This window comes from Zea mays, chromosome 1 (assembly GCF_902167145.1).
Source record: "Zea mays cultivar B73 chromosome 1, Zm-B73-REFERENCE-NAM-5.0, whole genome shotgun sequence".
In the NCBI taxonomy this organism is placed as follows: domain Eukaryota; kingdom Viridiplantae; phylum Streptophyta; class Magnoliopsida; order Poales; family Poaceae; genus Zea; species Zea mays.
In genome coordinates, this window is record NC_050096.1 from 235,157,841 (window position 1) to 235,228,476 (window position 70,636).

At 51.4% G+C, this 70,636-nt stretch overlaps 2 protein-coding genes across 7 annotated transcripts; one reads left to right on the top strand and one right to left on the bottom strand.

Annotated features, from left to right (window-relative positions):
* Positions 1 to 20,061: 20,061 nt before the first annotated feature.
* Positions 20,062 to 45,112, bottom strand: LOC100285755 (uncharacterized). Of its 2 annotated transcripts, XR_566501.4 has the most exons (3): positions 43,845 to 45,112; positions 21,259 to 21,297; positions 20,062 to 20,305 (listed from the first exon to the last, which is right to left on the bottom strand). XR_566501.4 is itself a non-coding variant. In NM_001158645.1 (2 exons), the coding sequence occupies exon 1, from the start codon at positions 44,987 to 44,989 to the stop codon at positions 43,862 to 43,864; it is 1,128 nt and encodes a 375-aa protein (NP_001152117.1). In that variant the 5' UTR covers positions 44,990 to 45,065; the 3' UTR covers positions 20,081 to 20,305; positions 43,845 to 43,861. The 2 variants fall into 2 exon arrangements, 1 of the variants encoding a protein (NP_001152117.1); NM_001158645.1 differs by lacking the exon at positions 21,259 to 21,297 and having other exon boundaries at positions 20,081 to 20,305; positions 43,845 to 45,065.
* Positions 45,113 to 45,308: 196 nt separating this feature from the next.
* On the top strand, positions 45,309 to 48,618 carry LOC109943752 (sucrose nonfermenting 4-like protein). Of its 5 annotated transcripts, none has more exons than XM_023301409.2 (4): positions 45,309 to 45,701; positions 45,777 to 45,836; positions 46,136 to 46,232; positions 46,312 to 46,508. In XM_023301409.2, the coding sequence occupies exons 1-4, from the start codon at positions 45,585 to 45,587 to the stop codon at positions 46,389 to 46,391; spliced, it is 354 nt and encodes a 117-aa protein (XP_023157177.1). In that variant the 5' UTR covers positions 45,309 to 45,584; the 3' UTR covers positions 46,392 to 46,508. The 5 variants fall into 5 exon arrangements, 2 of the variants coding, with proteins under 2 accessions (XP_023157177.1, XP_020402839.1); XM_020547250.3 differs by lacking the exon at positions 46,312 to 46,508 and adding exons at positions 47,766 to 47,846; positions 48,504 to 48,618 and having other exon boundaries at positions 45,623 to 45,836; XR_002749745.1 differs by having other exon boundaries at positions 45,682 to 45,701; positions 46,023 to 46,232; positions 46,306 to 46,410.
* Positions 48,619 to 70,636: the final 22,018 nt, after the last annotated feature.

Consider the following 70,636-nt stretch of genomic DNA (forward strand, 5'->3'; position numbering starts at 1 on the left):
AATGAGGATCAAGAACGGTAAAGGACCTTAGCATCAGTCGGACGACGTCGTGGTCCGTCCATCGTGTGCTTCCATAGCTCCTTATTTTGTTGATAAGCGTCTTGAGCCGATTGTATGTTTGGGTTGGCTCCTCGCCCCTTATCATCGCGAACCGTCCAAGCTCGCCCTCCACCAACTCCATCTTGGTGAGCAAGGTGACATCGTTCCCCTCATGAGAAATCTTGAGGGTGTCCCAGATCTGCTTGGCATTGTCCAAGCCGCTCACTTTATGGTACTCGTCCCTGCACAAGGAGGCTAACAACACAGTAGTGGCTTGTGCATTTCTATGAATTTGTTCATTAATGAAAATAGGACTGTCCGAGCTATCGAACTTCATTCCACTTTCCACAATCTCCCATATGCTCGAATGGAGAGAGAACAGGTGACTACGCATTTTGTGGCTCCAAAATCCGTAGTCCTCTCCATCAAAGTGAGGAGGTTTGCCAAGTGGAGTGGAGAGCAAATGAGTATTTGTACTTTGCGGAATATGAGAGTAGTCAAAAGAAAAGTTCGAATTAACCGGTTTTCTTTTCTCGTAGTCGTTGTGGTCGTCGTCCTTTTGGGAAGAGGTAGACTCATCGCTGTCGTCGTAGTAGACAATTTCCTTGATGCGCCTTGTCTTCTTCTTCTTCCCATCTTTCCGTCTATGGCCCGAGCCTGAGTCGGTAGGCTTGTCATCCTTCGGCTCGTTGACGAAAGACTCCTTCTCTTTGTCGTTGATCACGATTCCCTTCCCCTTAGGATCCATCTCTTCTGGTGATTAGTCCCTTTGTGAAGAGAACGACTCTGATACCAATTGAGAGCACCTAGAGGGGGGGTGAGAGCACCTAGAGGGGGGGGTGAATAGGTGATCCTGTATACTTCAAAACTCAAGCCACAAAACTTTGATTAAGCGTTAGCACAGTTAATGCCAAGTGGCTAAAGAGAAGATCTTGCACAATATGATAACCACAAGGAGTTCAACACAGAGAAGACACAGTGATTTATCCCGTGGTTCGGCCAAGTACAAAACTTGCCTACTCCACGTTGTGGCGTCCCAACGGACGAGAGTTGCACTCAACTCCTCTCAAGTGATCCAATGATCAACTTGAATACCACAGTGTTATGCTTTTCCTTTCAATTTCCCGTTTGCAAGGAATCTCCACAACTTGGAGTCTCTCGCCCTTACACTTGAGATTCACAAAGAAATACGGAGTAAGGGAGGGAAGCAACACACACAAATCCACAGCAAAATGCGCACACACACGGCCAAGAATCGAGCTCAAAGACTATCTCACAGTTCTCACAAGAACGGAGCTCGAATCACTTAGAATAACAAATGGATGCGCAAAGACTGAGTGTGGATGATCAAGAATGCTCAAAGGTTGCTTGGTGTACTCCTCCATGCGCCTAGGGGTCCCTTTTATAGCCCCAAGGCAGCTATGAGCCGTTGAGAGCAATTCCAGAAGGCCAAACTTGCCTTCTGTCGTCGGGTGCACCGGACAGTCCGGTGCACACCGGACACTGTCCGGTGCCCGATTTCCTTCCTTAAACAGCGCAGTCGACCGTTGCAGATGCGGGAGCCGTTGGCGCACCGGACATGTCCGGTGCACACCGGACAGTCCGGTGCCCCTTCCCGACCGTTGGCTCGGCCACGTGTCCCGCGCAGATCGCGCGGCCGACCGTTGGCCCGGCCGACCGTTGGCTCACCGGACAGTCCGGTGCACACCGGACAGTCCGGTGAATTTTAGCCGTACGCCGTCGGCGAATTCCCGAGAGCGGCCTGTTCGGCCGAGGCAGCCTGGCGCACCGGACACTGTCCGGTGCACCACCGGACAGTCCGGTGCCCCAGACCAAAACAGCCCCTTGGCTGTACACAGCCACCTTTTTCCTTTTCTTTTTCTTCCTGTTTCCAATACTTAGACAAGTATATTAGTACACAAAACCAATGTACTAAGACTTAGAAACATACCTTTGCTCTTGATTTGCACTTTGTTCATCCATTGCATAAATTCACATTTTAAGCACTTGAGTTGGCACTCAATCACCAAAATACTTAGAAATGGCCCAAGGGCACATTTCCCTTTCAATCTCCCCCTTTTTGGTGATTTATGCCAACACAACATAAAGCAACTAGAACAAGTGCGAAATCACTTCAAATAAAACTCAAATTGATTTTGACTCAATTTTGGCATATATGGATCATCCTTTGCCACCACTTGGTTTGTTTTTGCAAATCAAACTTAGATCTCTATCTCTAAGTCAAACACACATGTTGAAGCATAAAGAGAGTCATTCCAAAAGAGATTGATCAAAGATTTCAAAAAACTTCCCCTATTTCCCATAATCAACACTTCTCCCCACAAGAAGCCAACTTTTGACAGGAGAGACAATAAGAGACAATAAAAGAGTTTGACAAAACAAAAACTCTATTCTACTATTTTCAAAATCTCTCAAGTGGTAGCTGATCCATTTATCGCTTTGGCCTTTATTTTCTCCCCCTTTGGCATCAAGCACCAAAACGGGATCAATCTTGGCCCTTTAACCCCATTGCCTCACCAAAGTCTTCAATTAAGAGCAAATGGCAATAAGATTTCATGAGATGAACTTGGAATAAGTTACCCTCTCATCGGAGTGCAGTGGAAGTCTTTCATGGTCCAAGTCCACCTTTTTCCCTTTCAGTCCTCCTCCGAGACTAAATCATCAACTCAAGCACATGGTTAGTCTCAAAGGGTCAAGTTGTAACACATCTCCCCCTAAACATGTGCATCACTTTGCAACGGACTTGTGAGGTCCAGGGATTGTTTGTACAACTTGAGCACCATAATTAGCAACAAAATGCAAAAAGGAACATGATCAAAAACATAAAGACATGTATGCTACAATTCAATCCAGGTTCCGCGAATCTAAGACATTTAGCTCACTACGCAACCTGCAAAAGGTCTTCTCATCTAGAGGCTTAGTGAAGATATCGGCTAGCTGGTTCTCGGTGCTAACATGAAACACTTCGATATCTCCCTTTTGCTGGTGGTCTCTCAAAAAGTGATGCCGGATGTCTATGTGCTTTGTGCGGCTGTGCTCAACAGGATTCTCCGCCTTGCGGATAGCACTCTCATTGTCACATAGGAGTGGGACTTTGCTCAGATTGTAGCCAAAGTCCCGGAGGGTTTGCCTCATCCAAAGTAGTTGCGCGCAACACTGACCTGCGGCAACGTACTTGGCCTCAGCGGTGGATAGGGCAACGGAGGTTTGTTTCTTAGAGTTCCATGACACCAGGGACCTTCCTAAGAATTGGCACGTCCCTGATGTACTCTTCCTATCGACCTTACATCCAGCATAGTCGGAGTCTGAGTATCCAACTAAGTCAAAGGTAGACCCCTTTGGATACCAGAGCCCGAAGCAAGGCGTAGCAACCAAATATCTAAGAATTCGCTTTACCGCCACTAAGTGACACTCCTTAGGATCGGATTGAAATCTAGCACACATGCATACGCTAAGCATAATATCCGGTCTACTAGCACATAAGTAAAGCAAAGAACCTATCATTGACCGGTATGCTTTTTGATCAACGGACTTACCTCCTTTGTTGAGGTCGGTGTGTCCGTCGGTCCCCATCGGAGTCTTTGCGGGCTTGGCGTCCTTCATCCCAAACCGCTTTAGCAGATCTTGCGTGTACTTCGTTTGGGAGATGAAGTTGCCGTCCTTGAGTTGCTTCACTTGGAACCCAAGGAAGTAGTTCAACTCGCCCATCATCGACATCTCGAATTTCTGCGTCATCACCCTGCTAAACTCTTCACAAGACTTTTGGTTAGTAGAACCAAATATTATGTCATCGACATAAATTTGGCACACAAACAAATCACCATCACATGTCTTAGTAAAAAGAGTTGGATCGGCTTTCCCAACCTTGAAAGCATTAGCAATTAGAAAGTCTCTAAGGCATTCATACCATGCTCTTGGGGCTTGCTTAAGTCCATAGAGCGCCTTAGAGAGCTTACACACGTGGTTGGGGTACCGTTCATCCTCGAAGCCAGGGGGTTGCTCCACGTACACCTCCTCCTTGATCGGCCCGTTGAGGAAAGCGCTCTTCACATCCATTTGGAACAGCCTGAAAGAATGGTGAGCGGCATATGCTAGCAGGATACGAATAGACTCTAGCCTAGCCACAGGAGCAAAAGTCTCCTCGAAATCCAAACCTGCGACTTGGCCATAACCTTTGGCCACAAGTCGAGCCTTGTTTCTCGTCACCACCCCGTGTTCGTCCTGTTTGTTGCGGAACACCCACTTGGTTCCCACAACATTTTGCTTCGGACGAGGCACCAGCGTCCAAACTTCATTTCTCTTGAAGTTGTTGAGCTCCTCCTGCATGGCCAACACCCAGTCCAGATCTAGCAAGGCCTCCTCTACCCTGAAAGGCTCAATAGAAGAGACAAAGGAGTAATGCTCACAAAAATTAACTAATCGAGATCGAGTAGTTACTCCCTTGCTAATGTCACCCAGAATTTGGTCGACGGGATGATCCCTTTGAATCATCGCTCGAACTTGGGTTGGAGGTGCTGGTTGCGCATCTTCCTCCATCACACGATCATCTTGTGCTCCCCCTTGATCACACGCCTCCTGTTGATGAACCTGTTCATCGTCTTGAGTTGGGGGTCGCACCATAGTTGAGGAAGATGTTTGATCTCGTTCATCGTGTTCCTGTGGCCGCACTTCTCCAATTGCCATGGTTCGTATAGCGGCCGTTGGAACATCTTCTTCATCTACATCATCACAATCAACAACTTGCTCTCTTGGAGAGCCATTAGTCTCATCAAATACAACGTCGCTAGAGACTTCAACCAAACCCAATGATTTGTTGAAGACTCTATACGCCTTTGTATTTGAGTCATAACCTAATAAAAGCCCTTCTACAGCTTTGGGAGCAAACTTAGAATTTCTACCCTTCTTCACTAGAATGTAGCACTTGCTCCCAAATACACGAAAGTAAGATACATTGGGTTTGTTACCGGTTAGAAGCTCATACGACGTCTTCTTGAGGAGGCGGTGAAGGTAGACCCTGTTGATGGCGTGGCAAGCCGTGTTCACGGCTTCCGACCAAAAACGCTCGGGGGTCTTGAATTCTCCAAGCATAGTCCTCGCCATGTCGATTAGCGTCCTGTTCTTCCTCTCTACCACACCATTTTGCTGTGGTGTGTAGGGAGCGGAGAACTCATGCTTGATCCCTTCCTCCTCAAGGAACTCCTCCACATGAAGGTTCTTGAACTCGGACCCGTTGTCGCTTCTTATCTTCTTCACCTTGAGCTCAAACTCATTTTGAGCTCTCCTGAGGAAGCGCTTGAGGGTCCCTTGGGTTTCAGACTTATCCTGCAAAAAGAATACCCAAGTGAAGCGGGAAAAGTCATCAACAATGACTAGACCATACTTACTTCCTCCTATACTCAAATAGGCGACGGGTCCGAAGAGGTCCATATGCAGCAGCTCCAGGGGTCTTGAAGTGGTCATCACATTCTTGCTGTGATGTGCTCCTCCCACTTGTTTACCTGCTTGACAAGCTGCACAAGGTCTATCTTTTTCGAATTGCACGTTTGTCAAACCTATCACGTGTTCTCCCTTTAGAAGCTTGTGAAGGTTCTTCATCCCCACATGTGCTAAGCGGCGATGCCACAGCCAGCCCATGCTAGTCTTAGCTATTAAGCATGCATCTAGACCGGCCTCTTCTTTTACAAAATCAACTAAATAAAGTTTGCCGTCTAATACACCCTTAAAAGCTAGTGAACCATCACTTCTTCTAAAGACAGACACATCTACATTTGTAAATAGACAGTTATATCCCATATGACATAATTGACTAACAGATAGCAAATTATATCCAAGACTCTCCACTAAGAACACATTAGAGATAGAATGCTCATTGGAGATTGCAATTTTACCTAGCCCTTTTACCTTGCCTTGATTCCCATCACCGAATATAATTGAATCTTGGGAATCCTTATTCTTGACGTAGGAGGTGAACATCTTCTTCTCCCCCGTCATATGGTTTGTGCATCCGCTGTCGATAATCCAGCTTGAACCCCCGGATGCATAAACCTGCAAGGTAAATTTAGGCTTGGGACTTAGGTACCCAACTCTTGTTGGGTCCTACAAGGTTAGTCACAATTGTCTTAGGGACCCAAATGCAAGTTTTATCACCCTTGCATTTTGCCCCTAACTTCCTAGCAATCACCTTTCTATCCTTTCTACAAATTGTAAAGGAAGCATTCAAAGCATGATATATTGTAGAAGGCTCATTAACTTTCCTAGGAATATTAAAAACATTTCTCCTAGGCATATTATGAACAATATTCCTTCTACCAACAAATTTATCATGCACATATGAAGAACTAGAAGCAAACATAGCATGAGAAAAATCATCGTAAGCATTATAACTCCTATAAGCATTTCTAGTTTGTCTCCTATCATGATACAAAAAGGCATGATTCTTTTTAGCACTAGTAGCCATAGGGGCCTTCCCTTTCTCCTTGGCGGAGATGGGAGCCTTATGGCTTGTCAAGTTCTTGGCTTCCCTTTTGTAGCCAAGTCCATCCTTAATTGAGGGGTGTCTACCGATCGTGTAGGCATCCCTTGCAAATTTTAGTTTATCAAATTCATTCTTGCTAGTCTTAAGTTGGGCATTAAGACTAGCCAATTCCTCAGTTAGTTTGGAAATTGAAACTAAATGATCACTACAGGCATCAACATCGAAATCTTTACACCTAGTGCAAATCTCAACATGTTCTACACAAGATGTTGATTTACTAGATTTTTCTAGTTTAGTATTTAAATCATCATTTATGCTCTTTAAACTAGCAATTGAATCATGACATGTAGACAACTCACAAGAAAGCATTTCATTTCTCTTAATCTCTAATGCAAGTGATTTTTGTGCTTCTACAAACTTGTCATGTTCTTCATACAACAAATCCTCTTGCCTTTCTAAAAGCACATTCTTATCATTCAAGGCATCAATCAATTCATTGATTTTGTCTATCTTAGATCTATCTAAGCCCTTGAATAAGCATGAATAGTCTATGTCATCATCATCACTAGACTCATTATCACTAGAAGAAGCATAAGTGGAGTCTCGAGTACTCACCTTCTTCTCCCTTGCCATAAGGCATGTGTGACGCTCGTTGGGGAAGAGGGATGACTTGTTGAAGGCGGTGGCGGCGAGTCCTTCATTGTCGGAGTCGGAGGAGCAATCCGAATCCCACTCCTTTCCGATGTGTGCCTCGCCCTTGGCCTTCTTGTAATTCTTCTTCTTTTCCCTCTTGTTCCCCTGTTCCTGGTCACTATCGTTATCGGGGCAGTTAGCGATAAAATGACCAATCTTACCGCACTTGAAGCATGAGCGCTTCCCCTTTGTCTTGGTCTTGCTTGGCTGCCCCTTGTGACCTTTTAGCACCGTCTTGAAGCGTTTGATGATGAGAGCCATCTCTTCATCATTAAGTCCGGCCGCCTCAATTTGTGCCACCTTGCTAGGTAGCGCCTCCTTGCTTCTTGTTGCCTTGAGAGCAAGGGGTTGATGCTCGTTGATCGGTCCATTCAAGGCGTCGTCCACGTATCTTGCCTCCTTGATCATCATCCGCCCGCTTACGAATTTTCCGAGTACCTCCTCGGGCGTCATCTTCGTGTACCTGGGATTCTCACGAATATTGTTCACGAGATGAGGATCAAGAACGGTGAATGACCTTAGCATTAGGCGGACGACGTCGTGATCCGTCCATCGCGTGCTTCCGTAGCTCCTTATTTTGTTGATAAGGGTCTTGAGCCGGTTGTATGTTTGGGTTGGCTCCTCGCCCCTTATCATTGCAAACCTTCCAAGCTCGCCCTCCACCAACTCCATTTTGGTGAGCATGGTGATGTCGTTCCCCTCGTGAGAAATCTTGAGGGTGTCCCATATCTGCTTGGCATTGTCCAAGCCGCTCACCTTATTGTACTCGTCCCTGCACAAAGAGGCTAGCAACACAGTAGTAGCTTGTGCATTTTTATGAATTTGTTCATTAATAAACATAGGGCTATCCGAGCTATCAAATTTCATTCCATTCTCTACGATCTCCCATATGCTTGGATGGAGAGAGAATAAATGACTACGCATTTTGTGACTCCAAAATCCGTAGTCCTCCCCATCAAAGTGTGGAGGTTTGCCGAGAGGAATGGAAAGCAAATGCGAATTCGAACTATGTGGAATACGAGAATAATCAAATGAAAAGTTCGAATTGACCGTCTTCCTGTAGTCGTTGTCGTCGTCCTTTTGAGAAGAAGAGGATTCGTCGCTGTCGTAGTAGACGATCTCCTTGATGCGCCTTGTCTTCTTCTTCTTCCCATCTTTGCGCTTGTGGCCCAAGCCAGAGTCATTGGATTTGTCATCTTTTGGCTCGTTGACGAAGGACTCCTTTTCCTTGTCGTTGATCACGATTCCCTTCCCCTTAGGATCCATCTCTTCGGGCGATTAGTCCCTTTCTTGAAGAGAACGGCTCCGATACCAATTGAGAGCACCTAGAGGGGGGGTGAATAGGTGATCCTGTATACTTCAAAACTCAAGCCACAAAACTTTGATTAAGCGTTAGCACAGTTAATGCCAAGTGGCTAAAGAGAAGATCTTGCACAATATGATAACCACAAGGAGTTCAACACAGAGAAGACACAGTGATTTATCCCGTGGTTCGGCCAAGTACAAAACTTGCCTACTCCACGTTGTGGCGTCCCAACGGACGAGAGTTGCACTCAACTCCTCTCAAGTGATCCAATGATCAACTTGAATACCACAGTGTTATGCTTTTCCTTTCAATTTCCCGTTTGCAAGGAATCTCCACAACTTGGAGTCTCTCGCCCTTACACTTGAGATTCACAAAGAAATACGGAGTAAGGGAGGGAAGCAACACACACAAATCCACAGCAAAATGCGCACACACACGGCCAAGAATCGAGCTCAAAGACTATCTCACAGTTCTCACAAGAACGGAGCTCGAATCACTTAGAATAACAAATGGATGCGCAAAGACTGAGTGTGGATGATCAAGAATGCTCAAAGGTTGCTTGGTGTACTCCTCCATGCGCCTAGGGGTCCCTTTTATAGCCCCAAGGCAGCTAGGAGCCGTTGAGAGCAATTCCAGAAGGCCAAACTTGCCTTCTGTCGTCGGGTGCACCGGACAGTCCGGTGCACACCGGACACTGTCCGGTGCCCGATTTCCTTCCTTAAACAGCGCAGTCGACCGTTGCAGATGCGGGAGCCGTTGGCGCACCGGACATGTCCGGTGCACACCGGACAGTCCGGTGCCCCTTCCCGACCGTTGGCTCGGCCACGTGTCCCGCGCAGATCGCGCGGCCGACCGTTGGCCCGGCCGACCGTTGGCTCACCGGACAGTCCGGTGAATTTTAGCCGTACGCCGTCGGCGAATTCCCGAGAGCGGCCTGTTCGGCCGAGGCAGCCTGGCGCACCGGACACTGTCCGGTGCACCACCGGACAGTCCGGTGCCCCAGACCGAAACAGCCCCTTGGCTGTACACAGCCACCTTTTTCCTTTTCTTTTTCTTCCTGTTTCCAATACTTAGACAAGTATATTAGTACACAAAACCAATGTACTAAGACTTAGAAACATACTTTTGCTCTTGATTTGCACTTTGTTCATCCATTGCATAAATTCACATTTTAAGCACTTGAGTTGGCACTCAATCACCAAAATACTTAGAAATGGCCCAAGGGCACATTTCCCTTTCAGGGGGTGAATAGGTGATCCTGTAAAACTTGAAAACTTAAGCCACAAAACTTGGTTAAGCGTTAGCACAGTAAATGCCAAGTGGCTAGAGAGGAGTCTCAACAAAACACAATAACCACAAGAAATCAATCACAGAGATGGCACGGTGGTTATCCCGTGGTTCGGCCAAGACCAACGCTTGCCTACTCCACGTTGTGGCGTCCCAACGGACGAGGGTTGCAATCAACTCCTCTCAAGCGGTCCAAAGACCCACTTGAATACCACGGTGTTTTGCTTGCTTTTCTCAATCCCGTTTGCGAGGAATCTCCACAACTTGGAGCCTCTCGCCCTTACACTTGAAGTTCTCAAAGAAGCACAGAGCAAGGGAGGATTAGCAACGCACACAAGACACAAGAATCAGAGTGTCAACACGCACACAAGTTGCAACAAGAGCTCGCAACACAACTCAATGAGTTCACAACTCCACTAGAGCTCTATATGCTATCACAATGAGACAAATGCGCGGAATCGAGGTCTTGGTGCTTAGAAATGTTGTAGGAATGCTTGGTATTTTCCTCCATGCGCCTAGGGGACCCTTTTATAGCCCCAAGGCAGCTAGGAGCCGTTGAGAGCATTCTTGGAAGGCTGATCTTGCCTTCTATCGACTGGTGCACCGGACAGTCCGGTGCACACCGGACACTGTCCGGTGCCCGATTTCCTTCCAAAAATGGCGCAGTCGACCGTTGGCAGCCCGAGAGCCGTTGGCGCACCGGACATGTCCGGTGCACACCGGACATGTCCGGTGCACACCGGACAGTCCGGTGCCCCCTTCTAGCCGTTGGCTCGGCCACGTGTCCCGCGCAGATTGCGCGGTCGACCGTTGGCCCGGCCGACCGTTGGCTCACCGGACAGTCCGGTGCACACCGGACAGTCCGGTGAATTATAGCCGTATGTCGCCGATGAATTCCCGAGAGCGACGAGTTCGCCTGTGAACGGCCCACCGGACAGTCCGGTGCACCACCAGACAGTCCGGTGCTCCCAGACTGAGCAGAAACTTGGCTGCTCGAGCCAAGGCATTTTCAATTGGATTTTTCTTGTTTCCAACACTTAGACACAATACATTAGTCCATAAAACAATGTACTAAGTTTGAGAAACATACCTTTATCCTTGATTTGTACTTTGTCCACCATTTTACACTTAGGCACTTGTGTTGGGCACTAAATCACCAAAATACTTAGAAATGGCCCAAGAGCACATTTCCCTTTCAACTACGCCAGCTTCCACTGCTCCTCCTCCCGCTCCCGCTTCAGCTCCTCCTGTCCCTCCACCTCGTTTCCGGGAGCGCGATGAGACTGAGGTACAACCACTTGCTGCGGATCCTAGACTGTTTGACCTTCAGCGTGCTAGAGCGGCACGGTTACATAGGTTCAGATACGTACCCGTGGAGTCTTGGTTACCAGCTCAGAGGGACCCTGCAGCAGTTGACCTATTCAGCACACGTATTCAGGAGTCGTTTTTCAGAGCTCAGATGTCTGCTCAGATAGCTCTGCGAGTGCACCGGCTTTTGGATCTTCCAGCCTTTCTGCTTGCAGCTAGTGCTGACTCTGAGGCGCACCTCACATATCTGCCTGGCCTTCTGACCCTTTTGACTACCAGCGGCAGGTATGTTGAGGAGTGGGTTCGAGTCTTCTACGCCTCTGTATGGATAGACCCGGATCATCACTGGATGAGGTTTCATTTTGAGCGAGAGGATGTCACCATTACTGCCAGTCAGATCCGCCAGCTCTTTGGATTTTCTGAGTCGACGACTCGTCTTCACAGCCTCTGCTACGGCACTTCTGACCCTCCTCGTCGCCCTCACGGCGGTGTGGCTCCGGGTACAGCTCACGTCGCGGCTCTGTTCCGCCCGCCCTTCTCAGATGGGTCGCGACATTCACCGGCAGACTTTACTACAGCAGCCAAGTACTTATTTGAGCTTATCAGACGGACTCTTCTACCGAGGATGGGATACAGGGAGGCTACCACACATATTCAGCTTTGGCTCCTTGGTGCCCTGGTCTCTCACTCTGAGTTCGACGTCGTGGACTTCCTTATTTGTGAGATCGAGGACACCGTTTTGGATGGGATTCATGCTCGTCGGCAGTTGCCCTATGCTCACTACTTGTGCCACATCTTTGCGCAGCTGATTCAGCCTCCTCGGTTTCAGGGCACACTTGAGGCCTCACGCCTCGTTTTTGGATCCTACCGTCCTGCGCCTGAGACTCCTGTGCCAGCTTCTGCTCCTGTTTTTGACTCTTAGGTCGAGGATGCAGCTCTTCATCAGTTCGACACTCAGGCTACAACAGTTGATGATGATGATGATGATGATTTTGGGGTTCCTCCTCCGCCTCCTATGCCTCCACGCTCCCATGATCATGAGGCTGGGAGTTCTAGTGCTGCCCATGCTGCCCCTCCGGCTATGGACCCTGCTCTTGCTTCGATTCTCCAGTCTATCATTCAGCAGCAGGCTCACCTGGCAGCCGAGCAGGCCCGGTTATCCGAGAGGATGCTCTCGATGTTTCAGAACATGCAGGACAGGCAGGATGCGCTTCAACAGCAGCTACTCCAGGATCGGGCTGAGAGCAGGGCATTCATGGCTCTTATGCTACATCATTCTAGTGTCTCAGTTCCCCCAGTTCAGTCTGCTCCACCTCCTCCGCTTCAGGCTCTAGTTGTGCCAGCGATTCAGACCGGACCCCCTATTCTTTCTGTTGGTCCCTCTCCGCTCCGGCCGGTCACTTTGGCTTTCACCTCTCCGGTTGTCAGCTCTGTCTACCCGCAGCCGCTAGTGCCACCAGCATCTGCTGTTACCACTACTGTTGTGGCAGTATCTGTGACCTCTTCTGTTCCGGCAGCTCCTGCAGCGCGGCCTCAGTCTGAGTCAGTACCAGCTCCAGCTTCTACCGCAGATCCTGGATCCGAGACTGACTCTGACCCTCCGCCGGCGTTCGCTCTGCTGCCTCAACCGCGACCGGACGCGCCCCCGCCGCCTCCTCCCGCTTCAGATGTTTAGGTTCGGGTGCCCTTTTTGTGTTTGACGCCAAAGGGGGAGAGATATGAGTTGTGAGAGCTAGGGGGAGTTAGAGAGTTAGTAGAGAGTCATTTTGATGTAATATATGTGCTTGCTACTCTCTGTACTAGCTTGATGTTTTTGGCTCACAAACTCGATATATACTCTCGTTGCTTATGATTGACTGTGTGTATTATGTTTTCACCTTATATTTTATCACCAGTCTTCTAAGTTCTTGTTTCATCGATTTAACTTCACTTTTATATGAACAAGGATTTTATGATGTGTATGCGCTCACTCTTATTAGTATGATACACGTTCTTTCTGTCAAAGATTACTGAGTATAACTAACCATCCTTTCTATTGACAGAAACTTCAAGACAAACTACTCTCACAAAAATTGTAGGGTTGTCATCAATCACCAAAAAGGGGGAGATTCAAAGCATCTAGGCCCCTGGTTGGTTTTAGTGATTAATGACAACGTAGTATTATATGTGACTAACGTATGTTTTGCAGAGACAAATGGTAAGTTAGGTCGCATGACAGGTAGAAGTACTACAACGGTGAAAACAATCCCGGAGATAAGAACTCGAAGCGACGGCTAAAACAACGAAACAAAAGGCGAAGGTCTATGGAGTCCGAGTGTCAAGGAGATGTGGACACTCGCGATTTAGTTAGGTCTTTTATTCTCTTTTAGCCGTACTATAAAGAGGGGTTGTCGATGAGTAGTTTGACCAAGAGAGTTCTAGTGTAGTGTTGGTGCACAATCACACTCACATACAGTGCTAGGTGTCACTCTAGAACTCACTCACAAGTTAGAACGAAAACCGATTTGAAAATCAGCTGAAAAACAAGAGTTAGGGTTTTTGGCCCTGGGGCACCGGACTGTCCGGTGTGCACCGGACTGTCCGGTGCACCCTCTGCCAGGTGGGGCCTGGCTGGTCCAGGGAAGAGGCATTCCCTTCGCAGAAACCCGAGAGCACCTGTTTCGAAGATGAATTTTAGTGGTGCACCGGACAGCGCACCGGACATCGCACCGGACTGTCCGGTTTGCACCGGACAGTGACTGTTCACTGTCCGGTGTGCCATGAGTCCAACGGCCAGCTGTCAGAACTAGCCGTTGGAAATGACCGTTGGCGCACCGGTGGCGCACCGGACTGTCCGGTGCGCCAGTGCGCAGAAAGTTGCCTGTAACGGCTAGTTGGTGGGTGAGGGCTATTTATACCCCTTCCACCCACCATACTCAATGTCTTGCACTCCACATTTATTCCAGCACATTGCTAGAGCATTGCAAGCACCAAAAGCCTAGTGAGGAGATTAGAGAATCTTAATCCGCGTTTGTTCATCATTAGCGCTAGGGAGAGCCACCTAGAGCACACACCACTTGCATTAGGCTTCTCTTGGTCAAGCGAAAGTCTACGGCTTGTTACTCTTGGTGATCGGCATCACCTAGACGACTTGGTGGCGTTGGGAGCTCGATGATCACCGTGAAGATCTTGTTGGTGACCCGACTCAAGTTTGTAAGCGGTCTCGAGGGATCCACCGCGCCGGAGTGGCAAAGGATCATCTCGTAGTGAGCACTTGGTTCTTGCGAGGACCAAGGGGGAGCGATACCCTTGCGCGGGTGCTCCAACGAGGACTAGTGGAGAGTGCCGACTCTTCGATACCTCGGGAAAAATTGGAGGAGTCTTCTAAACCTTGCTTTACATTCCGCACTTAATTCAAGCACTTTACATTGTGTATTTGTTTAGCAAGTATTTGAAGTATTGTCTTAGCATTGTTGCATTTCTAGTATTATATTCTTAGTGCTAGTAGTTGGGGTGAAGTTGGGCTCTTGCTTAGCTCTTGCTTAGGTTTTAATTAGTGTTGATTTTTAGAAAAGCCCAATTCACCCCCCTCTTGGGCATCGTGATCCTTTCAGAAATATTGCTGTTGTTGTGTCGGCAGTGATGGACAAGGATCGCCAGGATACTGCGCAGAAGCGTCGGGCGGTCATCAGGCTCCCCGATGCTAGGCGTGAAGTGAAGAGGGCGCGGGGGAGTGCGAAGGCTACCGTCCCCGGCGGTAGCCAGCCGACGCTGGCTGCGAAGCCGGCCGCCCCTGGGTCCAGCAAGGTGCCAGAGAGCGCGAAGGCGGTCAGCGCCGGCGGAACTAAGTCTGCCCCAAACGGACCTGCGAAGGTTCGCGAACTGCCTTCGCCGGGGAAACGTGTTGCCGACTTCGGCACAAATATTAGCGTGGATGACTATCTCGTTGGTAAGCATTTTTTTTGACCGGTGATACGTTGCAGGGTCGGGCGAGGGGCAACTTGTTGTTGTCCCGCCTGCGATGGCAACCACGGCGTCTACCGTGGTGCTTGGGGTGAAGGGTGGCGCTTTCAGCGTTGGCGGCAAGATTTCGGCGGCCACTGCCGTCAAGGACGAAGCGGGCACTATGTCCTGCCGGCTGAGGGAGGCGTCGCAGCAGCTGTCGCAGCAGCTGAGTCAAGTAAGTTGAGCTGGACTTCGGTGTTTCCCGCTTTCATGGGGATTGTGGTCTCATGTGTGTCTGTTAGGCAGCCGACTTCACCGACCGCGTGGCGTCGGGTGCCCTTACTGCAGATGTGTCTGCCGAAGTCGAGAGACTTCGGGTGTAGCACGCGGACGCCGTTCGGGAGAAATCGGCTGCGTAGAGCAAAAGCCGCAGGCTGACGGAGAAGGTGGCCGCCCTAGAGGGCGAGAGGACGGACCTCCGGCGCCAGCTGGTGGAGGAAAGGAGGGAGGCTAACCAGGCCATCGCCAAGGCGCAGGCGGCGCAGGCGGAGGCCAAATTGGCGCGGGCGGAGGGCAGTCTCGCCAGCCAGCGCGCCGAGGAATGGGAGGTGCGGTTCAACGCTCTGCAGGCCCGCATGGAGAGGGCCGAGGCCTCTACGCGCTCGGAAGTTGAGCGGACGCGCAAACAGCTCGTGGACTCATACCGCGAGCTGGGTGCGTGGACTGTTGACTTCGAGGTGCCCGACCGAGAGGCAGGCCTTCACTTCCTCGAGTGGCTGCAAGAGGAATTGCTGGCGCTCCCGACCATCATGGAGGGATTCATGTCCTTTGCCTCCCTCGTCACCTGCGAGGGGGCCATGAATGCGCTGTCCCGCGAGGGGTGCAGTCACTATGAGGGCTTCGACCGATCCGATGAAGACTTTGGGCGCGAAATTTTTAAGGTCGAAGACCCTGTGGTGAAGGATTTCGCGGGGGCCCTCTTCGACCGGATGTGGGGTCCCCACGGTCGGGAGGCGGTGAGGGAGCGGTCTGACCGGGCGAGGGAACAGGTAAAGTTTGTCTTTTGTTTCGTGTCGTTGAATGTGGGTACACGTGGGTTTGCTGAATCAGTGTGCTGTGTTGTAGATGGCGCGTGCCGAGGACGTGGAGGACTTCGGACGTCTGAACAGCGCGCAGCCCGAAGCGGAGGTCAATCCGGTGGTGGCCGAGGCTGAGGTCGACCCGGCACCGCCCCCAGAAACCGGTGAAGGCTCCCTCGCTGCCCCTGCGTCTACTGTGTCTGGTGGAGGCTCGTCGCCAGCCACTGTGCCGATGGTGGAGGGTCCCCCGAAGGCGGCGACGGAGCTGGCAGCGGAGGATCCCATGGCGGCGGCTGGGTCTTCGCAGGTGGCTTAGTGGGTGTGGGGTAGTTAGAGAATTTTCTCTGTGTTACTGAACCTTGGTTGCTGCGCAGGTTCAGGATTTTGGGCCTCTGCACGCAACCGCTACTGCTAATTTTGTGGCGGCTTCGTCCGTGGTCGCTGGAAATGAATCGGATGAGTCTACGTCTAAGTTTTCTGAGTTTGATGACTCTGGGAGTTCAGCTGTGTGGACGGAAGAGTCTTCGGATGAGGACTTGGATTACTTTGCGGCCTTGGATGTGGCTGCGGCGGAGGCTTCTCCGCGTGTTACGGATGCTGAAGTTTTGCCTGGTCCGAGTGCTGGGTGTAGGCGGCGAAGGGCGGTGGCGAAGCGTAGAGTGAGTGAGGTGGATGGTGGTCGACTTCGTGTGGGCAGGGCTGGCAAGCGGGAATTGTTGTCCTCACCGGTTGGGGCGAGTGTAGGTGAGGGGGAGTTGCGAAGTCTTTTTGAGGGTGAGGAGCTGAGGATAATGCTATTTAACTATAGGGAGATGGGAATCATTCCGAAGGTTGAACCAATGTAAGGTTTGATGCCCTCGCTGTACGTGTGTAACTATAGTTTGTATGATGAGGCTGTGTGCCTTCGCGTATCCGGCTATGTTCATAGGGGCGTTGCGCACTTGGTCTAGCACGTTTATTATGTCGGTCCGGCTGCGCCTGTACTCGGTCTTTGCGCGGACAGTTTCTCGATGTAGACTTTTGCACGGATGTAATGTGCCTTCGATTTTGCGCGCTCGTTGTGCTAGTCCGGCTGCACCCTTAGGCGACTTTTGCACGGATAATCTTTTGAAGAAGACTTCGTTTTTGTGCACTTGTTGTGCTAGTCCGGCTGCACCCTTAGGCGACTTTTGCACGGATAGTCTTTTGAGGAAGACTTCGATTTTGCGCACTTGTTGTGTTAGTCCGGCTGCACCCTTAGGCGACTTTTGCACAGATAGTCTTTTGGAGAAGACTTCGATTTTGCACACTTGTTGTGCTAGTCCGGCTGCACCCTTAGGCGACTTTTGCGCGGAGTGTCGCACGCGAGGGTAGCCAGCGCTGCCCCTCGCGGTGACTTTGTATTGGTCGAATGCCGAAGACCGTCGATGCGGTCTTTTTTCGACGTAGATTTTTGCGGGGGATTTTTCGCGTGTATATTACATGGCTCCGCCTCGTCAAAAACCTCACCTCCCGGGAGGAAAAGAGTGTGGGCCGGAATAAAATTGTTTTGCGAATTACAAGGGCGAGCTGGCCCTGAGGAGTCAAACAAAAAATTTGTGGAGATTATCAATGTTCCAAGAATGTTCTAAGTCTTCGCCGGATGGCGTTGTGAGCCTGTACGCGCTGGGGGACGCCTTCGTCTTGACGATGAAAGGGCCCTCCCACTTGGGCTCCAGCTTGCCCCGGGACTATGTTCGTGCTGTCCGGACGAGAACGAGGTCTCCTTCGCTGAATTCCCTCGGGATGACTGTGTGGTCGCGCCATGCTTTTGTTTGAGCTTGGTACTTGTTTAGAGCCTGTAGGGCGAAGACACGGTCTCCGTCGATGAGGTCCTTCGAAGTAGGCTCGTCCACGTCGGGGACGGCTGACGGGACTATCCGTGGTGACCCATGTTTGATTTCTTGCGGGGTCATGGCCTCCGATCCATATAGAAGGCGGAAAGGGGTGAACCCAGTCGCCCAACACTCAGTCGTGTTCAGTGCCCAGACGGCTTCAGGTAACAGGTCGGTCCATTTTCCTTTTTTGTCGTCGAGGAGCATCTTCTTGACGGCTGTGAAAATTTTGCCATTTGCACGTTCCACAACTCAGTTGGATTGCGGGTGGTACACTGAGGCGAAGGCAAGCTTGGTGCCAATGGAGAAGCAGAAATCCTTGAATTCTTGGCTGTCAAATTGCTTGCCATTGCTATTTAACTATATGGAGACGCCACCCTTCGCTCGATGCCTTCGCCAGACTCGCTGCACCGACGGAGACAAGACGATTGGCAGATTCTACCCTTCGTCCCACGCGTCGTAGGGCGAAGGCCTATGACGAGGTCGTCCCATCCCGCGGCCTCATCCAACATGGAGGCCCACGCGTGATCCGGCCCATTATGGTAGGCCCTGCGTGGCCGCTACGCATTACGGGCCTAATTTGTAAAGGCTTCCCTGTAATTACATTCTGTAACCCTGCTTTATAGGAATATTCCGGGGATAACCTGGGCGCCTGAGGGCACATGCGTCCTTAACTCAAGACGCTGGGCACTCAGGCACCTATAAATACCCCCGCACAGTGCCCTTGAGAGGCTAGATTAACAGAGCTATTGCCGCCTCGAGTTAAAACCTTGTTTACGTTGCTTTCACTCCCCCGTTGGATCAACTTGCCCAGGAGAGCAAGTTCCAACACGAGGCCTATGAGGCGGCCTAAACGACGATGCAGGTAAGGGGACGTATCTTGGGCCTGTAGCTCCTGTAACCCTTATCGTACCCCTATCGTTCTATGTCTGAAATTGCTTTGCGCAGATGAGGGGATGTGTTTTCGGCACGACGAGCCCCTCCCTCGTGCCACCGCCGGAGTCGGCCCCTCCCTTGTGCCGCTACGGCCGATGGTGACCCCTCCCACTCCCTTCCCTTCTCCATAGCGTTAGCTAGTCCTAAAATAAAGCAACAAGATATTAATTCATTCCCTTAGCTAGCACCCACTAGCCACCACATCATCCATCATAGGGGGAATGCCCTTTGCCTCTTCACAGCCTTCCCTTTCGTTCAAACATCTCACGAAGTAGGGCTGAAAAAAAAAGCTTGAGGCTCGAGATGGTTCAGGCTCACTCAGGCTCCGCTTGGAGAGGCTCGTGAGCCTAAACGCGCCCAAGTCGAGTTTGCTTTTGTGGCTCGCTCAAACAGCGAGCCGAGCCGAGCCTGTCAGGATCACGAGATGACCTAATGTCACGTGTTATATCATTACACTATTACATTAATATGTTATTAATTAATTTATTTATTTTTATGGACTCATTGCTACATCTAATTTAAGATATGTTGTCATGTTTTTTTACATATTATTTTATTTTATATATAATATAAAAATACAATTTTTTGCTTTAAATAAGACCTAATGTGGTGGCTCGCGGATTCTAAACAAGCCATATTTTTCAGCTCGTAAAGTGATCGAGCCAAGCTCGTTGATTCACCCAGCCGCATACGGCTCGTTTCCAGCCTTATCACCCTATCACCAAGTAGTCGGGTACTTGGTTCTTTCAATCAGAAGTGCCTGGGCCGTCCAACATAAGTAGAACTAACCCAACCCAGTCACTACAGACAAGTGGACAACCAATGAGAGAGCTAAGATTCTCTGGTTCCGCTTCAGATTCCAGAACCTCTACGGTACCGGCATATGCAGTGCGCCCCAAAAGCTTTGGCGCGCAAGCACATTGCCCTACACATACGGTGTGTTTGGTTCATGTATCATCGGAGCTTGGTCTATCCTAGCATGTATCCACCGGGTCTGTATGCCAGAAAATGCTGCGTGTGCTAGTGCACGTGCTTGCTCGCTACCAATCACACCCTATAGAGTACCCCACTGCGCGAACGGGGCAAAGCATGTGCCGCAACTAGGCCCGCCAATGCATCATCCGACAGGCGCCGCCTTAATACAGGTTAAAAGATGGAGTTGGGGTTTACCATTTCATGGACCAGGATCAATCAACAAATCTACACATGAAGTCCCAACTCTCTCAGCGCGCAAATTCTGCTGCAGTGGCAGTTTTTGCGCCGTGTCTACATGAAAAACAAACGATTGTTTCGTAACAAACAGAGACTGTAAATTCCTGTAGGTGTATAGTCATGGTGACACGTATATACTGCAGACTTCTTAACAGATCGCCAAAAGGTGAACCTGCGACCAGGTAAAATCTTTGTTAACACACAAAAATCAAAGATGTCGTACTTGTTGAGGTGCAAAGAAGGGCAGCATGAGCCATAGACCATAGTGCAGACAGACAAAAGGTGTTGCCAGTTAATGAAAAAAAAAGAACAAAAGTCAACAAATTGAAGCTAACATAGACTGATCCATACGATTGCCCGGTATTTCTTACAAAATGATTTAGCATGTTCCTGAGACAGTTTACAAATGCCATCAGTGCAGGTGGTTCTTTTAAAAAAATATTATATCCAGGCTGCTGAAGCGTTCTAGTTGTTGACTTTTTCTACGTTCAAGTCACGGTCATCTAGAAAATATCATTTCTTATATTTTATAAAATATATAGCAAGTGCCCAAGAAAATTATGGATTTCTCAGTGACAGCCTTGAGACATTATCGCTAGTGTGAATCATCCAGAAAATAAAATTTCTTGTATTTTATAAAATATAACAAGTGCCCAACAAAATTATGGATTCCACTGTGAAAGCCTCGAGAAACTATCGCTAGTGTGAAGGATGATGCACCTAGACCTCTGTTTACGTTTACACGTACGCTTCAAATATCAAACAATGGAAAAGGGAAAAATCCTGTGTCTTTTTTATTGACTTGCAGGGTGGTTAAGTGATTATAAAATGCATAAATACTGAAACACTGAGCAAAGCTACTTCATGCTGGGTCAACGGTTCTGTAGAGACTTGAGCTCCGTTTGGTTTGGGGTGACTAAGGCTATCTCCACTAGGTTACTCTATCTTATTTCTTATTTCAAACTTTACTCTGCAAACAATGTCATCTATAGTTTCACGTCTCCTATTTTATAGGATCCGCTCTTTTAGTCTCTAAAAAGCAAACATGGCGACTAAAGTGGGATGACTAAACTTTAGTCTTTAGTCACCAAGGGGGTGACAAATGGAGTAAACTAGGATTTTTACCTCACTTGCCCTCTTCTCTTTCTTCGTGCAGCAAGTAGCCTATAATTAATAGGGTAATACAGTCATTATTCACATCAATTAATGCTCTTTAGTCGGATTTAGTAACTAGAACCAAACAGGATACTTTAGTGACTAAAGGAAGCAAACGGGGCCTTATTTCTAAATCAACCATTATGGAATAACAACAAACTAAAAATCAATTCCTCAACAAAAACAAAACCAATTGAAATACTGAAAACTAGAACCATCCTAGGATTTAACTAGAAGACCAGATATGCAGTTCCAAGGAACAATAGAGTGATACGAATGTTTCATTACGATGCACTCATGCATTCAATCCAATGTTGATAAATTCACATTTGTTACCAGGATTAAGGACACAAACAAAAGTATGGTAGAATAATATGCAATTCTGAGCGCTTTAACAATGCAAGTCATCATTTACTTTCAATCTATCAATGTGCATTGATTAACTATGCAATAAGTAAATCAAAATAATCATATTAGTCGCCAACATTGATAGAGCCCATAGGAACCATGTAGACAGCCAAATATGAACTGCTAAACTAAGAAAGATTCTGTACAAAACCATATGGTGCAAACAAATAAAAACAACACACTAACCTTGCAAAAACTTTTCTGATTGTTTTGTTACCCTTTCTGAAAAAGAGAGGGAGTCATTTTTATAAGGCTATCTGCACTCATACTACCCGATTTCTCTACCCTAAAAGGAATATTTAATCCTGGTCAGCGAGATTCTCTACTCTATCCAACAATTCTCCGTGGTCACAATTACCCTTGTTGGGGGTCTTCTTCTCCGCCGAAGATCCTCAAAATATAGACCATCGGCAAAGCGACACTGAGGATTTCCTTCTGTTTATGTCGAAGCTCCTCAAGACGAAGATCTCATCTGAAAGCAGCGATGGCGAGCGGCGAAGCTGCCACCAAGCAGAGGATGAAAAGACTATCTAGTCCTTAGCGATTTATGTCACATTAATAAGTGTTGAAGGTCATAAATGTAATTTTACCCGGGTTGCGTCTCGTGCCCATACATAGATGAACAGTAGCATCGTGCTGTTCACGCTGAATTGTAATCACTCTCGCGTCAACACCTTCGAGCAAGCCGAAGGTATCAATGTAACGCAAACTTTGTTAATATTCATATATATTGTGAAATATAAATGTGAATGAACCAATGAAATATATTCTTCGTCCTTATGTATTCCTATTTATCCATAAAATCATGAAGACATGTCCTTCATGACATTCGTCCGATGATCATTAAATCCGAAAGGAGGCAATGCTTCGGAGGACGAAGGTCCTTAATGCTTAACAATTGTGTTGCCTTGTTCTTGATTCGCAGTATTTGAGAACAAGTCACCAACAACCCTATATATCTACCTTATACCAACTACTACATATTATATCATATTTTTACCATACTTTCGTATCCCCACCCGCATCCAACTGTGTCGTCCTGCCCTGGGCCCACCTCTGCTTCGGTCCCGCATCCAACTGCCTCCGTCCCTGGTTTAGCGCAGGTGAGAGTGATGCATTCGGCGTTGGAAGAGTTAGAGAGAGTGTAGAGTGAGGCGTAGGGTAAACCATTGCAGGACTTCAGCCAACTGTAAAACTTAGGGGAGCTTTTCTAGCTGCCCACTGCGGACAGCCTAAGGGTTAGTTGGAAACATGCCACTCAATTTTTTGAAATTTTTGAAAACTAGTTCATTTTCATGCCACTCCATGGCATCAAAATGAACTACCCGTCTAATTTTGTAAAAGTTGAGTGGCATGTACACAGTTAATCCTTTTTTCAATGTATACTAGTTTTGTTAGTCGTAGTCTAGAAATGGTATTTGCATCTTAAAAACATTCCAGAAATCACAATAAGAGATAGACGGAACATGTTGAAAGTAGAATCTACCAAGTTCCGCAGGATGGTTAATAACTACGGAAAAAACACCACTATATAGACAGATGTTTACTATGACTAAAACTAAAAGCATACCAAAACAATGAAACAACACATATTGTCATAGAGATAATTTTGGTGCAGAAGTTATAGCCTTCTTTTTTTCGAAAAACGCAGGAGAGCTGCGCATCTTTATATTAAGAAGGGAAATTAAGGTCCAAGAGGACCAGTACAAAAACCACCCTATGGTGGCCAGCAACAAGCATAAATAAAATTGTCCATAGGACAAATATACAAAGAGACGACCAATGAAAAAATTAAGTCGAGCTTGCTGCGCCTAGAGCAGCAGCAAGACCAAGGCTTCCGAGGTGTTTGGCACCAGCCAGCACCCATAAAGATAGCTCATCAATGAAGCTTCTATGCACCTTGCCAATGGTTGGCGAATCTCCATCGAAGATAACTCTGTTTCTATGCAACCAAAGGCACCATACTCCCAAAATAATGGCACTGTTGACTCCCTTTCTATAGTTTCTGTGCACCTGAATGGTCACTTTTCCCCACCAATCAGCAAAAATAGTATCCTCTGGCCCTGGAGTTAGGTGGCCCATACCAAAGGGGGAGAGAATGCTATGCCAAAACTACTTGGCGAAGACACAACTAGTCAACAGATGTTGAACTGTTTCTTGCTCTTGTTCACAGAAAGGGCATGCTTCCGGATGAGTAAGACCTCTTTTTTGTAGCCTGTCAGCTGTCCAACACTTTTTCAGCATGGCTAACCATAAAAAGGTCTTACACTTAGGTGGAGCCCAAGATTTCCAAAGTCTTTTCCAAGGTTCGAAGGTGATGGAGCCCAAAAACATAACCTTGTAGCAGGACCTAGAAGAGAAAAGGCCCGAAGACTCGAATCTCCACACATGGTGATCTTCCTAAAGAGTGAGCACGATCTCACCCAGGGTGTCCCAGCGTAAGATATTGATGTATACCTACAAGGGAGAGGGTTGGTTTGATGTCCCTAACCCACAACATGCCCTCCAAAGCTTGATCCACTGTCCTGGTACAGGCCACCTTTTTATCCACCTTTGAGATCACTTTAGGTGCCAGCTCAGCGATAGAGCACCCATTCAACCATTTGTCCCTCCAAAAAAGGGTGTTTTTGCCATTGCCCACATGGGTATACATCGAACTGGCCACTAGCTTTCTTACTTGTGACTGAACAGGGAGATCCAATCCACTCCAAGGCCTATTCGGGTCAGTCTTGATGAGCCAAAGCCATTTAGCTTGCAGCGCCCAACTCTTATATATCAGGTTTGGGATACCAAGTCCACCAAGGTCCAGCAGTCTGGTGACTTTATCCCACGCCACAAGGCAATGGACTCCTTTCACATCTTTTCTACCCTTCCACAAGAAACCTTGCCGAATTTTGTCAATAGCACAAATAACCCACTTGGGAACATTCATGGCGATGAAAAGATATACGGGGATTGCTGAGAGCATGAACCGGACCAAGGTTGTCCTGCCGGCAAGGTTTAGAAGTGGAGCCTTCCAACCGGGCAGCCAGTTAGCTATCTTGTCCACCCACTGCAAGAGGTCCCTTCTCCCCAACTTCTTATCAGAAACAGGCAGCCCCAAATAGTTGCATGGAAAAGAAGCCAGAGTGCACTGCAAAATGTTACAGCTGTCCTGAACAGTCTGAGCATCACAACTAATAGGGATAGCACAACTTTTTTGCAAATTCACAACTAAACCCGAGGCCTCTCCAAAGCAATCCAGGATCATTTTGACACAAACAAGATCTTCTGCAGGCTTCACAAAAAGAACCATATCATCTGTGTAAATGGAGAGCCTAGATTTCACGTTTCTGATGGCCAAGTCATGCAGCAATCCTCTGTCCTCAGCATGCTTGAATAAGCTACTAAGCACATCCATCACGATTATGAAAAGCATAGGAGATAAGGGGTCGCCTTGGCGCAGCCCCCTCCGGTGTCGAATATAATCGCCCGGAGTTCCGTTCAATAACACTTGTGTGGAAGAAGTGGATAACATATTGGACACAAGGCCGCACCACCTGGGCCCGAAGCCAAGATGAGATAACACTTCTAAGAGAAAGGCCCAGGACACTGAGTCAAAAGCTTTTGTAATATCTAGCTTTAGAAACAGGCTAGCGATCTTCTTCCTGTGAAGGGCCTTGATAGAGTGCTGAACCAACATGTAGTTGTCATGAATGAAGCGACCCTTGACAAAGGCCCACCGGATTTTGAAGGTGCAGTGCTAAACGATTAGCCAAGACTTTGGATACCAGTTTGGCGAAGCTGTGAATAAGACTAATTGGCCTGTAATCTCCAGTTGTCTTGGCATCAACTTTCTTAGGGATAAGGGTTAGGTACGCAGAGTTCATCATCCACAATTTGCGCGCGTTACCTTGGTGCAGGGTGATAACTGCCGCCAACAGATCAGCCTTAATTATGTGCCAACGCGAAAGGGCCTCTAGCTGAGTTGGTTAGGTGGTCTGAGTAGCACTCCTCAGGTCCTGGGTTCGATTCCCCGTGGGAGCGAATTTCAGGCTGTGATTAAAAAAATCCACTCGTCTGTCCCACGCCAAAGCACAGGTCTAAGGCTCAGCCCCGGTCGTGGTCGTTCTCACATGGGTTTCGATGCCGTTGTGTATGGGTGGGGCAGGGATTCAGGGGTTTTCTCGACCTGTGTGAGAAGGTCTTCTTCTTAATACAATGCCTGGTGGCTGTCTTACCCCCGCAGGTCGAGGTTTTTTTAATTATGTGCCAACAAGTTTTATAAAACCTTCCTGTATAACCGTCTAGCCCCAGGGCTTTGTCCGAGGGAAGGCTAGCAATAGTGGCCCGGACCTCCTCCTCTGTAATGAAAAGGTCCAAGCCCCAAGATCAACATCAGCACTGTGGCAAGCCTCCAAATCTAGAGTGAACTCACGCTGTTTCGCTACGCCCAACAAATTGGAGAAAAATTCAAACAAGACCTCCTGCTTTTGCTCTTGAGAGGTGGCGATCTGGTCCCCATGCACTAGTTCAGAGATAAAGTTCCACTTTTTCTGATAGCAAGCCTGTAGATGAAAAAAGGAAGTGTTTGCATCTCCCTCTTTTAGATATTTGATCTGCGATCTAAGTCTAGCTATTGTCCTTTCCAGAGAAGCAAGCCCCAGGCAGTGGTGCTTAAGCCTTCCTTTCAGCCATATCTCTTCCCCACACAGCAGTCTATTGTCTTGAGCAATCTCAAGTCTGTGCAAAATTTCCCTGGCCAAGCTAAGCTGAGATTTAACATTGCCGATCCTTTTATGACTCCAAGACTGCAAAGCCTTAGCAAGCCTTTTCAACTTCAGAGCCATTCTGGCTGCTCCCAAGAGGTAGACATCGTCTCCAAAAAATTTGGAATCTTAGTCCAAAAATTCTCGAAATGGAATCTTCGCTTCCCCTTGACATCCTCATTAAGATGCAGAGCTAAGGGACAATGGTCAGAGAGCTCCGAAGAACTGCTATGAAGAATACAATCTGGATGGATCTCCTCCCAGCTGGTTGTACAGAAAACATGGTCGAGTTTAACAAGTGTAGGGACATTTCTCTCATTTGACCAAGTGAATTTCCTGCCTACCAACGGGACTTCTTTTAGCTCCAAGTCATTGATAAGTGTTGATTGGTGAAAACCCTAACCCTAACAGGGGTTGGGTGATGTATTAATAGATGTGAGTAGACTGGGCCAGGCCCATTACAGAGGGGTGAAATAGTAATTACATGGGGAAAACCCCAAACCCTAAATAGGTATTGTAACACCCCCACCCCCCGCAGTCATAACTCTATCCGGTACAGATGTTGAGACTGGAGCGAAAGTCTAAAAATACACTCGACGGTAATCCCTTGGTGAAGATGTCGGCGAACTGCAACGTGGTGGGGACGCTGAGAACCCGAACGTCACTGGCGACGACACGCTCGCGGACGAAGTGCAGGTCGACCTCCACGTGCTTCGTGCGCTGATGCTGCACGGGATTGGTGGAGAGGTAGACTGCACTGACGTTGTCGCAGTAGACGAGGGTGGCGCACTGGAGGGGACTGTGGAGCTCGTGGAGGAGCTGTCACAGCCAGGAAGCCTCTGCCACGCCATTGGCCACGGCGCGGTACTCGGCCTCAGCACTGGAGCGAGAGACGACGGGCTACCGCTTGGCGGCCCAGGAGACGAGGTTGGCGCCCAGGAACACGACGTAACCGGAGGTGGATCGACGTGTGTCTGGACAGCTAGCCCAGTCAGCGTCGGTGTAGACCACGAGTTCCGACGTCGGGGATGGTCGGAGTAGGAGACCGTAGTCGAGGGAGCCGCGGAGGTAGCGCAGGATCCGCTTGAGAGCGGTGAGATGAGGCTCCCGCGGGGTGTGCATATGTAGGCACACCTGCTGGACAGCTTTGGCGATGTCAGACCTGGAGAGGTACTGGAGCGCGCCGGCCAGGCTCCGGTAGGACGTCGCATCGACGACCGGGGGCCCGTCGTCCTCTGAGAGCTTCGCCTGAGTGTCGACAGGCGTGGAGCAGGGCTTGCAGTCGGACATGCCAGCCCGCTCCAGTATGTCGATGGCGTACTGGCGCTGATGGAGGAAGAGACCCTGGGGCCGGCGCTCGGCGGTGATGCCGAGGAAGTGGTGGAGGGGCCCCAGGTTCTTCATCGCGAACTCCCGCTGCAGGGCGACGATCGTGCGCTGTAGAAGGTCGACGGTGGATGCCGTGAGCACAATGTCGTCGACGTAGAGCAGAAGGAAGACGGTGTCGTCGCCGCGGCGGTAGATGAAGAGGGACGTGTCCGACTTGGCCTCGACGAAGCCGATGGAGGCCAAGTAGGAAGCGAAGCGACTGTACCAGGCCCGCGGCGCCTGCTTGAGGCCGTAGAGGGAGCGGTTCAGCCGGCAGACCAGATCCGGACGAGCGTCGTCGACGAAGCCGGTGGGCTGGCTGCAGTAGACAGTCTCCGTCAGAGTGCCGTGGAGGAAGGCGTTCTTGACGTCGAGCTGATGGATCGCCCAGTCCCTGGAGAGGGCGAGGGAGAGGACGGTGCGATCAGTGGCGAACTTGACGACAGGGCTGAAGGTCTCGTCGTAGTCCACTCCGGGGCGTTGGGTGAAGCCCCGAAGGACCCAACGGGCCTTGTAGCGGTCGAGGGAGCCGTCCGAGGTAAGCTTGTGGCGAAATAGCCACTTGCCGGTGACCACGTTGGTCCCTGGTGGACATGGCACCAGGTCCCAGGTGTGGTTGGCCAGGAGGGCCGCGTACTCCTCCATAGCGCGTCGCCAGTGTGGGTCGGCGAGAGCGATGTGAACGGAGGAGGGGACCGGGGAGGCGTCCGGTGGAGTGGTAATCGTATCAGCTGCCAAGATCAGCCGGTCGACAGGTCGAAGAACGCCGGCGGTGCGCCGGGACACCATCGGGTGGACGTGCCCGGGGTCGCGGTGGATGGCGACCGGGTGGTATACCGGTGGATCGGGGCGGTTTGCCGGGACATCAGGGGCCGCGGGCGTGGCCGACCCGCGGCGGTGATAGACGACGGCGGGGTCGGCGAAGCACACCGAGCTCATCGGCGAGCCCGGGTCAGCAGGTGCCGAGGTAGTGACGTGGCGACGGCGGTGGTAGACGAGCGCGGGGTCGGCGAAGCGAGCCGTGGGCGTCGACGGGGCCGCGCATGGTGTGGGAGGGGTCGGCAGGGCCACGTGAGGCGCAGGCGTGGTCAACGGGGCCGCGCGTGGCGCATGCGTGATCGACAGGGCCGCGCGTGGCGCGGGAATGGGCGCAAGCGTGGTCGACGAAGCCGCGCGTGGCACAGGCGTGGTCGACGGAGCCGCGCGTGGCGTGGGAATAGGCGCAGGCGTGGTCGACGGGGTCGCGCGTGGCGCAGGAATAGGCGCGAGCCGCGGCGTCGAGGCCGCACGGGGTGCGGGTAACGGCGCAAGGCGGGCCGTTTGGGAGGAGGGGGAGACTGGATCGGACTCGAGGAGGGAGTCGAGATCGGTAGGTGGGGAGGGGCCAGCAAGGGGAAACACATCCTCGTCGAAGTCGACGTGACGAGAGATGATGATGCGGTGGGAGGCGAGGTCCAGACACCGATACCCCTTGTGGTCAGAGGAGTAGCCAAGGAAGAGGCAGAGGGTGGAGCGAGGAGAAAGCTTGAGGGGCAGTAGCGGAAGTGTTAGGGTAGCAGGCACAGCCGAACACGCGAAGGTGGTCGTAGGTGGGGGTTGTGTCGTACAGGGCGAAGTAGGGAATAGGGTGGCTCACCGCCTTGGAGGGAAGACGGTTGAGGAGGTGGGTGGCAGTGTGCAGGGCCTCTGCCCAGTAGCTGGCAGGGAGAGACGCCTGGAAGAGAAGACAGCGGATTATGTTGGTGGTGGTGCGAATCATGCGCTCTGCCCGGCCGTTCTGGGCGGAGGTGTAGGGGCACGAGAGACGCAACTGAATGCCACTGGTGAGGAAGAATGACCGAGAGGCGTGGTTGTCGAACTCGCGATCGTTGTCGCACTGCAGTGCACGGACCGGGCGCTGGAACTGGGTGGATACCCAGGCGAAGAAGTGAGTGAGGGTGGTAAACGTGTCGGACTTCAGCCGAAGGGGGAAAGTCCAAAGAAAATGGGAGTAGTCGTCCAGAATGACCAGGTAGTATTTGTAGCCGGAGAGGCTAAGGACAGGAGACGTCCAGAGATCACAGTGGATAAGATCAAAGGCCTGAACAGCCCTGGACGTGGAAGTGGAAAAAGGAAGACGGGGGTGACGGCCGAGCTGACAAGCATGACAGAGGCGCTCAGAAGAGCCCCGGGTATAAGATATGTCTGAGTGGCTGGAAAGCTGGGACATGACGTCAGGTCCAGGGTGCCAGAGGCGACGGTGCCAAATGGCGGAGGAGGTGGTGGTAGTAGCAAGAGCATGTGATGTGGTGGTAGTAGTAAGTGCAGGAGAGGAGGCTACTCTGGTGGGGGGAGTGGAGGGCAAGTGAAGAGAATAGAGGGGGCAAGAGCTGTCACAGCGAGCGAGCACAACATGTGTGGGAAGGTGGCGTATGGTGAGACCCCAGGGGTCGAACTCCATAGAGCAGTGGTTGTCACTAGTGAAGCGACGAACCGAGAGGAGGGGATGAGTCAGACCGGGAGCAACAAGGACGTCGTTAAGGCAGAATGGCCCTGGAAGAACTGATGCACCTACAGAGGTGACCGGGAGAGTGGAACCGTTGCCTACGACGATGGAGGAAGGATGTGAGGGGTGTGGTGGATGGGAGTGGAATAACGAACTAGTTGTGGGAGTAGTGTGGAAGGAGGCCCCGGAGTCGACCACCCAATCGGTGGGAGAGGGAGACAGTGGGGAGGCCGTAGGGTGCGCGGAGAGAGCCAGAGGAGGAGCTCTAACGTGGTTACTAGGAGGGGAGGGAGACAATGGGGGCTCGATTGCTAGGGAGGCGATCACTGTACGAGGGAAGACAAGGGGTCCGGGCACGTGACGGCCGGCCTTCGGGTGGATTTCAACACAGTCACGAAGGACAGGGCTCATGGCGCGATCGAAGGCCACGAAGGTGCCCTGGACAAGCTGACCATCATGGAGGAGGACACGCACGGTGAGCCCATCGAAATGGGGTGAAGCCATGAGAGAGCAGGGAAGTGGTCAGAGAGCCAAGCAAAAGCGTCAGCGCACCTCCTTGTCACCTTTCGTCCTGTAATCCAACGAAACCAAGCAAGCCAGCGAGTAGCAGCACCGAGCAGGGCGACGCAAGGAAGCGCGGATTAGCCAGAAGCAAGCACGGGAGCTCCCCAGCCCCGTGTCTCCGAAAGCAAGGAAGCCACCACAAGAATTACGGCTGGCGGAAAACCCACCAACCGAGCCCACCTCCGCGCCTCCTCGATCCGAGCGAGCCCGTGGCGGAATCCGGCGATCCGGGCCTCGGCCCTCGGGAGCAGCGCAAACGTCCCTCCTCCGGCGCCGAGGTGGCGCCGCCGGGCCGTACCGGGGCTCCGCACTCCCGCGAGGACAACTCCGCTGGAAGCCTGGAACTTCCCTCGCGAGCCGCGACGAGCAGGAGGAGGAGGAAGTGGAAGTGGAAGCGAGCGAGCGGAGGAAAGGAAGGCCGGAGCCAGGAACGGAAGGGGAGGAGAGGTGGCGGAGGACGTGCTCGAAGAGGCCCTCGTCGCAGGGGAGCGCGAGGCAGAGCTCGCAGAGCAGCGTAGGCCAGGCGGGTGCCGCCGAAGGCTAAGGCGAGCAGGACCGGCGGGGCGCGGGGTGGCGGCGCAGCGTGGAATCCGGGTAGGCGGTCGCGATGCACTGGATGGGGGAGGGAGTACGACGGCCACGGCGGCAGCAGGTGGCCGGATTTGGAGACGAGGAAGCAACGCCTGAGGAAGAATGCCCTTGCACGCGAGCAGAGGGAGAGGGCACAGGAGCACGCCTGCAGCCGGAGTTGAAGAAGGCCGGTGCCGGGGAAGCAGGGCCGGTCCTACCGGCGGCGTGGCGCGACCGGGGAGGTTGTGTGTCGCCGGCGGCAGGGAAGGGAGGAGAGGGGGCGGCGGGGTGGGCGGCTGGGGTTGGCGGCGCCCGAGAGGGAGATGGGGGCTGGAAAAAATTAAGTTGGCTCTGGTACCATGTTGATTGGTGAAAACCCTAACCCTAACAGGGGTTGGGTGATGTATTAATAGATGTGAGTAGACTGGGCTAGGCCCATTACAGAGGGGTGAAATAGTAATTACATGGGGAAAACCCCAAACCCTAAACAGGTATTGTAACAATAAGTCTCTTGAATCTGCCCATCATGGCCCTATTTATATTGGCATTGTTTTTGTCTTCTGAGCTATAGATCTGATTGAAATCTCCAGCTATTACCCAAGGGCCAGTGCATGTCTCCCTGACTTCCCTAAGCTCCTGTAGAAAGGAATGCTTGAGAGGATCTTGGTGTGGCCCATAAACACCCGTGAACCACCACTGAGCACCACCTTCCTCTTGCAACTTGACTGAAACTATGAAATCATGCACCAAACTCTCAATAGAAGAATAGACTCCATCTCTACAGGCCACTAAACACCTCCTCTGGTTCCTTGCGCTGGGGAGTACACGAAGTCACTGTACCCAGCACCAAGAATAGACAGGATGTCAAAAGCTAAGATAGAGCATAGCTTAGTTTCCTGCAGACAGACAACCGCTGGTTTGATGCTAAGGACCAAGGACTTAACAATGTTTCTCCTAGACCTGTCATTCAGGCCCCTTACATTCCAGATAAGAAAAACTGGCTGCATTATAGCAGGGTACAATAAAAAACGCACGACCTACAGCACACCCCCTCCAATCAGGTTTGAAACCGGCCTTCTACAGGCAATTCCCAGCCAAATAAGGCTGCCATGGCAGCAATATGCTCTCTGGAAAGTGCTGCATCAAAAAGGTGAACATACTTTTGGGCGTCTTCGAAGGAAATATGTTCCTGGTCATCACAAAATCCCAGTTGTCTGCAGACTTTAGCTGCAGATTCATTGCCCAATTCCGGTGGCAGATTAGCCACCCTTCTGCTTCTCCTTGGATTGAAGTCATTGGGCAGGGTCTTCCTCTTCTTCTTTCGCTTGATAATCGGGGGGGGGGGGGGGGGGGGGGGGGGGGGGCAGCCATCAACATTGCAGCTGGCTTGGTAACATTCTGCATGAAATCTTGTAACCTTTCTGTCCTCTCAACATTTGTCATCTGGGCTGCCGCTGCCTGGAGTTCCTTTCTTCTCGAGTAGACTTTGAAGCAGGGAGGCTTTACTTTGAATCTGTTGTAAGTGTGGTCCTGAAGGTGGGAAGGGAGGCCACCTCTGCTAAAAATGGTAACATCCTGCGGCTCAACAAACATAGGTCTGTCAACAGGGTGAGGGGTACCCTGGGCAGGCACAGTGTCTGGAACCACAGCAGCACCAAGACCTCTTTCTTCCAAAAGAAGCAGAGGCAGATTCACGGCTGGAATAGAAGAATCGGCGTGAGCATCATCAATATTGGGCACCAGTTGCTCCACGGTCTCGAGCCCATCAACAGGGGCCAAGGGACCATGGACATGCTCTGGGGCCGGAGCCATGGTCCCCCACATAGCAGTAGTAGACATGACAGCCACATCCAAAGGAAGCAATAGGGCCTTAGACGAAGTCCGTGGGACTACCACGTCCAAGGCATGAGAGACCGCAAGGGGTTGAGAGGTGCACGCCTGTGGTGGGGAAGAATCTAGCACCAAAAGTGCCCGGTCAGCAGCCAATTCTGGGACAGCAGCCAATTCTGCAGATATACCAACGGTGATCTCCACGGCCGAGGACTCCTCCAATATCTCATAGTTTCCAGCTGTCTGATCACACTGACTGGCTTTGCCTTCTTCCCTAGGCTGTACTTCAGACCTTGGGCCCAGACGTTCAAGAGCAGATCGTCTGCCCTTAACCCTTATGCACATTGTCCTCCGCAGAGCCCCTTCTACCATCACGGTCCCCTGGTGGCGAACGCGAACGGAAACGCCGCCCCTGCCGTGCAGAACCATCCATATCTGTTGGGACCTGGATGGGATCTAGGACAACACGTTGTCCTTCCAACACTTTAATCTGAACATGATAGGCAAGAGATAGCCTTCCAACGCCTGGTCCATTTCCCAGCGAATCAGTAATCCAGAGGTCTCTAGACTGAGGGATTGAGGCCAGGTCATAACACCAACCATAACAGTGAAAGACCTCCAAATTCTTGAGCTCAAGAGTCTCCTCATGTACCTTCTGCACCCAGGCAAAAGGGTTCAAAATGTGTCGGACAGTGGACAGTTCCCAGGCATGACTTGGAATGCCATTTAGCTCGAATTCCACAGGGATAGTCAAACTTGCACCTGAAGACCCAAAGAACCTGGACCATCTTTTACAGTGCAGGGAGAAGGCGCATGCACGAATAGTGTTCCATCTCACTGTTAGCTGGTCAACTGACTGGAGGGTGGGAAGCATGAGCAGGAAATGTCCATGAGCCAATTGCCTCAGGATTAGCGAATCATAATTTACTTCAAGTTTTTGAGCGACCGCATCTGCGATGTCAGCGACTGGCACAAGCACATCATTGACCATAAAGATAGACACTGTGTTCTTCAAATCCTCTTCTGCTTTATCTATCAAACTGTTCCAACCGATCACACATGGATGCTGATGATGCACTGGACTGGGTTCAGCCAGAGGGGTCTCGTCATTTCTGGGTTGATCAGATTGCCCACGACCCGGATCAGAACCACCCCTAGGAGATGAGTTGCACTTTCGATGGCGTCTGCGTCGCGGGCGGGGCGGGAGGGGGCCCTGCGAGACAGGACCAGCTGCAGCTCCGACGTCACTGGAGGGAGAAAAAAATGCTTGTGCATCCACTGCCCCTTCCATCATCTCGAAATGGACCTGGCCCTTTTCAATGCCTGGAGGGGAGATTCTACGCCAGACACTGACCCTCTTCTTCTTGCGTGGATGGGGCGCTGGAGGCTGAAGTCGCCCCCAGACCGAGGCCCGAGCCAACTGGTGCTGCGGGACAGGCCCTGTCGCCGCACGGTCGGTGTTCGTTGGCGCAACTGTCGATAGTATGCTCCAAACCGCCCCCCTCAACAGTCGTCGATGCACAGAAAACTTCCTATCACCATTCACTGGCCCAGAGCAGGCGTAGGAGCGATGACCAAGTGCCTTGTAGCGAAAACAGCTTGGCCCAAGGCGGCAGGATGCAGCAAGGTGATCGTCCACGAAGCAGTTGAAACAACGACTGAATAGGTCGCCTGGCACCGGACGACGTGCCCGCAGTGCACGCAGGCGACACTTCTTCGCTTTCCTTGATTCTACTCTGGTCCACCCACCGAGTGTTGTCTCCGGCGCACTCTCCAGCCCACGAAACCGGCGGTGCCGTTCCTCGTGATGAGGGTTCGACGTCCCGGTCTCAAGTGGGGAGGGCTCCCTCGGAGTCGAAACTCTCGGTGCTGGAACAGGAGGTGCACGCTGGTGAAGCAGGATGTCGCGAAACAGAGGCCGACCAACCTAGGACTGTGGAGGAAGACCGTCTTCAGGGGATCCTGACGCACTCTCGCTCCACCTCTAGAACTTGGACCGTCCCTGGGTAGCGAAGGTGGACGAATCCAGGGAAGGGGAGGAAGGGACAGAGGACGAGGCCACCTGTTGAAGGGAAGTTGTGGCGGCTCCGTTTATGGCGTGGACGGTGGCCGGCGTAGGCTGGTGGGTAGCCGAACCGTTGGTGGGAGGTGCGGCGCTGTGGGTAGTGGAGGGGTCGCGCGCGGGGGCGAGGGGTCACGCGCGGGAGGCGAGGAGACGCACGGACCGGGCACCATCCCTGTTTTTCTAGACTTGAAGTATGCATAATCCGTTATAGCCTTCTAGGTAGTATGTTGTTAATTGCCTTCTAGGTAGGCAATTAACAACATACAATCATGTTGGTTTGCAAATCCTATCTTCTTAACAAGACAAATGATCCCAACACTACAGTTATGCTAGATATAGGATTAGAAGTTCTTGTGTATAACCGAAAAGGTTTCTTTTCCATAAGAAAATAGAGAACCTTTCTGAAGAAAGATATTGTGGACACATATCAATGTACTCCTGAAAGCAGGTGAGTATTATAGCTGACACGAGAGGGTTGGAAGCAATGAAACATAGATTTTGTATTGGATTCCTGAAGTTTCCCCTAATCTTGTGATTAGCAAAAGGTGAACATTCGGCCAAAAATTAAGGCTTCCGTTTAACATGTACACTTGTAATATCATAAACCCAAAAAATATTGGTCAACAAATTTGGCATGTAATTGATCTGGTGTATTTAGGGTAACAGTACAGTGAGTACTACCATCCATTGTTCAAATATTACATTTATTATTTTTTTGAAGGAAATGGCAGGAGCTCTGCCTAATCATTAATAGGAGAGAGTTCAGAAAATACACTATACAGGTCCGAGGACCGAGATAAGACAGACTAGCAAACACAATGTGAGGAATGCTCCCAGCAGACCCGCACAAATCAGCTAAACCACTGCAGCAACCCTAATACTGGAGGAACATGGCTCTCTTGAAAGTGAACATGTCCTCTTTAATCTTCAAGGCTAATTGGATAGGGGCGAGGGCGCTGTTTTCGAATATCATCCTGTTTCTCTCCTTCCAGATGTTCCACAGGGTGTATATCATGAGGTCGTTCAAGTCACGCTTTTGGTTCTTTGGGAGCGGGGAGGATGTAGCTTCCCACCAGTCTTTTATGCTGGAGAAGTGAGTAGGGTCAGCCTGGGCCGGAAGGCTCAAGCCCTCCCAAACTAGAATCTGATGCCACACCGCACGGGCAAAAGGGCAATGCAAACAGAGGTGGGGGCTGGTCTCCAAGGGGCCATTGCAGAGGGAGCAGTTTGGTTGGTGCGGCCAACCCCGAGTGGCAAGATTGTTAGCAGTAAGGAGCTTGTCCTGTAGAAGAATCCAAGCAAAAATCTTGCACTTTTGTTCTGCCCGTGCCCGCCAAACAAAATCAGAATTAATGTGGTTGTACGATCCGATGAATTGTGCATTGTAGGCTGATTTTACCGTGAAGACCCCGTCGGGGTTCCATTTCCAGGTAATGGAGTCCGACACCTGTGGTTGGAGGTGGAAATCATGGAGTCTAAACCAGAGGGAGACGAATTCCTCGATCTGCACCGTGGAGGTAATCTTGCCTCGCAACGACCTAATCCAATTCCCGTCATTGATCTCAATGGCAACTGACTTGTTCTTTCTTGAGACTAGCTCGAAGAGGTGTGGTGCTAGGTTTCTTGGCACCATGCCATCAAGCCAACTGTCGTGCCAGAATTTGGCTGTCTTGCCATCTCCAACGGTGACGATGGTGGAGGCGCTAAAGAGGAGCCTGTCCGCAAGGTTACAAGGCACATCAAACCCTTTCCAAGGGTGATCCTCTGTCGTCCAGCTCTTCCAAAGCCATCTTAGCCGGAGGGCGCAACTGAATTTGTCGAGGTTGAGGATGCCCAGACCGCCTAGGGTTTTGGGCTTGCTGACTAGTGGCCAAGCCACGAGACAATGGCCTCCATTTGATTCAGCCTTTCCTCTCCAGAGGAAGGATCGGCGGATCCTATCGATGCGTTTACGAGCCCATGTCACGAGGGGAAAGACCGACAAGTGGTATGTGGGCATAGCGGACAGGACGGAAGTCATAAGCGTGAGACGACCAGCCCGATTGAGCATGCTTCCTTTCCATCCGGCCAGACGGTTCCGGATTTTCTCGATCAGAGGTTGGACATGAATTCTCTGGAGCGCCCGGGTGTGAAGTTGGAGGCCCAGGTAACGACACGGGAAGGTCCCCCGGGTCCCTTGGAACGGCTGGAGCACGTGGTCTAGGTCAATGTTATCACATCTTATCGGGTGGATAGAGCTCTTCTCAAGGTTGGTGATCAAGCCCGAGGCGCAGCCAAAAGCGTGCAGGATGTCTTTGACTGCCATGAGGTCTTCTCTAGAGGGGTTGATAAAGATAGCAGCAGCATCGGCATACAGAGAAGTCCTCAGTTTTGTTGTAGTTAGCGGAATGGGGGAAAGGATCCCATTTCTTGCTGCAAGGTCCAGGATACGCTGCAGCGGATCAATGGCAAGGATGAACAACATAGGGGAAAGGGGGGTCTCCCTGCCTAACCCCTCTCCTGTGCTGGATGTTTGCTCCATGTCGGCCATTGAGGAGGGCTCGAGACGAGGCGGACCCAAAAAGGATGGAAATCCACTCACGCCAACGAGTGCCAAAACCCATGGTCTGGAGGACTTCCAGGAGATAACCCCAATTAACTGTGTCGAAAGCCTTCTGGATGTCAAGCTTCAGGAAGAGCGCCGGTTTTTTTTGCTTGCGTAGTCTTCTAACTACGTTATGCACATAAAGGAAGTTGTCTTGTATACATCTTTTCTGGATGAAGGCACTTTGGGACTTGGAGATAAGAGTGTTGAGGAGGGGGGCTAGCCGGTTAGCAAGCAGTTTGGAGAAGATTTTTGCGATGTTGTGTATCAAACTGATGGGGCGGTAGTCACCCACTGTCAAAGCATCTGACTTCTTGGGGATAAGCACGATGTTGGCAGAGTTGAGTAAACGAAAATCCGCCCCATTCATGCTATGAAGTTGGTGAAAAGCCTCAAGAACGTCCTCCTTGATGATATCCCAGCATACTTTGAAGAATAAACCTGTAAAGCCATCCGGGCCTGGTGCTTTGTCGCTCGGCATTGAGAAGATTGTTTCCTTTATTTCTTCGAGGAAGAACGGCGCTTCTAGCGATGAGAGGTCATGCTGCGCTAAAGCTAGAGTCGGCCAGTTGAGGGTGATCCCTCTCTCCGGGGTTGTCCCTAGGTGAGATTTGAAGTGTTCCTGAATGATCCTTTCTTTTTCCTCATGGGCTACCGCTAAGTTTCCAATTGGGGGCTGCAGACAATGGATGAAGTTCTTACGCGCTCTGGAGCTAGCAAATAGGTGAAAGAACTTAGTGTTCGCGTCGCCCAACCTAATGCGAGTGAGGCGAGCTCGTTGATGGATCCTCGATTTTTCAATTACAGCAAGTCCCAGTGCTCTGGCTTTGAGTGCCTTCAGGAGATCCAGTTCCTCTTGGGTGAGCACACGCTCCTCTTGAGCAGTTTTGAATCGGAGGATTAATTCTTTGGAAATTGCAAGTTGTAATCTCGTGTCTCCCACTTTGGTCTTACGCCATAGTTTGATGGCCTTTGTTGCACGCGCTAATTTGATATGAAGGCGCTTCATGGGTGTAAAGGAGGAACGAAGTGGTTTCAGCCAGGCAGCCTGAACAGCCTCCTTGAATCCCTCCATCTTTACCCAAAAATTTTCGAAACAGAAAGAGGGGCTATGTGTCGTCGTCAATTCTCCCTGGAGGAGAAGCGGAGTGTGGTCAGACATGAGGGACGGAAGGGAGTGCAGATAGTAGCTAGGAAAAAGCAACTCCCATTCCGTTGTACAGAAAAATCTGTCAATTCTTGTTAGCGTTGGATTCACTTGCCCGTTGCTCCAAGTGTAGCGGCGGCCATTGAGGTGGATTTCCTTCATCTGTAGGTTGTCCAGTGCTGATTTGAACGCGCCCATGAGGCGCCGATTCAAGTTACAATTATTTTTATCTGAGGCTTGATATATGAGATTGAAATCTCCTAACGCCAACCACTTTGTCCAACGTTGTGCTGCGAGGCCACTTAGTTCTTGAAGGAAAACAAGTTTCTCAGCGCTCGACTGTGGCCCATAAACCCCTGTGATCCACCAAGCTGAATTGTCCGCCTTCATAGTGATCATGGCCGAGACAGTGTGTGAGGTGGTGTACACTTGCGAAAGTGAGAAAAAGTCATTCGAAGCTGCAAGCAGAATCCCACCCCTAGATCCATTTGCAGGCAGCACAGCAGTGTTGTTTAGAAAATTCTGACCCAAGGTACGAAGGATGGTTGCGTCGTCGATTGTAGTGAGTTTAGTCTCCTGCAAACAAACAATGGTACTACCAGTATCCCGAACTAGTTCTTGCACAGAATCACGCCTGGCCAATTCATTGAGCCCACGCACATTCCAGCTCAAAATTTTGCAGTTATGTTGAGACATTGGTAGACAACTGAGACCCAAGATAAAACAGACCAAGCCAAGGAAGTGGCAAATTAATTCCATTACACTCAAACCAGATCCAGAACAGGGGGTACTGGGATGAACCTTGAAGTTCCCAGAACACTGCAGATAGTAGACAGACAAGCACTTGTGACGACGAACGACGACGGCTAAGTTGAGTGGTCCAGCAGAATCGCAGCAATTGAAGGCCCCTGGATGTTGCCGTGATTCTAGGCCACCGAACAAATTGGTTGTGCAGATACACCATGACACATTCTGGACAAAAGAACGAAGAAGTGCTAGACATTGCAAAAGACTAAGGCCCCCGCAGAGCGTGCCAGACCGCATGTCTTAAACCTGCGCCGCAGGTCCCTGTGGTGGAAGGATTCCGCAGAGGTCCATCAGCGCTTGCAGCACCAAGGATGACAGTGGACCCTTGAAGAGGTTGATGCAGGTCTCCAGCGCGGCACTTGTAGTAGCCTGATCAGACGACTGGCCTTCCTTAGGCAGCAAGCCCAGGCGCTTTAGCAGGACCCGGCGTGCGCGTTCCTGGATGTTCCCACGCGGCCATGCGATCGCCGCCAGCCGCATGCTCTTGCGGGTCGGCCTGGCTTCTTGCTTCTTCTTTGTCTTCAGGTTTGGTGGCGCTTGATGGAGCTCCTGGAGCAGCGGTGGTGCAACAGGGCAGGTTTGGTTGCTGATGAAGGACGCCACAGTGGTAGGGGTCGGTTCCCCTAGCTCTGGGAAAGCAGTTGTAGCCTGTTGAGCGTTCTCCATGCCGGTGACAAGTGTTGTCTCCGAACCCACAGCTACCTCCAGCGCTACATCCCTCGTGATGGTGGCAGGCGAATGTTGCCCCGGTTCTGGTGGGGCAGAACGGGCACGCCTGCGATAGACCCGGCCAGGCAGAAAGCGTCGCTCTGCATGCACAGACATCAAACCTGGGCTCAATGTCACTGTCTGTGGCAGCGGTGTTGAGTGGTTCTGATCTTCCTGTGGCACGCTCTCTCCGCACCGGTCGCCTCCGATGCGATGCAGCGGCGGCCGTGGGGACTGGGGAGGGCCAGCGGTCTTCCCCAGCGCCCGCCGAGGACCCGGGGTTGCAGCCCAACAACACTACCGGAGAGGGCTCGTGGCGCTGGTGGAGCCCACGGGGAGAGGACCGGTTGCGGTGTCCATGGCGACGGGGCGAATGCCTCTCCCGACTGTGTCCACGGTCCTACCACGCAGGCCCGGAGTGGGGGCAAACACGGGCCCGGGGGGATGGGCCAGGTCGTCGGTGCAAGAGCCCCTGACATGATGGCGGCGTCGACCACCAGTGTTGGATCCCCGGTCGTGGGCGTCACGTCTAGGCTCGGAGCGATCACGGTCACGTGGCGCGCGGGAGACGCTGCGGAAGAGGCGGGAACTCCAGCTCCCCGCCTTGTGTTGCCGGCGCCCACGCCTACCATCCTCATCATCTTCGTCTTCTCTGTCCCAACGGCGACTCCCGTTACAGTGAGCCGTCGGGGGCGGGTCATGGCGGCCGCGGGGACCCCGCTCGCCGTCGACCACACCATGGCGCCAGGGAAGTGAGCGAGTGGCCAGCCGTCCACCCTGCCTCGGAGGGCTCTCCACCAGATCAATGTGCACCAGCACCCAGAAGGTGAGGCCACACTGCCCCGACGGAGGGGGGTGTTGTCATGGATCACCATTGTACGACCAGTGTTGGTGAGCCATACGATCTTGGGGATGTCAGACGGATTTCCCGTCCACGCCCACAGGTTGAGGCAGCGCGCGTCCACCTTGTTGGAGGAGAGACAGTCTTCTTCGACGTAGTCAAGGACGTAGGCCCGAGCCACCGAGCGCTTGGCAATGCTTTCGTTCCAGGCGTGGGGAGGGATGCCCTCCAAACACAGTCTGACATGGAAGCAGAGGTCACGATGCTCCCCGAGGGCGACCAGCTGCCATGGCCTGATGCGGAAATCAAGGTCGCTGTGTAGGAAGTCTCTTGCAGCGACAGCCGCCTCCCGGTGGTGGCGGTGTGTGAAGCTGACGAGGAAGTCGCCCAGAGGGCTTCGAGCCACCTTGATGTCCTCTGTCCTCACCCCGAAGCGGGAGCAGAAGGCCCGCATCACCCGCTCCGGGCTGATGTCGGGGCGGTCACGCCCGAGCCACACTACCACAGCATGGGAACTCAGCCGCTCAAGCTCCCTTTCCATGTTGCTAGTGGAGGAGGCGACGGCGCAGGAATGCTCCGGGCAGTCAGCAGGGTCGCCGGGTTGAGCCATGGGCGGGACAGCGAGCACGAGCGGTGGAAAGTTGACGTTGTCGAGGCGGGGAGCTTGGCACTTGGGGGTTGGAGGTGTCTTACTACCCCTTCCGGAGCCCCGCCAGGAATGGTGTCCGTTGCGCAGGCAATTTATGCACCTCACCGGGTCTCTGCAATCAATGGCGAAGTGGCCTCTGCCCAGGCAGCGGGCGCATTTACCTTGCAGACTTACCAGCAGACGGCTAGGAGTCGGGGTCGAGCGAGGCACCCTTGTCGCGCGGTCTGGTTCCACACAGGCAGCGCGTCGGCGCCTGTGCCGAATCGTCGTCCACCTGCCAGGAGCATCGTCTTCAATGCGGTCGCAGCCATGGGTTGTCGGATCGGAGACATCAAGGCGACTGAATTTGCTGGTGGATTCAGGGGAGGAGAGGTAAGTGACGTCTGGCGCGCCGCTCGCAGTCAATGCAAAGCGTACGCGCTTGGAGGAGGGAAGGATTTGGGGCAGGCTGGCAGACACGGGAGAGCGCGGTGGAGGCGGCGGCAGCAGGGGCAGGGGCATGGGAGGCCGAGCTAGCGGTGCTAGGGGAGTACGCTGGGTGGGATCTGCCGAGGACGATGGGACAGCGGCAGATCGGGCGGATGCGGCGGCGAGGGGAGCTCGGTCGCCGTGGGGGAGAGAGCGGGTGGGGAGGGAGGCCATCCCGCTGCCGCTGTCCAGGTCTAACCAGCCAATCATGTCATTCAACAATCTACCATCTCAAATATTACATTTACAACTGGACTCAGGGAATTTCTCGTGACATGGTTTCAATCAAAACAATAATCTCTACAAGCAATGGCGGAGTTCCCAAAGGAGTTGAGAGGGGGGCAATGAGAGTGCAGATTAGCATTGCGCACAACAATTAAGTAGTAAAATGAGCTATTGCTTAAACAAGTTTAAGGGCTAGTGGGGGCCATGGCCCTCCTTGGTCTTAAAGAAGCTCCACCACTCTGTCTACAGGTAAAAACTCGCCTTATAACAGCAAACACAATACAAGCATCGAATTCATTTTGTTTTAAGATGATAGAAACTTGTTGAGTAACCGTGAACACCAAGGGCCGCAGTTGATGTATGAAATCTAAAGTCACAACATCAAATATATCATATAAAGAAAAGGGAAGCCCTAGTCTGGTGACTTAGTGAGAGATATAACCAGTGCACCAAGCCTATCTTCATCAAATATATCAGATACGAATACTTAATTGATTGTACTACGTTTCCAACTTTTCCTGCTTTATCAGGCTTATCAAGACTTCTCTATGTATGATATGATACCCTTAGGGTCTGTTTGGTTGGGCTGTGACTGTGAAAAAAGTTGTTGTGGGTTGTGAACTGCGAAAAAAATTGTTGTGTGTTGTGAGCTGTTAAGAAGCTAAAAACTGTTTGGTGGAAACCACTAAAAATCACTAAAAGTTCTTCCATATATAGTTTCATCCGAAAGTCGCTAATAGCAGGTCCACAGGTAATTTCAATTTTGCAACGAGAGAAAGTCGACTTTTAGAAAAAACTGTTTTCGGGATCCAGCCCCTTGGTTTGGCTTTTGACTTTTAGGGGAGGGCAAAATCCAAACCAAACACACCCTTATAGCATACACAAATGCCATTGCCTTTTTATGACATTTTCACTACATTTGGGTGGTTCCTTCCCTCGTGGTTAAAAAGAAAACAGTAATTCCACAGTCAAAACACAGAACAAATAAATTGAGATTAGATGTGACAATAAATAGTTTCAAACTGACTCACAATCCACTTCAAAAAAAAACATATCTAGTAACGGTAGCAGAATTTTATTTGGAAATACCTCCAGCTGATTTTTTATCAATTCTTGCTGCTGGGTGGGCCACCATCCTGCGAGCCACTGCCTTGTGAGTTGCTACCACTGCCTCCACTGTTCCCGTCCTGCTGCGATGTTTGCCCTCCCAATCCACTGAATGGCCATGGCAGCGACACATTGAACCTCCTCTCAACCACCCTTGGATTCTCCTGCCTCTCCATTTGTCCCTCAGCAGCAGTAGAGCTCCCTGATGCAGCAGCAGCAATACCAACAGCCTGCTGAGAATTAGAGCCCTTCCGCACCTCATAATCAGGATCGTCAGTGGGAAGCTCAAAGCGACAGATGGGGCACGAGTTGTGAAGCTCAAGCCACGGCATGATGCAGTCGGTGTGGTAGATGTGGTTACAGGGCATCTGCTTGGCCACCTCTCCAGGAGAGAAATCCTCCTTGCAGACGGCGCACTCAGCGCCCTCCGCAGCTGCGACCATGGTGTGAGTCACGACGACGTCGGGGAGCGAGGAGAGGGCCGACTTGGCAGCCGGCGGCGTGCCATAGCGGTTGGGGTCGTTCTCGGCGAGCTGCTCGATGAGTTGTTCCAAGCCTGGGCCGACGAAGTAATCCCCGAAGCTTGCCCCGCCGAGGCGCCCTAGGCCGGGTCCGGAGCCGAGGCTCGCGCTGGCATCGTCGAAGAGGACCTGGATGTTGGCGCCTCCCTCCACGAGGCTTTGGATGTAATTCTGGAAGAACATTACCGGGTCGAAGGGCTCGGGCTCGTTCCTGTGGGTGGCCGTGCCAGGGGCGAAACGTATGCTGGAGCCGCTGATCCTGTTGGGTTGTTCGCCGGGTCCGACGAAGGAGTTGAGGATGGAGGAGATGTAGCGGGGCTCGGACCGAGAGGTCGCAGCGGAGGAGGACGAGAAGGAAGGGGGCCTGCCGGTGCCGGCTGCTGGGGCGGGGCGCGGGGCGGTACTGGCGGTAGGGATCGTGGTGGAAGCAAAAGGGAAAGGGAGCTGGATGAAGGTTGGGGCAGGGATGGTGACCTCCTCGAGGAAGTTGCCGTGGCACTCGGGGCACGAGAGCTCCCCGGCGGCGACGGCGGAGGCCGCGATGAGGACGGTGCGGTTGCATTGGTAGCAAAAGTATTGCTTCGCAGCGGCGGCTGGAGTCGACATGGGAGCGACCGGCGATCTCGCGGCGAGGGTGGATTAGGATTTTTTTTTCTCTCGTTCTCTGTCAATGCAATTTGGCATATGGGTGTGTGGCGGAATAAATGATATTTTACCACTCAAGTTTCGAAAAACTCTACTACTAATTATGTATAACGTAGGCATCCACACCGTTCTGCCGTTCTGCCGCACGCACCCCGCATCTCGCCCGCGACCGCACCCCACCCCGCATCCCGCCGCCAGCCCCGCATCCCGCCCTCCCGCCCGACCGCTTCCGTAAGCACCCGACAATCCTGCCAAGATCGCCGCCCAGGATTTCGTATGGCAAACCCCCGCGACGGGGCGTGGGCGCATCCGCGGCGGCCCTGGCGCGCAGGCACGGCCGACGCGGCTCCACGGCGGCGCGGGTGAGGCTCCCTGTAAGAGTCCAGAGAGGCATTGCAGATCGCCGAGACCGACGGTCAGGTGCTTACCTGATTGTTGTGCTTCTTTGACTACTCTTGTCTTGGTGGTGCTTGTAAGTTTAACATTATATTTTCTTGTTCTCCATATTCCTGATAACTAATGGTCTGTTATTTACTGTGGCTTTAAATAAACAAAGATGCCCCCGGAGCCATCATCTCAGAACCCAAGCATGCAAATAGCAGTTATCCGCCATGTGGTCTCTAGAATATTATTACACAATACCATATATGATGTTGTTCCCCTTTCTAGCAAGGTTAGGTTTATTTCTTGCAAGCCAGCACTTCTCTTTAGACTATGTGTATAATCGGATTTCATATGAACATTTCAGTTAACAGCTTTGGACACTCAGCTTCCTGTTAAACAAGCATTTAAAAAAATGCATGATGAGGTATGTATGTTACTGTGCTTGCTAGAGTTGCTTCAAATAGTTCACTTTCCCTCTATGGTGCTTGTTTGCTCTCATTTCAACTTTGCTCTGTTTTTACTTTCATTTTGAAGAATTTTTAAAGGTGTGCTAGCAATTATTTGCCTTTTTAGGTAGCAGTTTAATTTGTTTTCCTATTATGTTTTGCAGTTTAAAAACACAACAAAATCGCTCCTAGAAGCAGGCACTTCTTTCATCTGCACTGCATACGTGGCATCAGTTTAATAATTTAAGAATAGCTTCGAACCTTTTGTGTCTCATAGGGTCTTGCTCTGGTTCCTCTTTGGGATGACCGCCGGGGCCCAGGGAACAATAACAGGCATGCTCACTGCATCAGATTTTGTTTTAATCTTGAGAAAGGTGGGTGGAATAAATTACTTTGTTTCTTCTTGGAAGCATTTTATGTTCTTACTAATTATCATTTGCTATGAAGTTGCAGAGAAACATTCAAGTTATTGGCAACAAAGAGCCCATTTCTGCTTGGAAAGAAGCAAAGCTACAGTTCTATGGTGTGCCTGATGGTGCTGCTATGCAGAGAAGGCCATTAATCCATGTACTTCTCCATATATTTGCTAATTCAATGTGTAAGCAGTTGCAAGATCAGCACTTTCATAATATAAATATATTACCTATATGAAATTCTAGATATGGTCTCCAATACAACATTAAGCTTAATGTCGTTTGTGTTAAAAAATTACAAATCATCTTATGTCTTGAAATAAGGAGAAATTGTTTGGGTTTCTCCTCCCCAACTTTCAGAATTACCTATTTCTATTGTATGTTTGATCATTTGGACTTCCACTCCATCCACAATTTTGGTTTATTCGGTGAGGAACTATGTTTTTAACCACTTTGTAGTTTGTACAGACATGCAACATTGATCTCAGGGCCAAGAAAGAAGCTCAACTCGGCATGCTTCCTGTTTGAATAAACATGTTTTACCGTTTTTTGATGGGTGACGACACATTATATCGTCTCCAAATACTGAAGTGCTAAGAATATGCTACTTGATAAGCATGCATTATATACGAGCAAAATGGAACTATGCATAGTTCCAGTTTTCATATTCAGTAGTAGGGGACTCCATTTCTTCAAGTGCTTGAATTGTTATCTGTATGGCATGGTCACATTGTCCTTGAGGTAATTAATTGTAATATATATAGAGAGAGGGTCTATTGTTGGGTCATATGATTCGGTATGTGTATATATGTTTGTGAAAATTTGTGGAGCCATGTCATGTATATTTTGTACCTAGATACTAGCTATAGATGCATGTAGGTAGGTATATAGTTGTGTTACACGATTTTTCTGCCTGTCAATCTTCCTCTTCTATGCATAGGTCTATCTGAATGGGGAACAAGTAATTACTGATCGTATGGCATGACATGAACCTTTAGAACGCAGGTGAACTGAAGAAGAGAACCATAGATATGGTAATTTTTTTTGAAGCTACGCATACCCCCATGTTCTTGGAGACATCAGAGTCGCTTTTTCACACCAAACCTAATATATTTGTCATGATAATATCCCTTTTTCTAGATTTTATGCTCTCATTGAATAGAGAAATACTCCCATCTGTTTCATTCTGCTTTGTTCTGACAACATAAAATGTGAATCTATGTTAAAACTTGAATAGTATATACTATCCCATTGTATAGGTCATGGTTGAGGTCTGTCAAAACTAATTAAGGTGACATGCGTACTTGCCATTATTCTCCTTCAAGAGATATTTGAAAAATTCTATGGATATTTGGTTGATGGATACCAAATACAAAATAAAAATCTGTACGACGGTATGATCTTACGATGTGCAACGAAAACAAACAGTCAACATTGCCTTCTCTTATTACATCTTAACAAATGTATTTAACTAAAAAAACTTTGAATATATAGGGTATATTGTGCATTGGTGTGCTAAAACGTTCTAGGCAGCAGAAAGCAATATCACGGGAGCAAGCAGCCAAAGATCTGCAAGTAAGTACTTGGTTCATACTTCAAATGTGACATCATGGAATCCTTTGATTGGATATTTCTTTGTTTTGAGCTATTGTCTTTTTGGTCTTTAAGATACCCTTTCTGTGGCTTGTGCCTAAATTTACTCATTGTTGCTCAGTTTCTTAAGTAGTTCAATTATTCCTCTTTCAGTTACTGTGTCATAAGATTATTCTTTTCTTGCAGCCCTGCTTGTTTTGCTTCCCCTGTATAGTTCAGGCGGTGTATCTCATTAGAAAATAGAAATATAAAAATCTGACTTACAAAACTGATGCCCCTCTTTAACCCAAAATGGTCACCCTGTTCTGCAGTGTTTATGTGTGTTGAATTTAGAATGCTATGTTATAACTATCCCGGGCCATATTGCATCAAGTATAATATGTGCTAACATGAGAACTGTATCTGGTTTCTAAAAGAGAGTATGCACAACCTGCAAGAACGATAATGGTGCCACAGACCATTATTATTTTGTTGATCATAGCCAACAAAGTCCATTGGATAGTGTATTGCCAAAACCGCTCCACTTAGTTTCGAGGTTCAGGGTGTGGCCTATAAATAGCACAGGCATATTTTTTGGGTCTGTACATTGTTACTGCCAGTTCATCTTTCCTCATTTTCTCAATTCGTATGGTGTTTCAGGAGTTGGAGAAACGGAGAGAAGAACTTGAGGCATTGTTACTTGCTGAACGGTCGGAGTTGGTCTGAAGGCTGACCATCGTGATCTAACAATTTCTCTTCTTGTCGGGGACCATAATTAGGGGTACCCTCAAGACTCCTAATTCTCAGCTGGTAACCCCCATCAGCATAAAGCTGCTAAGGCCTGATGGGTGCGATTAAGTCAGGGATCAGTCCGTTCGAGCGACTCGATCACGCCTCGCCCGAGCCTAGCCTCGGACAAGGGCAGCCGACCCCGGAGGATTTCCGTCTCGCCCGAGGCCCCCCTTCCGACGGCGAACATATCTCCGGCTCGCCCGAGGCCCTGCCTTCGCTAAGAAGCAACCCTGACTAAATCGCCGCACCGACCGACCAAGTCGCAGGAGCATTTAATGCAAAGGTAGCATGACACCTTTATCCTGACGCGCGCCCTCCGGCAGAGCCGAAGTGACCGCCGTCACTTCGCCGCTCCACTGACCGGCCTGACAGAAGGACAGCGCCGCCTGCGCCACTCCGACTGCAGTGTCACCTGACAGAGTGAGACTGATAGGCAGTCAGGCCCTGCCAAAGGCACCATAGGAAACTCCGCTCCGCCCGACCCAGGGCTCGGACTCGGGCTAAGCCCCGGAAGACGGCGAACTCCGCTCCGCCCGACCCAGGGCTCGGACTCGGGCTAAGCCCCGGAAGACGGTGAACTCCGCTCCGCCCGACCCAGGGCTCGGACTCGGGCTAAGCCCCGGAAGACGGCGAACTCCGCTCCGCCCGACCCAGGGCTCGGACTCGGGCTAAGTCCCGGAAGACGGCGAACTCCGCTCCGCCCGACCCAGGGCTCGGACTCGGGCTCAGCCCCAGAAGACGACGAACTCCACTCCGCCCGACCCCAGGGCTCGGACTCGGGCTTAGCCCCAGAAGACGACGAACTCCGCTTCGCCCGACCCCAGGGCTCGGACTCCGCCGTGGCCTCTGCCGACGACCTCCGCCTCGCCCGACCCAGGGGCACGGACTCGGCCTCAGCCATGGAAGACAGACTCGACCTCGGCTTCGGAGGAGCCTCCACATCGCCCAACCTAGGGCACAGGCTCGCCACGTCAACAGGAGGCGCCATCATCACCCTACCCCGAGCTGACTCGAGCCGCAGGGAACAAGACCGGTGTCCCATCTGGCTAGCTCCGCCAGATAGGCAATGATGGCGCCCCGCATGCTCTGTGACGACGGCGGCTCTCAACCCCCTTACGGAAGCAAGAGGACGTCAGCAAGGACCCAACCGCTCCGACAGCTGTCCCTCCGCCAGGCTCCATCGCTCCTCCGACGGCCACGACATCACACCAGCTGGGTGCCAAAATCTCTCCGGCTGCCACATCGGCATGTACTTAGGGCGCTAGCACTCCCCCGCTAGACACGTAGCACTCAGCTACACCCCCCATTGTACACCTGGATCCTCTCCTTACGCCTATAAAAGGAAGGACCAGGGCCCTCTTAGAGAGGGTTGGTCGCGCGAGGACGAGGACGAGACAGGCGCTCCCTTGAGGCCGCTCGCTTCCCTCTCCCGCGTGGACGCTTGTAACCCCCTACTGCAAGCGCACCTGACCTGGGCGCAGGACGAACACGAAGGCCGTGGGATTCCCACCTCTCTCACGCCGGTCTCCGGCCGCCTCGCTCCTTCCCCCCTTCGCGCTCGCCCTCCCTCGACCCATCTGGGCTGGGGCACGCGGCGACACTCACTCGTCGGCCCAAGGGACCCCCCGGTCTCGGAACGCCGACAGTTGGCGCGCCAGGTAGGGGCCTGCTGCGTGTTGACGAACAACTTCCCGTCAAGCTCCAGATGGGCAGTCTCCAGCAACCTCTCCAACCCGGGACGGTGCTCCGCTTCGGGAGTCTTGAGTTCATGTCCTTCGACGGCAGCTACGACATGGTACTCCTTCCACCGCCGTGCGACAACGACAATGGCGGTCGACAGCCCGCCCGCCGGCGGCGAAATCGACGACGTCTTCCCCGCGTGGCGAAAGAACAACATTCGAGCTCGCCCCGTCCTCTCCCCCGCCAACGGAGGAGGAGGCGGGGCAACCAAGGCCAAGCGGGAGGCCGCGCCTCGTCGGCTGTCGAGCGAGTCGACGGCCCCAGCGCCCCAACGAGGGGCGCTCCGGGTATCGACTTCGCGCCTGAGACGAAGACGAGCGCCGACTCCCCGCGACACGCCAATCCCGAGCAAGTGGACGACGCCAGCGCGCTTGCGAAAAGCTTGCAGGATGTCACCCTCGCACCTGAGACGACGATGCAGTCAGTCCTCGACGTGACTTCATCGCCGCTCGTCGACCAAAAGGTACCGACCGATTCCCATCCTACGTCATTTGGATTCAGCCTCAACCCGCCTAGCGACCTCGCTTTGGCGGACGCTCTCATAGAGGCGAGTCCAAACCCTCTGGGGTTTCGCATGCGGTCGCCTTGGGACCGGTTGACGAACGTCTCGACCTATGGGCCCTCTGGGTCCGAGGAAGACGACGACCCCAGCATCTGTTGGGATTTCTCTGGACTTGGCAACCCCAGTGCCATGCGGGACTTCATGACCGCATGTGACTTCTGCCTCTCCGACTGTTCCGACGGTAGCCGCAGCCTCGACGACGAGGACTGCGGCCCAAGCCGCGAATGTTTCCACGTCGATCTAGGGGGTCCCTCCGAAGGCAATCATCTCGGCATGCCGGAGGACAGTGATCTCCCTAGGCCGGTGCCCCGCGCTGACATCCCACGGGAGCTAGCTGTGGTCCCCGTTCCGGCGGGGGGTCACGACCCACAGCTCGAGCAAGTCCGCGGGGCGCATGCCAGGTTCGACGAGGGAGCAGGAGCGCTTGAGCCGATCCGCCGGGACGTCGGGCAGGCATGGGCGGGCCAACCCCCGGCCGGAGAAATACGTCACCTGCCCCAGGGTTTCCAGCACCGCATCGCCGATGACGTCAGGGTCAGGCCGCCACCCGCATCTAGTGGCGTCGGCCAGAACCTGGCTGCAGCAGCGATGCTCCTCCGCGCGATGTCGGAGCCATCCACCACCGAGGGTCGGCGAATCCAGGGGGAGCTCAAGAATCTCTTGGAAGGCGCCGCGGTCCGACGGGCCGAGAGCTCTGCCTCCCGAAGGCAAGGATACCCCTCGGAACCTCATGCCGCGACTTCCTGATTCATGCGGGAAGCCTCGGTCTACACCGGGCGCACGCGCAACACCGCGCCTGCGGCCCCGGGCCGCCTCGGCAACGAGCACCATCATCGCGACCGTCGGGCCCACCTCGACGAGAGGGTGCGCCAAGGCTATCACCCTAGGCGTGGGGGACGCTACGACAGCGGGGAGGATCGGAGTCCCTCGCCCGAACCGCCCGGTCCGCAGGCCTTCAGCCGGGCCATCCGACGGGCACCATTCCCGACCCGGTTCCGACCCCCGACTACTATCACAAAGTACTCGGGGGAGACGAGACCGGAACTGTGGCTCGCGGACTACCGCCTGGCCTGCCAGCTGGGTGGAACGGACGACGACAACCTCATCATCCGCAACCTCCCCCTGTTCCTCTCCGACACCGCTCGCGCCTGGTTGGAGCACCTGCCTCCGGGGCAGATCTCCAACTGGGATGACCTGGTCCAAGCCTTCGCCGGCAATTTCCAGGGCACGTACGTGCGCCCCGGGAATTCCTGGGACCTCTGAAGCTGCCGGCAGCAGCCGGGAGAGTCTCTCCGGGACTACATCCGGTGGTTCTCGAAGCAGCGCACCGAGCTGCCCAACATCACCGACTCGAATGTCATCGGCGCGTTCCTTGCCGGCACCACCTGCCGCGACCTGGTGAGCAAGTTGGGTCGCAAGACCCCCACCAGGGCGAGCGAGCTGATGGACATCGCCACCAAGTTCGCCTCTGGCCAGGAGGCGGTCGAGGCCATCTTCCGAAAGGACAAGCAGCCCCAGGGCCGCCCATCGGAAGACGCTCTCGAGGCGTCTACTCAGCGCGGCGCCAAGAAGAAAGGCAAGAAGAAGTCGCAAGCGAAACGCGACGCCGCCGACGCGGACCTTGTCGCCACCGCCGAGTACAAGAACCCTCGGAAGCCCCCCGGAGGTGCCAACCTCTTCGACAAGATGCTCAAGGAGCCGTGCCCCTATCACCAGGGGCCCGTCAAGCACACCCTTGAGGAGTGCGTCATGCTTCGGCGCCACTTCCACAGGGTCGGGCCACCCGCGGAGGGTGGCAGGGCCCGCGACGACGACAAGAAGGAAGATCACCAAGCAGGAGAGTTCCCCGAGGTCCGCGATTGCTTCATGATCTACGGTGGGCATGCGGCGAATGCCTCGGCTCGGCATCACAAGCAAGAGCGCTGGGAGGTCTGCTCGGTGAAGGTGGCGGCGCCAGTCTACCTAGACTGGTCCGACAAGCCCATCACCTTCGACCAAGCTGACCACCCCGACCACGTGCCGAGCCCGGGGAAATACCCGCTCGTCGTCGACCCCGTCGTCGGCGACGTCAGGCTCACCAAGGTCCTTATGGACGGGGGCAACAGCCTCAACATCATCTACGCCGAGACCCTCAGGCTCCTGCGCGTCGATCTGTCCTCCGTCCGAGCAGGCGCTGCGCCCTTCCACGGGATCATTCCTGGGAAGCGCGTCCAGCCCCTCGGACGACTCGACCTTCCCGTCTGCTTCGGAACGCCCTCCAACTTCCGAAGGGAGACTCAGACGTTCGAGGTGGTCGGGTTTCGAGGAACCTACCACGCGGTACTGGGGAGGCCATGCTACGCGAAGTTTATGGCCGTCCCCAACTACACCTACCTGAAGCTCAAGATGTCGGGCCCTAACGGGGTCATCACCGTCGGCCCCACGTACAAACACGCGTTCGAATGCGACGTGGAGTGCGTGGAGTACGCCGAGGCCCTCGCCGAGTCCGAGGCCCTCATCGCCGACCTGGAAAACCTCTCCAAAGAGGTGCCAGACGTGAAGCGTCATGCCGGCAACTTCGAGCCAGTGGAGACGGTTAAGGCCGTCCCCCTCGACCCAGTGGCGACGCCTCCAAGCAGATCCGGATCGGTTCCGGGCTCGACCCCAAATAGGAAGCAGTGCTCATTGACTTTCTCCGCGTGAACGCCGACGTCTTCGCGTGGAGTCCCTCGGACATGCCCGGCATACCGAGGGATGTCGCCGAGCACTCGCTGGATATTCGGGCCGGAGCCCGACCCGTCAAGCAGCCTCTGCGCCGATTCGACGAGGAGAAGCGCAGAGTGATAGGCGAGGAGATCCACAAGCTAACGGCAGCCGGGTTCATCAAAGAGGTATTCCATCCCGAATGGCTTGCCAACCCTGTGCTTGTGAGAAAGAAAGGGGGGAAATGGCGGATGTGTGTAGACTACACTGGTCTCAACAAAGCATGTCCGAAGGTTCCCTACCCTCTGCCTCGCATCGATCAAATCGTGGATTCCACTGCTGGGTGCGAAACCCTATCTTTCCTCGATGCCTACTCAGGGTATCATAAAATCAGGATGAAAGAGTCCGACCAGCTCGCGACTTCTTTCATCACGCCCTTCGGCATGTACTGCTATGTTACCATGCCATTCGGCTTGAGGAATGCGGGCGCGACGTACCAGCGGTGCATGAACCATGTGTTCGGCGAACACATTGGCCGCACGGTCGAGGCCTACGTCGATGACATCGTAGTCAAGACGAGGAAAGCTTCCGACCTCCTTTCCGACCTTGAAGTGACATTCCGATGTCTCAAGGCGAAAGGCGTCAAGCTCAATCCCGAGAAGTGTGTCTTCGGGGTGCCCCGGGGCATGCTCTTGGGGTTCATCGTCTCCGAGCGGGGCATCGAAGCCAACCCGGAGAAGATCGCAGCCATCACCAGCATGGGGCCCATCAAGGACTTAAAAGGCGTACAGAGGGTCATGGGATGTCTCGCGGCTCTGAGCCGCTTCATCTCACGCCTCGGCGAAAGAGGTCTGCCTCTGTACCGCCTCTTAAGGAAGGCCGAGTGCTTCACTTGGACCCCTGAGGCCGAGGAAGCTCTCGGGAACCTGAAGGCGCTCCTCACAAAGGCGCCTATCTTGGTGCCCCCAGCTGCTGGAGAAGCCCTCTTGGTATACGTCGCCGCGACCACTCAGGTGGTTAGCGCCGCGATTGTGGTTGAGAGGCAGGAAGAGGGGCATGCATTGCCCGTTCAGAGGCCAGTTTACTTCGTCAGTGAGGTACTGTCCGAAACCAAGATCCGCTACCCACAAGTTCAGAAGCTGCTGTATGCAGTGATCCTAACGCGGCGGAAGTTGCGACACTACTTCGAGTCTCATCCGGTAACTGTGGTGTCATCCTTCCCCTGGGGGAGATCATCCAGTGCCGAGAGGCCTCGGGCAGGATTGCAAAGTGGGCGGTGGAAATCATGGGCGAGACAATCTCGTTCGCCCCTCGGAAGGCCATCAAGTCCCAGGTCTTGGCGGACTTCGTAGCCGAATGGGTCGACACCCAGCTACCGACGGCTCCGATCCAACCGGAGCTCTGGACCATGTTTTTCGACGGGTCGCTGATGAAGACGGGAGCCGGCGCGGGCCTACTCTTCATCTCGCCCCTCGGGAAATACCTACGCTATGTGCTACGCCTCCATTTCCCGGCGTCCAACAATGTGGCTGAGTACGAGGCTCTAGTCAACGGGTTGCGGATCGCCATCGAGCTAGGGGTCAGGCGCCTCGACGCCCGCGGTGACTCGCAGCTCGTCATCGACCAAGTCATGAAGAACTCCCACTGCCGCGACCCGAAGATGGAGGCCTACTGCGATGAGGTTCGGCGCCTGGAAGACAAGTTCTACGGGCTCGAGCTTAACCACATCGCTCGGCGCTACAACGAGACTGCGGACAAGCTGGCAAAAATAGCCTCGGGGCGAACAACGGTTCCCCCGGACGTCTTCTCCCGGGATCTGCATCAACCCTCCGTCAAGATCGACGACACGCCCGAGCCTGAGGCGCCCTCGGTCCAGCCCGAGGTACCCTCGGCACGGCCCAAGGCACCCTCAGCTCGCCCCGAGGCGCCCTCGGTTCGGCCCGAGGTACCCTCGGCCTCCGAGGGTGAGGCACTGCGCATCGAGGAGGAGCGGAGCGGGGCCACACCTGATCGAAATTGGCAGACCCCGTACCTGCAATATCTCCGCCAAGGAGAGCTACCCCTCGACCGAGCCGAGGCTCGGCGGGTAGCGCGACGCGCCAAGTCGTTCGTCTTGCTGGGCGATGAGAAGGAGCTCTACCACCACAGCCCCTCAGGCATCCTCCAGCGATGCATCTCCGTCGCCGAAGGTCAGGAACTCCTGCGAGAGATACACTCGGGGGCTTGCGGCCATCACGCAGCGCCTCGAGCCCTTGTCGGGAATGCTTTCCGGCAAGGCTTCTACTGGCCAACGGCGGTGGCTGACGCCACTAGAATTGTCCGCACCTGCGAAGGGTGTCAATTCTATGTGAAGCAGACCCACCTGCCCGCTCAGGCTCTGCAGACGATACCCATCACCTGGCCCTTTGCTGTGGGGGGTCTGGACCTCGTCGGCCGCTTGCAGAAGGCGCCCGGGGGCTACACGCACCTGCTGGTCGCCATCGACAAATTCTCCAAGTGGATCGAGGTCCGACCTCTGAACAGCATCAGGTCCGAGCAGGCGGTGGCGTTCTTCACCAACATCATCCATCGCTTCGGGGTCCTGAACTCCATCATCACCGACAAACGGCACCCAGTTCACCGGCAGAAAATTCTTGGACTTCTGCGAGGATCACCACATCCGGGTGGACTGGGCTGCCGTGGCTCATCCCATGTCGAATGGGCAAGTAGAGCGTGCCAACAGCATGATTCTACAAGGGCTCAAGCCTCGGATTTACAGCGACCTCAACAAGTTCGGCAAGCGATGGATGAAGGTACTCCTCTCGGTGGTCTGGAGCCTGAGGACAACACCGAGCCGAGCCACGGGTTTCACGCCGTTCTTCCTAGTCTACGGGGCCGAGACCGTCTTGCCCACTGACCTGGAATACGGCTCCCCGAGGACGAGGGCCTACAGCGATCAAAGCAACCAAGCTAGCCGAGAAGACTCGCTGGACCAGCTGGAAGAGGCTCGGGACAAAGCCTTACTACACTCGGCGCGGTACCAGCAGTTCTTGCGACGCTACCACGCCCGAGGGGTCCAGCCCCGAGACCTCCAGGTGGGCGACCTGGTGCTTCGGCTGCGATAAGACGCCCGAGGGAGGCACAAGCTCACGCCCCCCTGGGAGGGGCCATTCATCATCGCCAAAGTTCTGAAGCCCGGAACGTACAAGCTGGCCAACAGCCAAGGCGAGGTCTACGGCAACGCTTGGAACATCCAACAGCTACGTCGCTTCTACCCTTAAGATGTTTTCAAGTTGTTCATATACCTCGCACCCACGCAAAGTTTAGTCATCAAGGAAGGGTCGGCCTCGCCTCGGCAAAGCCCGACCCTCCCTCGGGGGCTAAAAGGGGGGGAACCCCCTCTGCGTTGAAATTTTCCTCGAAAAAAGATCTCTTCTGCCAGAATATCTTTCGCGCTTTCTGACTACTTCGAAAAGTGGATCCTGAAAACGACGGAGTACACGTAAGCAGCCAAGGCTGACCGAGCCGAGGGACTCCTACGCCTCCGGGATACGGATACCTCACTCATCACCTTCTGCGATAAGTAACTCGCGTTCGGATAAAGTGATTCCGCGGACCGAACAAGTCTTCACGTTCGGAAGCTCTTCTGCCGAAGCGATCCTTCGAGCCTTCTCGACTGAGTCGGTGACAGGGTCTCATGGACGGGTGAAAGTGCGCGTAAGCGGCAAGGCCGACCGAGCCGAGGGACTCCCACGCCTCCGGGATACGGATACCTCACTCATCACCTTCCGCGAGAAGCAACTCTCGCTCGCACAAACATCCCTGTTACCGACAAAAAAAGTCCAGATACTCGAAACAAGAGGAAAGGAGACGCAACTTTACAACACAGCAAGGGTGTGTATTCTGGCCTCGGCGGCCGCAGAAGGCACACACTACAAGACACTCTGATCCTGTAGGCTCGGGTCTTGATGCTGGAAGGGGGCAGTAGCACCCTCGGCATCGACGACACCTTCAGCGAGGTCCGACCTAGCCTCGGACGGCGACGCGGTCCGAGGATCTCCACTCTGGAGGACGACGTCATCGCCACGCCCGGGCAATCGCTGCCAGGGACTTCTCCGGGAATCCGGCCCGAGCAGGCGGCTCGGCCGGTTACCCCTGGGGCCTCGGCCAACCATCTTCCAAGGGCGCCAGCCCGACCTGAGGCCTCGGCTGGTCAACTCCGGCGTCGGTCCCGCTAACGGACAACCCGGTAAGGCTCCGGCCAACCAGGTTTCATTTTTGAGCCAACTCCGCCTCTGTTCATGCTGATATCGCTACCCCTGGCCTTGTCTCGTCGAAGAGCGGCCAAGGGGTCCCTTTAACTAAGCTAGAGGAGCCTCAGACAACAAGGCCGACCGAGCCGAGGGACTCCTACGCCTCCGGGATACGGATACCTCACTCGTCACCTTGACACGGGGCGACTCATGTTTGGTGAAGCGGTTCAGATAATCAACAGACGAGTCTTAGCGCTCGAAAATGAGGAAAAAACGTGGCTCCGTGCCAAAATTACATACATGTTCAGGCCTCGACAGCCATAATGAACAAAAACACTGGCATTCAAAGTGCCATTACAAACGGAACTCCGGTTCCCCCTCCGCAGGTACGAACAACCCCACTCGATAGGGGAAGGCCTGCGGAGCAACAGAAGACCGATGAACGGCGCTCCGTCACCCGCTCCAGCAGCAGCGACGACGACGACTTCTGCTCCGAGGGGGGGGGGGCGAACAGCGGAAGCACTGGCCTCAGGGCGGATGCTGCTGCCAGGAGGCCCCCGCCCATGCCCAAACTCGTGAGGCAAGGATGGGCAGAAGGTCGTAGAGTTGGAGGTCGGTCCGTGGCCAGCCCTGGCTATCTCGCCGGCGGAAGAACCTCTTCCAGCTGCCGTGGCAGACGCCGGCGCCGCGAGCGGCTCCGAAGCCACTCGCGTCCGAGAGCCAGGCACGGTGCAGCTGCCGGCGCCACGGACGACGACCGCCCTTCCCTCCGATCACTGAGTGAAGGAGCGGGCCACCGCCCACGCAGGGGCCGACCCCAACTCGACACACTCCCCTCCCCAGCCCTGGTGATGAAAATCCTTGAGGCTGAGGGAGGGGCAGAGGCCGCAGCCCGACTCGCTTTCCCCCACCATCAAGCTGGAGGTCACCATCTTGGGTGACCGCCGGCGGAGGGGTGCAGCGGGGCTGCATGATGAAAATCCTTGAAGCCGAACGATGGCTGAAAGGTACCAACTCCCACAGAGTTGCGTTCCTCCAACGATGAGGCGAAAAGACGGCGGGTATCCCCCATCTGGGGGCTTGGAAGGTGGAAAGACACGATGCATAAGGGAGCGCGAAGACATGGTCGCCTTCCGAAGGGGGTCACCCTCCTTTTAAAGGCAACTCTCCCTACTTGCGCCCCCAACCGTCACGGGCTGAGTCTTCTCCAACACGCTCCAAGGCCCTCCCCTGCGGCGCGGGGGCTGGGTCCCGCATGTCATGCAAGCCGGCTCAGAGCAGAAGAAGCCAAACCGCCGCGCGTGGTGCACACGACCGCCCAGCGGTTACAAGTGACCCTCCACTTTTGCCCAGACCAATGGGCGAAAGAGGCGGGCAGCCATGCAGGCGGCATGCAACCGCGCCAAGTGGACACGCTTCTCTGACTCCCGACACGCCCAGCATGGAGGCCCAGGCCCACGCGTCACGCAACCGGCGCGCCGGATGCTTCATGCAAGCAACTGCACCGCCAATTGCGCCACCACCGCGCCTCCTCGATTGCGGAATCAATACCGCGACTCGAGGCGACCCAGCGCACGACCCAGCAGCGCCAGCCTGGCGCGGCGGTCAATGCGGCCAAAAGTGGGCCGGCAGTAATGACGGTGGCAGGCGGGCGGGAGCAGCGGTCACGTTGTCAGCCAAGCTCACGTCCCATCCGGGGGCAGCAAGAGAACCCCCTCTCATGGCGTGAAGACAATACGCCCGTGATCCGTTCCTCGAACGGCTCGCGCACGCGCGACGGCCGCCCCGCCAACCACTCGCCCCGTCGCATTAACTCCGCGGCGGGACAGGCGGCACCTCTGGCAGGAGAAGCGGGCGATGCTTCGCCTTCGCCGAAACAACCGCGCCAAAAAAGGTACGCCGCGTCGTTCGATTTCGTATCCTTTTCCTTTTTTCCTCTTTCTCTCTCTCTTGCAACAGGGACCGGGAAAGGGGGATACCCCGAAAAGGATCCTTCCCCGTGAAGGAACCAGGCTCCGAGCCTCCCTACTGATCAGAGGTTCGAAGGCTGGCCCCCCGAAAAGTTCGACAGCCGCCTCAGATCGCGTGGGCCCTACACCCACTACTGGTCAGAGGTTCGAAGGCCGGCCCCCCGAAGGGTTCCACGGCCGCCTCAGGCTACTCGGGCTCCGCGCCCATTACTGATCAGGGGTTCAAAGGCTGGCCCCCAAAGGGTTCACAGCCGCCTCAGACGCCGAGCGAGGGATGACCATGGGTACGTTCGATACATAACCAAGGCTCGGGCTGCGCTCCCGAGGTACCCTAGGACATTTCTGAGACCAGCAGAGCGATCTTGTAACGGAATCCCATCAGAGGGAGGCATCGAGCCCTCGGACCCCGTCGCCAGGGGACCGGGTCCGGCAGATCACCCGCAGGTACTTTTGGGCGTGCCTCTGGGCCCCTAGCCGACCCCTAACGAACGGGGCACGAACGTCCACTCCGATTACCCGCTTGCAGCTCACCGGAGACACCATGTTCGGCGCCCATCGAGGGCAACATGGCGCTTTCCCCCCCTCCTCCTTGCGGAAAGGTGACGCAGGGGTGTATGTAAAAAGCCGAGTCTGTCCCTGATCGCCCTCTCACCCTGTGCAGAGGCTCGGGGGCTGCTCTCGCAAACCCGGCTCCGGCCAAACCGTTGACAGCGTCAACATACCAGCCCGAGAACTTGGGACCCGACCGTACACCCGGGCTACGGCCAGCTCGCATGAGGGAACAACCAGACCAGCCGAAGCATTACGCAAGGCATTAAGACCTCGAAGGAGTGAAACCACTCCTCCGAGGCCTCGGGGGCTACACCCGGCGGGTGCGCTCGCGCGCACCCACCGGAACAAAATGCAACCGAGAAAGGCTGGTCCCCTTGCAAAAAAGTGCGACGAAAGCCTCCAAGCGAGTGCTAACACTCCCTTCGAGGCTCGAGGGCTACTGTCGGGGACCATAATTAGGGGTACTCTCAAGACTCCTAATTCTCAGCTGGTAAACCCCATCAGCATAAAGCTGCTAAGGCCTGATGGGTGCGATTAAGTCAGGGATCAGTCCGTTCGAGCGACTCGATCACGCCTCGCCCGAGCCTAGCCTCGGACAAGGGCAGCCGACCCCGGAGGATTTCCGTCTCGCCCGAGGCCCCCCTTCCGACGACGAACATATCTCCGGCTCGCCCAAGGCCCTGCCTTCGCTAAGAAGCAACCCTGACTAAATCGCCGCATCGACCGACCAAGTCGCAGGAGCATTTAATGCAAAGGTAGCCTGACACCTTTATCCTGACGCGCGCCCTCCGGCAGAGCCGAAGTGACCGCCGTCACTTCGCCGCTCCACTGACCGGCCTGACAGAAGGACAGCGCCGCCTGCGCCACTCCGACTGCAGTGTCACCTGACAGAGTGAGACTGACAGGCAGTCAGGCCCTGCCAAAGGCACCATAGGAAACTCCGCTCCGCCCGACCCAGGGCTCGGACTCGGGCTAAGCCCCGGAAGACGGCGAACTCCGCTCCGCCCGACCCAAGGCTGGGACTCGGGCTAAGCCCCGGAAGACGGCGAACTCCGCTCCGCCCGACCCAGGGCTCGGACTCGGACTCGGGCTAAGCCCCGGAAGACGGCGAACTCCGCTTCGCCCGACCCAGGGCTCGGACTCGGGCTCAGCCCCAGAAGACGACGAACTCCGCTCCGCCCGACCCTAGGGCTCGGACTCGGGCTTAGCCCCAAAAGACGGCGAACTCCGCTTCGCCCGACCCCAGGGCTCGGACTCCGCCCTGGCCTCTGCCGATGACCTCCGCCTCGCCCGACCCAGGGGCACGGACTCGGCCTCGACCATGGAATACAGACTCGACCTCGGCTTCGGAGGAGCCTCCACATCGCCCAACCTAGGGCACAGGCTCGCCACGTCAACAGGAGGCGCCATCATCACCCTACCCCGAGCTGACTCGGGCCGCAGGGAACAAGACCGGTGTCCCATCTGGCTAGCTCCGCCGGATAGGCAATGATGGCGCCCTGCATGCTCTGTGACGACGGCGGCTCTCAACCCCCTTACGGAAGCAAGAGGACGTCAGCAAGGACCCAACCGCTCCGACAGCTGTCCCTCCGCCAGGCTCCATCGCTCCTCCGACGGCCACGACATCACACCAGCTGGGTGCCAAAATCTCTCCGGCTGCCACATCGGCATGTACTTAGGGCGCTAGCACTCCCCCGCTAGACACGTAGCACTCGGCTACACCCCCCATTGTACACCTGGATCCTCTCCTTACGCCTATAAAAGGAAGGACCAGGGCCCTCTTAGAGAGGGTTGGCCGCGTGGGGATGAGGACGAGACAGGCGCTCCCTTGAGGCCGCTCGCTTCCCTCTCCCGCGTGGACGCTTGTAACCCCCTACTGCAAGCGCACCCGACCTGGGCGCGGGACGAACACGAAGGCCGCGGAATTCCCACCTCTCTCACGCCGGTCTCCGGCCGCCTCGCTCCTTCCCCCCTTCGCGCTCGCCCTCGCGCTCGACCCATCTGGGCTGGGGCACGCGGCGACACTCACTCGTCGGCCCAAGGGACCCCCCGGTCTCGGAACGCCGACACTTCTGTTGTAGATAAATGCTTTCTTTCTTCTTTTTCTAATGATAGCATACTGCTTGGTCATGGCCCTGAGTCATTCATCCAGAAGTCACTTGATTGAAGTGTATCTTCTTTAGTTTCTGTGAGTATGGATCCTTTGTTATGTTTATACCAAGTTAACAGATTCTAAATTGTCTCTACTCTACATATTGATGTGGCTTTGCATTCGCGAGATTCTAAACTTATTATCTCTATTCTACATGTTGATGTTGCTTTGCAGTCACTTGTGTCTCACATTTGACGTTTTGCGTTATAGTGATATTTTGCATCGGATCCACTTTTCTTAATTATTACCGATATAGAATCGCATATGTTTCTGTTGTCAACACCATGCTTTTTACGGACAGGGATTGCAGCTTCCCTCTTGGTTTCAGCTGAATTGTGGGCTTCTTGGTTTCAGAGCATTGTATTGATTCATCGTCTGGGGCTGTAAGATTGCAGCATGAGTTTGATGTAGCACCCTGACCTGTGTCGTCTAATCCTGTTGTGTATGCATAAATGCATTGCTGAATAACTCACCTGATTTTTGCACTTAATGTCTCTTCTGCTGTGGTAACTCAGTCCTTGAGCCATAATTATGATTATGTTTTCCTGTATACTCCCTCTGTCCAAAATTAAAATTTGTTTTAGTTAATTACTAGGTTCATACAATACTTAAAGTATGTGTTTTATATATATTTATTTAGGTTCATCTTCATCCATTTGAATATGGACATAAAAACAAGAGCTAAAATGGCTACTATTTTGAGACAGAGGAAGTATGTTTTACCCAATGATTACTGGGTGCTAGAATTGTTCCCATTTTCTTTTAAGAGGAACATTGCTGAAATGAATAACATGTCAAAATTCTTTATTTTCTTATAGAATGTTCTTCTATTGGACCATTTCCAATGCTGATGATTACATGGGTTATATTGTTGTGCATATTAGTGTGGAACAAATAAATAATCCTTGGATTAACATTCAATTAGCTAGCTTCCTTCTGGATGCCAAAATGGCGAGAAGCTATTATTAGAGGTTTCACACCTTCAGTAAATTATAAAATTGTCTATATGTTTATCCATTTTTATTAGCTTTCTCGAAGTTCATGTTATTGGTTACTGTATGTAGAGGGGGGAAGAGCTGCTTGCGTACTGGTGGAGAGAGGATCATTGGTTGAAAGCGATGTTTCTACATATGAGGTCTGTAATTAAGGTTGAGGAAGAGTCGGTTGGGGTTCCTGTGAAAGGTGGACTATATGAGGTCTGCAATTACTTTTTTGTTACGCTCTATCATTACTTGAATGAATCATGTATGTATCACTGGTAAGAAACTTCAACTCATACTTGATGGGTGATGGGGAAACACATTTGGGAATTCTAATTTTGTTCTGCTTTCTGTAGATTAGGGATACCAGTGCGCTTGTACGTTTAAGGCCAACGTGTGAGGATCTTCGCAGCTACTTAATTGCCAGAGCCCGCAAACATTTTGAAGTCTGCGTGTACAATAGCTGAAAGAGACCATCTTTAGAAATGTGGAGATTGCTTGATCCAGGTTTAAGATTGATTAATTCTGTTCAACTTCATGATCGGATGGTGTGCGTAAAATTTGGTTTGTAATTCGTCTTGTTTTTTAACAAAGTACAAAAGAGCATAACTTAATTTGACCTTATAAATGTTGTGATATTCAGAAGCTGGCAAACTGTAATCGTTGTGTACTAATGTTTTATTGAATAATTTGTGTTCCGTCGCAACGTACGGACACCCTACTATGATATATAGAAGTTTGCATTGTATTGATGGTTGCAATGTAATGATGAAATAACTAAATTAAAAATAACAAAATTTATGTATGGTTTAGATCACAAATTGATTACGAAACCTTTTCACATAACAGTATAACACACATTTAAACATAAGTTATCGTGTATTATATGTTCCCGTTGCAACGCACGGGCATTTACCTAGTTTTACTATAAAAAGAATGACATATTGAGGCAAACATGTTTAGGTGGAAGAATTTTTCTGTTTGACAATAACGACACCAATGTAGAGGCACCCTTGATAATCTAACACTTGGTAAACCAATGTAGAGGCACCCTGGACATCTGTTTATGTGTTTATTTTGTTCATTCTTCGATCAAATATTGTTCAATGCATTACGATGACATAGTAGGCTAATTTTTACAGTGGCTTAGCATGCTGCTTTAGAAACTTGTAGACGCTATTTCTGTGACAGTACATATGGCAACAGTGAAGGTGCATTAGATGCTTTCACTTGCTCCTCGTGACAAATAAATAAATAATAAAAAACACGAGCTGATCAGTAAATTATTTGGGCCTTCAATTTAGAATTAGCACAATTACCATTCTCTATATTCAATATTTGTTTGGTTTTGAACAACGCATTCAGTGTCTATGACTATCCTATTATCCTATTATGTTCAAATTATTTCTAACAAGCATCATTCTATTCATGCACCGAATATCTGCAACCAGCGTTACCTTTCCATTAGTTTGGACCAATACCTGCTGCATCCATCCTCTGTACCGTGAGTCTGGGCTTATCTAGGAGAACCACTTTGGTATGTTATTGAACAACATCTACACTCAGATTATTTTCTTATCTTTCTGTTCCTATTACAATGATCGTTGGGAACTTATCCTTCTCCAGGTGTGAAAAATCGGTATAACTAATTTCATACAGTTTGTCTTTTTCTTCATTGTTTCCCAATTTCACACGTCACTAAAGAAATAGAGTGATTAGGGGGACTTGTTGGTGAACCGTATGTGGTACGCCTGTAGCTTGTTGTTTATGCTTGACATATGGAGTCAAATGATTTATACGTTGTCATTATTCTGCAATGTTCTGTGCAAGATATTTTGTTGTGTAGCCGATTCTAGAGTACTCCCGATTCTATATTGAAGAACTAAATGTCGGACTTCGTGGCGTCGCCACCTTCTTTCTTCACGATGGTGCGCCCTGGCACAGGCTGCTCATCGCTTCGACACCCATCCGACAACTGTGGAAATTGGAAGTTCTAAAAAAGAGAGAAATGTGGAATTTGGAAATTGCAATCTGCGTTTTATTATTGTTTTCACTAGATAAGTACTTGTATCATGTGCGCTATATGTTTTAGCAGAAATACAACTTTGCCTCATTATTCTTGTTTTTTTGCCACATAATGTTTCCTTCAAGAGCTTAATAAACCAGTCAATAGTATCGTCTGTTATGTTATTTATTTCTTACATAAAAACTCCCCCCCTTCATAGGTACAATGAAGATCGAAGTTTCATAAAATAGAGCCATGGAGGTATAGTTGCAGAGTAATTGTTGGTCAAAAGTTTTCCCTGTTGAAATGAAAGATAATAATTATTTCTACCTTCATTCTCTTTTCCTATTATTTTGGAGATTGCATTGTATGCAGTGCATTCGTTATTCTTTTCCTGATTGTTACATGTTACAAATATTATTGATGTACAAATGATGATAAAATAGTTTGATGATAAATCCCTATTATTATTTTGATGTGATAAAAGTATAAATGCTTTCATGTATACCAGTGGTTCAAGTTTTACAATGTCGACTACACACTCATTTCGAGACGATATGTACAATAAAATATAGGTAGGTATAATTTGTAAAACTGTGTTGTTCGTGTTACTATATGGTATTTTACTTTTGCACAGATACCATCTTATCAACTACATGTTAATTGATATTGTCAGCTTCCGGTGTTGGTAGGTGTGAGATCAGTAATGGAGGGTGCCGTTAGGAAACTAAAGATGGGAGGACAATTTGTGCCTACTCAATAAGTAATGTTGTTTTGAAACATTAGTTTTCTACTTTTCACTTTGTTTACATTATTAAAACTACTTTTTAAGTTCTGCATAAAGAAATATCTGAAGGTTGTAAATGTCTAGTGGGTTTCAAGGGTGATGGAGAAGAAGTCTTGAAGGTACCATTCGGAAAGTAGTTAGTTTACAGCCTTGAATTTAGCATTCTCCTGAAGGGGTAGAAATTCATTGTATCTTTATGTAGCTCTATGGTGTGGAGCAAGTGGAAAGTGCTGTTTTGAATGGTGGATAACCTCGTAATTTTTGGGTCTTGAATATGTTCCAAAGTACATGCCCCATATTGTACCATCTTGAGGTATCCATTTTTGCTACTTTTTTAATTTGATAGCATTTAATAATTGTTTGTTTGAATGTTGCTATTGCGTAGTCCTTTAAATTTGTTATTCTATGATTGAATTCAGACTTTAAGTGAACTTTAGAAGTTTATAACTATGACCAGGCTTTAGTTCCAAGCTGGCTCCTTGGCGCTACCTTACACTAGGCTAGGTAAAGGTGAAATCATTTGATTTCCTAGAGATTCGGCTGCTGAAGCCTGTGCAAAATGAAGTGACTAAAATATTTATTTACTAGAGGGAGCACAAAGATGCAATAGTAACCTCCAGAGCTAGCAAAATAAACAATGCTGAAATTTGGTTTAACACTTATAGAATGTTAGGTGGAAGTCCATGTAGTTTTGTTGTGCTCATGAGACAATACACTATGTTGGACAATGAATACAAGTGAACCCACTATGTTGAAACTCAAATGAACCTCCAAATATTCTCATAAAAAGTGCACCTACTTTGTAGGAACACAGATAAATTATAATAGTACAAATTCTTTTCTTTTTCTTTTGGCAACTTGAATACATGTTCCTCATTTTACGAGATACTAGAATACTTAGTTTGTGTTGTGTTAACGAGAGATCATCATACTAATGCTGGTTGCAACCTGTGAGGACAAAAAGGTTTGAAGTACCTTGTTTCCCCTATAATGGATTCTACCTAACTCAGTAGAGTGAATCTAAGTTCAGCTTTTGCATATTGAACTAGATTAGTTGCAACCTCTGTGCCAAACTATTCCTCATTTGCTACGAACAAAAATATAAAGTTTTTTTGTCACTTTTGTGTTGGGTTTCATGCAAGAGGTAGCATTGATTTTTCCTTCGCAAATACAACAATTTTTACATCAAAGTTATTCTTATGATTGCCTATGCTTATCTTCTATTTTCTACTAGGTGATTCTTGAAAGAGATACTGAAGCAACCATTATCTACAACAACCAAGGTTCTACACAGTGATTCATGAGGCCTTGTTCAGTTGCATCTGGATTGGAGTTGATCGAGAGGGATTAAATCTTCTCCTATTCAATTTTGACCGGAAAGGGATTTAAACTCTTACAATCCCTTCAATTCAGATGCAACCGAACAAGATAAAGGAGATACTGAAATAACTTTCTACATCAACCATGGATCAAATCGGTGAAGGGGCTCATGAGCTCATGCCTCTATACATGACCCTATTTCTTTAAGCTAAAAAATTCGATCCTAACACATCCACGACAATAGTTGTATCTATGTAAATATGTATTTAGGGCGTGTCGGCATGGCTCTGCTCCACTTCAGAGCAACTCCACTTTAAAACTCTAGCTAGAGCAGCTCTGCACTACTGTAGAAAATAAAATATTTGAGGGCCAAAACCGTCAAAAATAAAGCCTATACCAGCTATTTCCAATGGCTTTCAGTTTATTTTTTACGACAGTCGTCCCTCGACCTTAATAGGTCAGAAATAGTCTTATGTCCGATGGTTGTCGTCAGACATAACTTATGGTCGACGACCGAAAAGGGTCGTTGGCATTTGTAGTTGTTAACGGTCGTAAGGGTTGTCTTATCTCCGATGTCTGTAAAGTTTGTTGGACAGAACAATTTCCAACAGGGGCAGAAAGCCCCCTTTTTTGTTTATTTCTCACATTTACAAAAAATGCACAAATTTCATATTTTACAGATTATCACACATACACTCTCATACATGGCAATCACATTCGAAATTATATTCACAAACATCAATTCACATTCACATTCTCAAACATCAATTCACATTCACAAACACATTGCAACATCACATATAGTTCAATATTCGTCACACATAGTTCGACATCGTTCACATAATATCGTCATAGTTCAACATCCACATTCACGTAGTTCTAAATCCACATTCACATAGTATTTGACATCAACATTGACATAGTTCAAGATCAAACATAGTTCAACATCCATCACACATATCCGTCACCTGGTTGGTTGGAGTTGTAGTGACTTCCTTCTACTGGACTCTAGGTGTTGAAAATGTTGTTCATCCAAGAAGTCGAGGCATCGTCTTGACCAGACGCATCTCTAGGTGCGACAACTGAAGCGTGAGGTGTCTCAAAGCCCTATAACACACGCGCATGAGATAGTAACCACTAAGTTCTTCATTTAAAACACATAAGTGCATATATGTACACAGCACAAATGCATATATATATATATATATATATATATATATATATATATATATATATATATATATATATATATATATACCACGAGGAATTGTGGTGGAGGTGTAGGCGACAACATTGGTGGTGCCAGTGCAAGGTCCGAATGTGGCATCCCATATGTTGGCATCGGGACGTCAACTTGTTGTGCCAGTTGCTACAAATTAGATGTAAGTAACTATTCATAAAATAAGGTACACATCATGTGTTTGTAGTTGTTACAAACAAAATGTTACTTCAACTTACCGATAGGAGAGCTTGATTCTAGGCCATGAGGTTCGAATAATACTCGTCCTTCTTCTTATGGTAATCAGCTTGCTGCCTCTGGTACTCCACCTATTGCCTCAAACCTGCTTGATGATAATCTAACTACTGCCACAACACTGTAATCTATATGTCCTGGGCGGAGGATCGAGAATGAGACACCTGTGAGGACGAGGATGCGGACGGTTGTCCACGACATCTTAGCTCCTTAGATCCAATCGTAGGATAAAAAATACCCAACCTACAAGAGTGAACCATGGACTTAGTAGAGTAAACCATGAACTCAGTTCAATCACAAGCATATGAGCTTAACTTTGAAATCCAAATAAAATACTCTCACCGTCCATGGGCTTGTCCTCCTACGCTAGCATATGCTGCCTGAGAGTCGATTGACTGGCTGCTCCAGTCGTAGTCCTGCTCATGTCGTTGAACCATCTCCTGCCCATATGAAGCCTGGAGGCAAACATACCAAATATAAATGCATCAACAAGTTGATGCACAAACACATTCTAGAGTACCCTAAACCCACTAGACAGTCGGTGGCTGCCTGAGTGCATAAAACATCAGGATTATGAGGATCAAACCCCCTATGCCCTTGCATATACACCTCCACATTTGTGGGTGTACGACCGATTTTGACTTCATGTACATACAAGTTAGAATGACATATTTTTATGTATTTCGAAGTTAGAACATACTATGACATACCATTCGTTTAGCCAAGCGCACATGTCCATCGCCATCGTAGTTGTGGAACGACTTAGTACCATGGTTTCCCCTAGTCCTTTCGGAAATGGTGCGAAACTCAGGGGATCCCACCACCTATGTTGGGCTTTGTGGCTAAGTAGAAATAATGTTTTTTTAGAAAAAAGTTTGTTGCTTTTCTGTGCAGGGTATCTTTGGAGTCGTTCACTGGTTCGTTCGTGGGCACCTATGAAACGACTAGATTCGTAGGAGGTTGCGGTGAAGCCATCGCGTCTTTTGTTGCTCGTGGCTATGAAGTGTTTTTCTTAGGTTCATGGGTGGTGATCTAGTCTAAGAATTGATAGTCACTAAAGTGTACTCGGCCGATTAGTAATGTTGGGCGGTGTGTTCCATTGGAAAACAGACCGAAAGATGTAACTCAAGCTTTGAAGTTAATATATCTTCCTTTTCCAAAAAAGTGTAGATAAAAAGGATGATGGGGTGCAAGCAACGCAGCAGCCGCTGGAGCTCACATAAGAGAACACTGAAGCGAACTAGCCTTCACCATCTCAAGATGATGCAACTGGTAACAATCAAGCCACAACAAATGGCACCGTTAGCAATAATCCTCCCTTGATCCCTTGAAGTTTGTATGGAGTAAGAAAAAAAATTAGGCTCTGTTCGGTTGTTTGGGATTGGAGGCCCGGATTAATTCCTACCCGGATTACTTCTCTAATTTATATATATTTTGATAAGCTGTAATGAATCCTGACTTATTCCGGTACAACCGAACGAACCCTTAGAGAGAGAGTGCTTTGAAGATCTAGGACCAGGTGATCTTTATGGCTAACGATCATGA

Excerpts from the sequence above, each read along its gene's own strand:
- LOC100285755 (NM_001158645.1), bottom strand. The coding sequence starts at position 44,989 with ATGTCGACTCCAGCCGCCGCTGCGAAGCAATACTTTTGCTACCAATGC.
- LOC109943752 (XM_023301409.2), top strand. The coding sequence starts at position 45,585 with ATGCCCCCGGAGCCATCATCTCAGAACCCAAGCATGCAAATAGCAGTT. Across the intron at positions 45,837-46,135 it reads TTAAAAAAATGCATGATGAG|GGTCTTGCTCTGGTTCCTCT; the intron begins GTATGTATGTTA and ends TGTGTCTCATAG. Across the intron at positions 46,233-46,311 it reads TTGTTTTAATCTTGAGAAAG|AGAAACATTCAAGTTATTGG; the intron begins GTGGGTGGAATA and ends ATGAAGTTGCAG.